This window comes from Eulemur rufifrons, chromosome 16 (genome assembly GCF_041146395.1).
Source record: "Eulemur rufifrons isolate Redbay chromosome 16, OSU_ERuf_1, whole genome shotgun sequence".
Classification (NCBI taxonomy): Eukaryota; Metazoa; Chordata; class Mammalia; order Primates; family Lemuridae; genus Eulemur; species Eulemur rufifrons.
Window position 1 is genome coordinate 24,887,087 of NC_090998.1, and position 72,089 is coordinate 24,959,175.

Genomic DNA, 72,089 nt, shown 5'->3' on the forward strand with positions numbered 1-72,089 from the left:
ATGGTCAGAAACAGTATTCAGTATCCACTGTAATGCATTAACACAGACCTGTAAAACAGTTACTGCTTGTCATTCTAGAAAGCTTTCCAGGCTGCCAGATCCCATGCCGCACAGTGCCTGCTTCCTAAAGCAAATAATCAAGTGTCTTTTTTCTTCTGTGGAGGAAAAATGGTAAAAATGAAGCAATAGTAGGAAGTAGGCCTACTTGTTTGTGAAGTAGGGACCATGGGGACTTCCATATCCCGTATCGTGGGAATGATGAAATGCGGAGTGGCCCCAGCGCTCAGGAAGGTAAATCCAGAAGTTCTGATTTCACATCTTTCAGATTCTATTCGCTTGGATGTCTGGGGTAATGAAGTGAATGTATTAATAATTTATTCTTTCAACAAACCCTAAACACATACTATGTGTCAGGCACTGTGCTAAGATTTGAGGATAAAGAGATGACACGGTCCTCAAAGGCTTCCCAGGATTGGAACTTACAGCCTTATCGAGGATCTCGTCAGTCTTTCCTCTGCCATGTCCACTGATTCTGTGAGCTGAACCCCATTTGGAATCCAGAGGGGCACGATCTCAATGAAACGATAGAAAGCACTAGAAGCAGTAAAATTTAAACGTGCAGGCACTTCGCACTGAGAAGCGTACAGCGTCATTTCTGTGGTGTTCTTGAGAAAAGTGCACAATCTAAACTTAGTCATGGGGGAATATCAGATAAACTTTAAACAGAAGACATTCTACAAAATAACTTCCCAGTATCCTTCGAAAACCTCAAGAAAGACGGGAAGACTGAAGAACTATGACAGATGAAAGAAAACAGAGGACATATGACAGGTGCTAAATGCGTCATGTGGTCCCAGGTTAGATCCTAGAGAGTCGGAGGACAATTGGCAAAATTTGAATAAGGTCTGTGAATTAGGTAATAACATTGTGTCATTGTTAATTTCCTGGCCTTGCTAATTATACCGGGGTTAAGTAAGGCATTCCATTCAAGGAATCTGAAAGGCATATGGGAATTCTTTGTCCTTTTTGCCGGCCTGAAATTATTTCAAAATGAAAAAGTTCACTTTTTTAGGATTTTTTTTTTTTTTATAATTTTATTTTTTTTTTTATTTTTTTTTTTTTTGAGACAGAGTCTCACTCTGTTGCCCGGGCTAGAGTGAGTGCCGTGGCTTCAGCCTAGCTCACAGCAACCTCAAACTCCTGGGCTCAAGCAATCCTCCTGCCTCAGCCTCCCGAGTAGCTGGGACTACAGGCATGCGCCACCATGCCCAGCTAATTTTTTGTATATATATATTTTAGTTGTCCATATAATTTCTTTCTATTTTTAGTAGAGACGGGGTCTCACTCTTGCTCAGGCTGGTCTCGAACTCCTGACCTCGAGCGATCCACCCGCCTCGGCCTCCCAGAGTGCTAGGATTACAGGCGTGAGCCACCGCGCCCGGCCAAAAGTTCACTTTTTTAAATTAAAAAAATAGATAAAGCAAAGGCATTTGCCTCAGTGCCTTTTCCTGACTGACACTTTAGGCATCTGCGATGGCTCACCAGCAGTGTCGACTTCCTTTTGCTGGACTAGTTACTTAAGTTAGCATCAGTAAGTTTTCGACTTTGAAACATACTTCAAATACATTTTCTTATTTGATTCCAAAACAAACAAATGTAGTTTGAGGAAGGTACCTCCTCTTACAGAAACAGGCTCTGATATGTTAAATGATTTGTCCAAAAAAGAATTAGTACTAAGAAGATAGTGGGTAGGATTGACTAAGAAGAGTTTCTGTGTGTGACTCTCAGAAATTAAGAAATCAAAAGCCACTTTCATTTTTTAAGGAAGCAATTTAAATGTTTACACTGAGCAAATAATTTTTAACAAAAAGTTAGTCACAAGATAAAATTTTACATAAGTTTTAATTTGTAGCCATATTATTGGCCATGGAAGTAGGTCATGAAACAAGTTTTAAAGTTGTATGAAAAGTGAATGTCCATTCTGCCATGGCTTTTGCAAGTATGTATTTGCATGTGAGTGTGTAGTGTGTGTGTATATTCTCTTTCAAGCATAAGGTCAAATTCTAAATTCAAATCCCTTTGTAACTATGAGCCTAAACCAAGTGGCCTAAACCTGGCCTCCCCTGCTTATGACTTTCAAACAGCTCCTCATGTTCCATGATTTATTTCTGTCCGTGAGAAGTTGATACTAAATGGTAGACCTTTAAAATATTGTGAGATTGATTACCATCACCAGGGAGATGCACCCAAGTGGAATGAGATTTTAATGCTAATCTCATGTTAAATAAAATCACAAACTTCCTTTGTAAAAGACCATCACAATATCCTTGTTCAACCTAAATTCTGAATTATTTTATTGAATGTTAAATAACACATATTACATGTTCCATTGAGAAGTGACTCAATTTGGCACGAGGGAAGACAGTATCAAAATATTAAATTATACACCTCCAGAGTGAGCTATATAAAAGCAGAACTGAATTTCAATTTCTAACACATGGTTTCATCTTCTAAAGAAGTATATGTGGAGGCTGAAAGTCAAGCCAACTGGAAGGTTAAGAATGAAATCTTTGCTCTTTAAATTATGAGTCACCTCCTAACAAATAAGAATCCACTACATGAAGGTTAAATTGTTTCCAAAGAACAAATCCTTTCTTCTAGAACTAAGTAGTCCCACTAACCCAGATTGTCCTTTTGTTTACAGAAAGCCCTCTGTTTTGAATATACTTCTACTGACAGCCAGGCTTGATGGAGCATAGCTAATTATAGGGGGTCCTCACCACCCATGAAGGAACATAAAGACGCTTAAAACTTCAAATTTCGATTCTATGAAAAGATTATTCTGCCTGTCTAAAGATAATCTATTTCTTAGTTTAAAGGTTAACAAGGAAATAGGATAAAACATGTAAAGATCATGCCTCCTAGATTTTATTTTATTTCTTTCTCTGAACTTATGTGAGGGAAAGAATGTACTTGCTTGAGTGTGTGTTGAAGTGGTGGGTGGAATGGTCAGGGGTCTGATACATATTTCAGAGTGTGCTGTGGTTGGTTCAATGTTAGTGAATTTTTCATTTTGATTTGCTATTTGATATAAGAAATTTCCTATATTTTTCCTCTAGAGAAAGATGGTGTCCTGCCATTCAAAAGCCCTTAGAATGAAATCTAGGAGCTGAAACCATATTTAATCTCATGTGCTATGTGGTAATCCTGAATCAGTTCCATTTAGAGAGTCCAACCCTGGAAATCTTGGGATACCATACATTGGAAACTTAATTCCCAAGTGGCCCACGATCGCTGGTAAAATTAGTCTCTCTACTTCTTTATTGTGAGACCTATTATGCCTACAGAGGATGGTAAAAATTATATGTGTTGTTTAAAGAATAAAACCAAAACAAAAATTTCCAAAAGAAATAGAACATGAATTCCTTAGAAAACCCTGTGTGTCCCTCACTGATTATACCTGCCTTTCTTCTCCCAAAGACAACCACTATTCTGACTTTTGTATTAACTGCTCCCTTGCTGTTCTGTATAGAGTGGCAACCCATGTAGATACCTCTTAAAAACATATTGATTAGTTTTATTTTATTTTTTTTAGTTTTACTTGTTTTTGAACTTTGTATAAATTTTTTTTAAATGCTATATGTTTTTGACTATGACTTTTTCCCCCTCAGCATAATGTTTTTTGAGATTCATCCATGTTGATGAGTATAGCTGGACTTCATTCATTTTTGCTGCTGTTAGTATTCCATTCAGTGACTAAACAGTTTATCCATTCTGCTCATGGAAATTTTAAAAGTTTCTGTTTTTTTCAGGTTTTTGTTTTTGTTGTTGTTCATTTACAAGCAGTGTTGCTAATGTAGTTCTCATATACCCCCTAATACAGAGTTTTTTCATATACTTAGGAGTGGAATGCTGAGTCATATGTTATGTGTGTTTTCAACTGTATTAGGTAATGCAAAATGGTTTCCAAAGCAGTTGTAGCGATTTTCATTTCTACCAGCAGAGGCCCAGCGTTCCCATTGCTCCACATCCTCATCAACACTTGCAATCATCAGACTTTGCAGTTGTACCCGTCAGGTATTAGTGTATTACTATAGTTTCTTTTGTATTTTCCTGATTACTAATGAGATTGAGTATCTTTTGATTTGCATATTGATAGTTGAAATGTCTTTTATGAAGTACCCATTCAAGTATTTTATACAGTTTCCTATTGGGTTATCGGTCTTACTGATTCCAGTAATTGAGTCTATATAAGCTAGTATTAACCATTTGTTGTTTATATGTGTAACAAATATCTTTTCCCAGTTTGTGGCTTGTGGTTTCACTGTCTTTATAGTGTATTTTGATCAACATTAACTTAAAGATGGTCGTATTTATCAGTTTTTTCCTTTATTGTTTTTACTTTTTATCTCCAGGGAAATTTCTGCAGTAAGATCAAGATATTCTTTCTCTTCTAGAGTTGTCTTAGCCTGTGCTGCCATAACAAAATACCTTAGCTTGGGTAATTTATAAACAATAGATAGTTATTTCTGCCAGTTCTAGAGGCTGGGAAGTCCAAGGTCAAGGCACTGGCAGGTTCAGGGTCTGGTGAGGGCTGGCTTTCTCTGCTTCTAATATGGTGCTTTTTCATGGTATCTTCTCATGGCAGAAGGGGCAGAACAGATGGAGGGGATGAACTTGCTCTCTCAGCTCTTTTACAAAGGCAGTAATCCCATCCATGAGGGTGGAGCCCTCATGGCCTAATCACCTCCTAAAGGCCCTACCTCTTACTAGTATTGAATTGAGGTTTAAGTTTCAACATGAATTTTGGAGGGATACAAATGTCCAAACCATAGCAAAGTATTCTCTATTATATTTTTGTCTTTGACGTTTAGGTCTTGAATCCAGTTGAATTGGTGTTTATATTTGGTATAACACAGAGTGTCCAGTTTCATCCTTTTCCATGCAGAAAGCCAGTTGGCCCAGGAGCACCATTTATTAAAAAGCTGTTTTTCCCACATTAATCTGAAATACCACTTTTGATATTTAGTGTATGTGTGTATATACATGTATGGGCTCTCTGCTTTTCCAATGGTCTATCCTCACACTAGCACCACACTGTTATAATTACTATAGCTTTATAGTTAGTCTTGGTATCTGATAAGGCCAATCCTCCCACCTTTTCCTTGCCTATTCATTATCCATTGCACTTTTATATATATTTTATATTCAGCTTGTGAAATTCCACCAAAAAATTAAGTATTTGAGAGGAATTGCACATCTATCTATTTTAGGAAAATTTTTATCTTTATTATACTGAGGCTTCCAATCCAAAAGCCTGGCATATCTTTCCATTTATTTGAATCTTTTAAAATATATAAAACTTTATAATATTTTTCATAAAGATCTTATACATATTTTAGATTTATTCTTTAGATACTTTATTGAGGTTATTTTATCTTTTTATTATCATTTTCTTACTGTGTATTACTTTGCATAGAAAGGCAATTGATTCTTACATGTTGATTTGACATACAGCCAACTCACTACATCCTCTAATTTTAATGATTTTTATAGGGTTTCCTATATAGTCAATTATGTCATATCATTTCCCAGTAATAGCAAAAACAATTAATTTTCTTCCTTTCCTATTTTTACGGTTCATATTTCTTTTTCTTGCCTTATTCCACTGGCATGTCTTCTAATATAGTATTGAAAAAGAATGTTTTTGTTTCTGATCTTAAAGAGAATATTTCTTCATTAATATTTCTACATCTATTGGGATAGTCATTAGTTTTCCATTTATTATTGTGGCAAATTATATTCATTAATTTACTGATAGTAAACTACTCTTGCATTCCTGGGATAAAACTGTCTTGGTCATGATGGATTATTCTTTTTATACATTTCTGAATTTTGTTTGCTGATATTTTGTTAAGATTTTGTGTTTTTATTCATGAATGAGATTGGCCTATAATTTTCCTTTTGTACTGTCATTGTCATGTTTTAATATCAAAATTATGTAAGCCTCATTAAAAAAAGTTGGGGGCCAAGGTAGTCCCTCTTTTTCCATAAATTGGACTAGACTGTGTAAGGAAGTATATAGGACTATTCAGATTATTTCTTTTTTTTTCAAATTTTGCAAGTTGAAATTCTGTAGAAATTTTCCATCTACATTTTCAATTATTTAGCATAATGTTTATGAGATTTTATCTTTTAAATCTCTACAGTATCTAAAGTGATGACCCCATTTCATTCCTATCTTTATTTATGTGTGCCCTTTTTGCCATAAAGTTATTAGAGTTTCCAGTCTTTTAGAAGAACATATATTTAACTGTTTGGGGTTTTCTTGAGACAGGGTCTTGCTCTGTCACCCTGGCTGGAGTGCAGTGGCCTGATCATAGCTCACTGCAACCTCGAACTTCTGGGCTCACGTGATCCTCTTGCCTCAGCCTCCCAAGTAGCTGGGACTACAGGTGTGTGCCACCATGCCCGGCTAATTTTTCTATTTTTTTGTAGAGATGGGGTCTATCTATTGCTCAGGCTGGTCTTGAACTACTGGCCTCAAGAGATCTCCCATCTCGGCCTCCCAATGGGCTAGGATTATAAGCGTGAGCCACCATGCCCAACCTATTTAACTTTTTTGATCTGTACTCCTATATTTTTATATTCTATTTTATTATTTCTGGTCTTATGGTTTCCTTTCTTCTAATTCTTTGGATTTATTTTACTGATCTTCTTCTAATTTATTAAATTTTAATCTTTCTTTTTTTAATGTCAAAATTTACTTCTAAGTAATGTTTTCACATCTCCACATATTTTGATATATATTTTTCTTATTATTTAGTTCGAAATATTTTGTAATTTTATATTTGAATTCTTCTTTGTCCCATGAGTTATTTGTGGATTTCTTAATTTCCATAGATAGGAATTTTCTGGTTATCTTGGTGTTACTGGGTTCTAGCATAATTACATTGTAGTCAGAAATGTTTTATGTGTGATACCAATTTATCAAAATTGTTGAGACTTGCATTTTGGCCCAGTGTATTGTCAATTTTTATAAATAGGTGTCTAAAAACAAACAACTAGATTTTGAAGCTGCTAAGCTTAGTGGTCCATATGTGTCTATTTTATCAAACTTGTCCATTGTGTGGATCAAATCTTTTGTACCATTATTTTTTAATAGTTGATTTATCAGTTACTGCTAGAGATGTGTTAAAAAAATCTTCTGCTATTTTTATAGATTAATTACATTCTCCTTATAAATATTGCTTCTATATTTTCAATCTGGGTTATTAGGTACAAATGAAATTAAACTTTTTATATCCATTTTAATATGAGAAATATGGTTATTTAGGAAGCCCAGATTTACACTACAGGGTATTTTGATTCTGTGATTCTGATTTTTATATTTTGTAAAACATTTAGTAAACCACACTTCATTAATTTACTGATATTAAACCACTCTTGCATTCCTGGGACAAAACTGTCTTGGTCATGATGGATTATTCTTTTTATACATTTCTGAATTTTGTTTGCCAATATTTTGTTAAGATTTTTGTATTTTTGATCATGAATGAGATTGGCCTATAATGAGACAAAAAGGATTTTTAAAAATCATATTCAGCAATTCAGGGCTAAAAATACTCATGTCCCTTGACCCTGTTAACCCATTTCTGGGGCACTGTCCAAAATAACCAAAAGTAGATAAAAAGCTTTATGTATTAAAATACACATTTATGGTGGCAAAAAAAAAAAAGAGCAAACAGATTCTAACAATAGGAGAGTGGTTAAGTAACTATAATACATGTACATGATGATATATTATGCAGCTATTAGAATCCCTACAAAGAATTTGTAGTAACATTGGAAAGTTATTATTTTAATATGTCACAATGATATGTAAATATAGCAGACTACAATTCCCCCTAATCCAGGGGGGATACGTTCCAAGACCCCCAGTGGATGCCTGAAACTGCAGATAGTACCAAACCCCATATGTACTCTGTTTTTTCCTATACATACATATCTATGATAAAGTTTAATTTATAAATGAGGGATAGTAAGAGATTAACAACAATAATAAAATAGAGTAATTATAACCATGTGCCAGCCTCACTACTCTTACACTTTGGGGCCATTATTCAGTAAAATAAGGGTTCCTTGAACACAAGCCCTGTGATACTGTGACAGGGGATCTGATAACCAGGATGGCTGAGTGACCAATGGGAAGGTTGTGTATACACTGCACAAAGGAAGGATTCACATCCTGGGTGGGGATGGAGTGGGATGGTGTGAGATCTCATCATGCTACTCAGAATGGTGGTACACAATTTAAAAGTCACGAATTGTGCATTTCTGGAATTTACCATTAATATTTTGAGACTAAGTTTGACCATTGTAATTGATACCGTGGACAGCAAAATCTTGGCTAAGAGGGGCCTGCTGTATACTCTATCATTTCAATTACTTTAATGATAACTATAGAAAAAAATTCTAAAAAGAAACATCTCAAAATTGTAACTTTGGTTGGTGAAATTTGGTTTTTCCCCTTCCTTTCTACTTTTTTGTGTTTTCAATATTTTCTACAATATTCAAATTTCTTTTACAGTTAGATGGGAAAAATAAAAATACAGACTAACATTTCTAACTAACATTTGAGTCTAATTAGTCTTTCATTCTGTTATGTTGTCTTTGGCTCATATCTTTAAAATATCAAAATAGAAAAGTCACAGAAATGTGTGATATGGATACGTATAAAGTAAAAGTTAACGTTGAAAATGAACGTCTGATTGTGCTTTATCTCCCACAGGCAAAGTGTTGATGGAGGAGAACCAGTGTGTTGCTCCTGGGGTTCCCAGTCACGTGAGACCAGGGACAAAACCAACAGCTGTTGGATGCTTCAGCTCACCTGTGACAGAGTTTCCAAGAAAACGCAAAGGAAGTGATTCAGACCCATCCCAGTAAGTGAGTTTTTTCCTCCAACCCCATGAAATCTTTGACTCTAGAGAGAAGAGGAAAATATTCCCTTTTAAATCATTACTTATTTCTAAGTACATGCATTTCAAAAGTACATGGGCAATTATTTATCCACCCAACTGCTACTTCTGTCACTGATTGACATGGAACATTTCCATCCTACTCTGAAGATTATTAGGTATCCGGGAGGGTCAACTGGAGTCCAAAAGAGATGTAGAAACATAAGGCTAATTTGCTTAATGTTTGTGGTCTTGGTAACATACTTGCCTTCCTTATCAAAATACTTAACCATGAGGAAAACATCTTGCGTGTTTGGATTAAAATAATAATCACTTCTTACCTTACTCATCGTGTATATAACAACCAACCCTTGGTTGTCTGTGGTCAGTTTAATTGCATAAAACTCTTGTTTTCTATATTTATTAAGCCAAGTAGATAATAAAGTCAATGTTGAGAATACTTACTATTTCCTTATTTATTTTTATTGTTTTCTGTAGCTTGCAACCCCAAATATTCTTTAATGACTTCCCAAAAGCTAGAGCTTATATGTTGTAAGGATTAGGGCAAGCTGGGCATGGTGGCACACACCTGTAGTCGTAGCTACTCAGGAGGCTGAGGCAGGAGGGTCGCTCGAGCCCAGGAGTTTGAGACTAGCCTGAGATCCTGTCAATCAATCAGTCAGTCACATCAAGGGAAAATAATGATAGCAGTTTAGAGCAACTCATCTTTGGTTTGTGCTTTACATGTATGTGAAAGTTGATGATAATTCTTCTTCATGAATGAAGGGAAAAGTTCTGAGCTGGGGGTCGAGATGAGGACATAATGAAACATCCTAGTTCTTTTTAACTTAGTTCTTCCCAATACACTTTATAATTTAGCTTCAATTTCCAAGACAGCAGAATCAGTGTTATTCAAATGTAAATACCAAAGCACTTCCCAAGCCCATGTATAAGAGACTGGGAGATTATCTACTGTTTTTGGTTGTCTGTTTTCTCTTAGTCTCCTCCATTATCTTGGATGCTCGTGAAAACCGCAGTGGATCAAGTGACTGTCCAGAGCTCTTTGCTGTTTTCCATCCTAAATTATCAGTTAAGAGTCCCCGCTTACCTTGAGCTGGAAGTGACTGTTAGTCCTTTTTATTTTCTTCCTTATTCTTCAGAATCATAAGCAGCACTGTTCTTTCTTAGTGTCTAAGTAAGATTGTGGCAGTTGAAATGGGAACAGTGGACGCTAGAGGTAGCACAGCTTTATGTCTCATGGGGCCATGGCTGAGACCTCACACTGGTTTTGGGGGTCAATGCGATGATGTGGTCAGTGCTCAGGGAAATGTTAGAAGCATGCAAGGTACTGACAGATGGTTATTTTTTGGCAGCAAGCAACACGCTAAAGATTATGTAGGTAACCTCCCACATTATAGAAAATGAAGAAGCAGCTTGTCCAACATCACACAACTAATTAAAATACTTGATTCCTGGTGTGGTATTTTCTTCACTGCCCAGCTTCCTGTCTGTCTGTAGCTGGACAGGGAAGATACTTCTTGTACATGAGGACAATCACGCTGTCTGTTTCCTAGAATGTCTGGGTAGGGGGTGACCCAAAGCCTCCTTCCTTCCAGGTCAGGAATCATGACAGAAAAAGTGGTGGAAAAGCTTTCTCAGAATCCCTTTACCTATCTTCTTTCAACAAGGATAGAAATATCAGCATCCAGTGGCAGCAGGTAAGTCCTGGACCATCTTTGACATGTTCCGTCCCCTATTTGAAGAGGGCATAGAATGGTAGTGGAGAGAAAGTGTACATCCCACTGGTTTGCTCATTATCTATTCCAGAGCCTCTCCGTTCTGCCCCAGTCCTCCTTTTATCTCACCATTTTCTATTCCTGTTAATGAAATTTCGGATGTCAAAGTACTTTAAGTATTTTACAAAGTGCATCATTTAGTGTCCTTCCCAGAGAGAGGCTCAGGGTACGAAAGCCAGTCCATAAATAAGAGGCCGACTGCACTCATGTAGCCTCAGAGTGTTGGATATTTTTAAACAAAGAGGATGTATGAAAATGTTCACCTTTTCTCTGGCACACTGACAGTTTTGAGTGGAGAGCTGGTTCTTTAAAAGGGTCTTTGATGAAGTTCTGTGGAATGGAGTCATTAAACATTTACTAAGTACCTACTGTGTGACACTCAGTAGAATTGGAGGAAGAGAGATAGATAAGATATAAGAAACATATACAAGTGGGAGATAGTTATTATACATCATGATAACTGCTATGATAGAGATCCTGTGTACTATGGCAACAAAGAAAGTTGGGCATTTAAATAAGATTGGGATCAGGAGTGAAGCTTCCTGGAGAAGTTGACTTAAGCTCTAAGTGTTAAATGAAGACTAGAAATGAGTCCACAGAGCAGGAGTGGAGGAGGTATTTTAGGTAGAAGGAACAGTTGTGCACAAGGACAGGTAGGCAGTTTGGTACTGCTGATGAGGAGACAAATGGCTGTCACAGTAGAGCAGAGGGTGCATTTAGAGGTGGGTGAGCTATGAGATTTCAGAGATAAACATGAACTAGGCCATGAAAGTCTGCTGAAGTAAAGAATCCAAAAATGATCTTGAATGCATTAGGAAAACTGAAGGATTCTAAGCATGAGAGGAACTTGATCAGATTTATATTTTTTAAAAAATTGCTTGCCTCTTCACTTTTTTTTTCACCTTTTTTTGTTATGGTAAATTATATATATCATGAAATTTGCCATTCAAAGCACTTTTAAGTGTACAGTTCATTGACTTCAATTATGTTCAGTGCTGTGGACCCATCACTACCACCCATTTCTAAAATTTTTTCATTACCCCAAACAGAAACTATGAATTTGCATACTCTAGATATTTTATATAAGTGGAATCATATATTTGTCCTTTTGTGTCTGGCTTATTTCACTTATTTCAGGGTTCATCCATATTGTAGCATGTATCAGAATTTCATTCCTATTTATGGCTGAATAATATTCCATTGTGTATATACACCATATTTTGTTTGTCTGTTCCTCTGTTGGTGGACGCTTGAGTTATTTCCACTTTTTGACTATTGTGAGTAATGGTGCCATGAACATTGCTGTACAAATACGTGTTGGAGTCTTTGTTTTCAATTCTTTTGGATATATAACTAGGAGTAGAGTTGCTGGGTCATATGATAATTCTGTTTAGTTTTGTAATTCTGTTTAGTTTTTAATTCTGTTTAGTTTTTGAGGAACTGCTAAACTGTTTTCCACAGTGGCTGCATCACTTTATGTTCCCATCAGCAGTGTAGAAGGGTTCTAGTTTTCCCACATCCTTGCTGATACTTACTATTTTCAGTTTTTAAATTATAGCCATCCTAGTAGGTGTGAGTGGCACAGATTCACATTTGCAAAGAATCAACCTGGACACAGCATGGAGGATGGGCTAAAGGAGGAAAACTCAGCAAGCAGAGGGAGCAGCTGCACAGCTTTTGCTCGGGATTAGGTTTTCTGGACATTGGTCAAAGAGAGTGGCCCTGAACGGGACAGGCAGGGAAAGGAAGGGACATGGACACATTTAGAAGACAGGATCCCTAAGGCTTCATGACTGTTGGTTGGGGGGAGAAAGGATATAAAAAGCATCCAATTTTTCCAACTTGGGCTCCTCCAGGGAGAGTGGTATTTTCATTCACTGAGATTGAGGGAAAGATGATGAGTTCACTTGTGGACACAGTAAGAATGGGATATTTATGGAATCTTCAAGCAGGACACACGAGTTTAGAACTCATGGTTGAAGCCTGGCCTGGAGATAGAGTTTCAGATGTTGTTAATGTACAAGAAGCACCTGAAGTGATGGATGTGGTCAATGTCCCTGGAAGAGGCGTATGGATTGGGAAGACTGGGGGCTGAGGGTGTGCTCTGGAAGTGCAGTGACTTAAAGACAGTACAAGGTGGAGGGAAAGCCTGCCCCAAGTGAGAGAAGGTGTGACCCTGAGGTGGGTGTGGTATCTCAGACACCCGAGGAAGCAAGTTCAGAGACAGGGACTCATGAAAAGTGGTGAATCTGGAGACTATTTTGAGATTGTATCTGCTTCTGACTTCATTTGCCTTTGTTTGGTTTAGGAAGAGTGCCTACCTTTCATTCAAAATGCAGTGAAAGTAGTTTTCAAGGAGACCTTGCACTGAGTTTTAGAATAATTATTATGTTACTGTAGTGTAAGATGCTATACTAAGAAAATGTGTCTAAATAATGTGGATATTACTAATATCAGAAAGCTTATTCAAATCCATTTATAAAAATATGACTATAGACCAAATGCCGGCATGGAGAAAATATACAAATAGTATATTTGCTAATTATCTAGGTTTGTGCTACAAAGAAATGAATTGTTTGACTAACAAGATCATGCCTTTATTCTATTCTACCAGGGGCCATAATATAAAAGGGTCTTTGGATTTCATAAGTACAATATATTTGAATTTCATTAAGGAGGCAAGTTCACTCAGTGAGTTCATTTGCTAAAACACTGACAATCAAAGCAAAGGCATGATTTTAAAAAGCCAAACTTTACTTTTCAAAAGTGAAGTAATGTATATGCGTACAGTCAGCTCTCTGTATCGGTCAGTGGGTCCCACATCCATGGATTCAACCAACCAAAGATTGAAAATAAAAATTGGGTCTGTACTAAACATGTCCAAACTTTTTTCTTGTCATTATTCCCTATACGATATAGTATAACAGCTATTTACATTGTACTAGGTATTATAAGTGATCTAGAGATGATTTAAAGTATACGGGAGGATGTGTGTGGGTTATACTGTGCTGTTTTATATGAGGAATCCTTGGAGTTTGGTATCCGTGGCAAGTCCTAGAACCAATCTTCCCCCTGCCCCCTAGATACTGAGGGATGACTGTATATAATTCCAGACCATTAGGAAGAAAATCATTCACCTGTATAATTATTTTCTGTTTTATTCCCTTAATATGAAGTCAGGCTAAAAAGAAGCTGACTTAATCTGATATTCGCTTTTGCTTCAGAGAAGCCCTTTAATTTTATATGTGCCAATCACACAGCAGACTGACAATGGTGAGAGAAATTACAAGGTGTAGTGGAAGGTACACCAACCTGCATAGAGTAAGTGTCCCTTGGCCTCCTATTAGTTACATAACCTTGAGCAGTCATTCACTTTACTGGGCCTCAGTTCTTTCATCTGTAAAATGGGCATAGTAATACCTACATCACTATGTCTTGAGACTCAAATGACATATGTGAAAATATTTTTGATAAAGTGTCATAAATGTGAAAACTCTTCTTTATTGAGACAGTAAGAAGGAAAAGCACCACCTGATTAAGCTTATATCTTTGTGGTCCTTTTTATTTGGAATATTTATGAGCATCTCTCCATAAATTTAATAAAATTTTCTATAAACAACAATATCTTTTTTAAGTAAAAAAAAATCATTAAAAACTCAGAGTTCAAATGAATAAAATAGTTCAAAACTAGGCCAGACTTTATTCAAATTTCCAGACTTTATTCAAAGCCTGGAAAAATGTTCATTTTAAGTCTTTCAAGAGGGAAATTTGGTAAGATAAGTAGGAATCCTTAAAATAGTTATCCATAAGTTGTATTTCTAGAAAGTTACCCTAGAGTACAAAGATGCATGCACTACAGTTTATTAGCCATATCATTTCTAATACTGAAAATCTTATGATATTAAAGTATCTAACAATAGCAAGTAAATAAATAAATTATGGCCTAACTAATTAGTGTCCCACTATTTAGTCATTTTTAAATCATATTCTCCAAGAATATTTGAAACTATGGGAAAATTAAATTATAGATTCATGTTACAGTTTTTAGTGAATAAGACAAGACATGAAAAGTTATACACTATGATCTGAATTTTGTTTATTATCTATGTAGAACACAGAAATATCTACACAACTACACTACATACGCGTGTGCACATACACGCACCCCATGGCTAAGTTAAATACTTGTTGTATCTGTATGTTTAGGAAAGAGACTGGAAGGAGGCACATGAAAATGTTAACTGTTACTATTTCCAGGTGGGATTATGGGTGTTTTGCCCTGAATTTTTCAAGTCCCTTCCAAAATGATACATTTGAAATTATATTTTTTAAAAAATTAATTTTTTAAGAAAACTGAGCCTGTATAAATTTTTAATGTTGAAGGTCTTCTATCACCATCAGTGTATTTCATTTCAGTACTGGTCTGGTGAGTACGTTTCTGATGCTAGGATCTATACTAATATGAAAATTAATATTATTGGAAAGTGATCAGAGTTCTTAGTTTTCAATATTTCTTACCATCCAGATGGATTTTTTTGCAAAATAAATTCTTCTTGATTAAAGGTCTGAAATTCTTACTCCATTTTCAGGCTGTTTTAATATGGCTGTCATGAAGTTTTTGGTTAAGCCATCAATGGTTTTAAAAATAATTATTTTAGTTAATGTTAATTGTATGAAAATTTTATTCCTAAGATTAGCATGAGATCATTTCTAAATAGAGCACCAATTATTGTTCATTGTCAGTTAACGCAGGTTTTGTTACCCTTATGGGAATGATGTTACCTGTCAGCATTAATAGAACAGCTCATGTAGACAGTAATAATCATTTCCGGTCATTAAGTGTTCCAGGTAGCATTTACAGTGCAAGATTTAATAGGAATTAGCATGATTGGACTTAATCTCACATTTATTTCTCTCTCAAGAATTACAGAAAAGCTATTTCCAGTAGTTTGATATTTTATCCTGCTTTTTTGTAGAATGGAAGATGGTGAACAACACGTAAAAATGAAGTCCTTCAGGTACATTGACTTGTTGAGATGGCACATGGCGGGTGGACAGAGTTGCACATGCAGGCCCTTAGCCAAAGGTAAAGGTGACATCAAGATAGGCTGGGTTGGTGAATATCAGGCTTTTCTCTCTTGTGATGCTCTGAGAAGCAGTGTTATCAGGCACTGTTAAGCTACTTTTCTAGCTGCTTGAATAACATTTTGGCTTTTATGCCTTTAAATTTCTCTTCGAATAGATATTTATTAAAAATAACTATTATTTTCTTTAGGTGCTAAAGAAAAACTGATTCATGATATAAACAGATCAGAATTACTTATGAAGGGTATCCGATTATTAGAACTCCATCATCATGCATTCTTTGTCAGTTGGTTTAACACATTCTTTCAACAACAACAATAAAAATTTTTTCTGTGTCTGACAACTTGGCCAGATCTAAGTTTTGCTTTTTCTCCATTTATTCTGTTTTCTGATACGATTCTACAAAACACGGCCATGGTTCAAAGTGGTAGTAACTGAACAAAGAATTAGGAGCCAGAGCCCTGAGGAATTATTAAGCAGAGAACAAGCTTCTGGATAAATATGCCCTTCCTTAATAAAATCCTCTGGAGATCTTTTCAGTTGCGGCTCCTTCAAGTAAAGCAGCTTATGCGAACGCTGGATGTTTCACTTTCCTCTGGGTGTCCTGGCTCCCTCATCATCATTCACTGTTCTTGAGAGAAGTCTTAGTCCCACCTTGCTCTCCTCTCCCTCCAAATCCTGGCCGTGGGAGAGAACACCCCTTCCCCCATTCTTCTGCTGTGCATTCCTGGAGTCGGGCGTCTCTGTCCATGGCAGCTGTCCCTGCCGGTGGGTGATACTGGTAAAAAAAAGGTGACCATTCTAGCAAGAGCGTAACTCCAGCGTTCTTTTAATCATACAATTTTAATCTAATCGCTCATGAATAGACCAAAGTATGAGTAGAGAGCTAAATTTTGAGTAAATACATATGTGATTTGAATTCCATCCTGTTTGCCCAGAAGTACATATTTCGTTCCAGGAGTGGCATTGCTGGGGTGACTGGTTGGGGAGGGGAGTGTTGTTACAGCTCCCTCGATCTCGGCTGGTGCTCCTCCCTACCCCCCCACACACTCTTTTATCTGGGAAGATTACCTTTTCTTTCACCTAATTTAAAGTCTCTGTAAAAACAGATCGGGGCAAGACTCCCACTGATCACACTTTCCTATCAGATTACCTCGCTAAGCTCTTCTTGTGTAGAAATTCTGGAGTTGCCATGATCTGAGTGTTGGGGGAGAGGGAGACACGTTTACACCAAAGCACGAGAAGTGCAACTGTGTAGTTCTTGAAATCTCAGATATACTTTTTTCCTCTACATTTTATTGTCCGTGGAAATGTCTTATTTTCAGTGGCATCTTCCTATTAATTGGCAGTATTTCTTTCCCTAGGGATGCATTAAATAATAGTGCGTCTTAACAATTGATGGCATCTTAGATTTGTTGAAATATGGTAGAGCTATAAAAGGTACCAGTGTAGCTTACAGAGGGGAGTGATTAATCATGTGGTCATCAGAGAAAACTTCCCAGGAGAATAACTGAGCTGGGTTTTGAAGAAAGAATAAGATTTTTCCAAGAACATAGAAAGGAAGGACTTTCTAAGCCTAGTGAAGGTCAAGGCATGGAGACGTGAGAGAATGTGGCATGTGTGAGGACTCGCAAGTCATTGGGCTTTTGCTGCTGTGTGGAGCTGTTGGGAAAAGACATGGAGAGATGATGAAACTGGAGATTTGGGCATGTAATTAGGGACTCTGGCGGTTCCTCATAGGCAGCAGAAATGCAGTGAGCAGTTTTGTGCAATGGGATTAGATGGTTTGATTTGTTTTAGAACAATTCTAGAAGTTGCAGGATAGACTGGGAAAGGAAGACACCAGAAGGAGCATCCGTTTGAAAGACTTTCGGGGTAATGCAATGGGCCTAAATTAAGGCAATGACAGAGCAGATGGGGAGGAGGAGAAGATGTATTTCAGAAATATTTTAAGAACTAGAATCTACAGTTCTAGATTTCTAGAATTAGAGCTAGGATTCAGCAGAATGTCGGCAGGGTCAAATTCAAGGCCGGGATCAGTGAGAGATGGCGAGAGAGCAGATGATCCTTGCAGCATAGTGTCGGCGGGACGGGGCTCGTGGGAGGCTGATTTTGTAGGTGGAGACGTGCCTGGGAGTGGAGACTGCCCTCCTTCAGGGATCTTGCTGAGAAGGAAGGCAACTAGAATTAAGGAAGGGGTATCTCTTCAGAGAGAGATGTGAGCATGTCTGCAGACCCAGCATAAGGAGCTGTGAAGAGAACGAGGTTAAGATGCTGATACCTGTTTACGCAGACACTGGAGAGGAGCTAGCTGGGAACAGAGGGCACCCTTCTCTTCCTCTAAGACTGGAGGGAGGCAGGAAAACCACCCTGGTTCTCAGACACATGGCTTTGTTCTGGAAAGCTCCAGGAGATAAGGTAGGGTGGGACTGAAGGGCAGTGAGTTTTATGAGTGCTGTTCCTGCTCCCAGCAGCTCTTTCCTCTTCCTTCGTTGGCACCTGCAGGGCCCGAGCTGAGAGGAAGAGCCGTGTGTGCTTGCGGGGCCCAGCCCTGCTCCAGCGAGCCAGAGCCTCGGGGGCGTCTGGGGGGCTGCTAAGTGTTACGTATAAAGGAGGCGCTTTTTCCCTTGTAGAGAAGCTCATAGCCAAACCGAAAAGCGGCGGAGAGATAAAATGAATAACCTGATTGAAGAGCTGTCCGCAATGATTCCTCAGTGCAAACCCGTGGCACGTAAACCGGACAAACTCTCAGTTTTAAGAATGGCTGTTCAGCACTTGAAATCTTTAAAAGGTGAGTTTGAAGATGGCTTCACGCTTGGGCTTGTGAAGTCTTCTCTGTCATCGAGGTCTCTGATTGGTTTATTTTGTTGTTATAGGCTGTGGAGATTCTGTACAAATGTATCTTTCAGCTTTAAAGGCATGTCCATAGTCTGTGGAGAGAATCCTAAATTAGATGTCAGAAAACTTGGTTTTAATAAAAGCAAAGCTTTATCTGAAGCTTCCTATGTGACCGACCTTAGAAAGGATTTACGTTTCTTCTTGTTTTCCTATGTGTCATATGAAGAGAATATTACCTGCCCTTCATACCTCTCAATACTCTAGAAGTTCTGAAGTGTAGTATTAATTATTGTGATTTTAAGTTATTGGGAGATTTCTATTCTTTGGGGAAAAAGTCTTCTTAACTTTAGCAATTTCTCTTAAAACTTCAGATTCACGTATAGTGCCTTAAAATGCATCATGCCTTACTATTCTAAGGAATCTCCCAAGTGTGAGACGTTGGGTGAGGGAGGTCCCAGCCACTGCCTCTGGGTGTGTGTGTGTGATCGTTTCTGACTTCAGCAGTTCCCCAACCTGAGTTCGAATTTTAAACGGATGTGTAATAAACCATATGTGTGTATATGTAGTAGAAATCACATCTGGTTTGAGGGGGCCGGGCCTGGTGGCTCACGCCTATAATCTTACCACTCTGGGAGGCTGAGATGAGAGTATAGCTTGAGGCCAGGAATTCTAGACCAGCCTGAGCAAGAGTGAGACCCGTCTCTCCAAAAAATAGAAGAATCAGGCAGGCATGGTATTGACACCTGTAGTCCCAGCTGCTAGGGAGGCTGAGGCAGGGAAGATCGCTTGAGCCCAGGAATTTGAAGTTGTAGTGAGTTATGATGACGCCACTGCACTCTAGCCCAGGTAACAGAGAGAGACCCTGTTTGAAAAAAAAGAAATCATGTCTTGTTTGGGAATAGTCGCAGTTCATCTTGGGGGAGGGTACGGGAAGTAGAATTGAGTTTTCAGTTTACTGATGTTTATGATGTAAATTTGTATGGAGAAGACGAGACCTGGCAGAGTAGCAGGCTGAGGACCCCAGAGGGGATTCTGAAAGTTAAGAATTATAAAGACCTAAAAGATTATAGTGGAATTTGGCTCAAAAAGTATAAAAAGGGAATGAGCAAAGGATGACCAGGGGTCTTAGTTTAGATCTCTAGCACTGCATGCTGGGAAAAGGAGAATCTGTTTCAGGGAAACAGACATTATATGGGCACAGTACAGGGACCCTGCCAAGTCGGGTCGAGGTGTCTTACAGGAGAGCAGCAGTAACCCGGATGCCTGGTGCTTCCTCTTGGGAATGTGACAGGAGATCTTATTTTCATAACAGTCTATTGTGAAATGAGCGTCTCTGTTACCCACAACTGAGGCTTGCATAAACTGTATGCAATATTTTCCTTAAATCCTTTAGCAGTGAAATTCTGCAGGTTCAACGGAGGTCATTTGATTGCAACCCTAAAATTCCTCAAGTGTTTTCACATTAGTAATGTCTTAGGGAAGGAGGACCTAAGGGAAAAGCCATAAATCAACTAGTTCAACAAGTATGAACTGAACCTCAAGTACACTCCTGTGCTGAGGATGTCAAGATGAATGAGGCGAGGTCTCTGCCCCCTAGGGCTTCATGGTCTGACGAGGGAGATGGACCTAGGAAGAGTTCATTAGAACCTCGTGTGACAGCTGTCATGGCAGAGGTGTGAGGGCGAGGCGAGGCTCTGGAAGCTCAGCAGGGAGAGGCACTGTCTAATCCAGCGAGGACTCCCCGGAACAGCATGTAGATTTCCCCATTGCCCTTCTGGGCAGAGGTGCAGGGGTCACGTGCCCGTCCACACCACCATCCTGTCTGGTGTGCACCGACAGGGTTTCCTCAGCTCGCTTTGACTGTGTGTGCTGTGCCAGCCTTGCTTCAGACCTGGAGATGTCACTGCCTTGCTCAGAAGTGATTTAGCGCTCAGAGTCCGTGCCTTTCATCCCTTCCTCAGCCTCCTCCTGCTGTAGTCCTACCGGGCTGCTGTGTAGTAGTTATAATACCAGGAAATGATTTGGGAGACTTCTTTGAGGCCTAGAATAGAGGAGATTTTCTTTTGCCTATGCCAGGCTCGTAGGGAGTGCTATGAGTCTGAGAAGCTTTGCCAAATCATAGCATGAGGTGTTTTTGACTTTTCTGATGCTCCCCTCCACCCCCCAACCCACTGCCCAACCTCCCCTCACCACCACCATCACTTAGTTATCTGGTGAGTTTGGGCTGCAGATCCATCCAGGGGCCAATTTGTGCTTAAAATGTGTCAGTGTCACCCCACCTTTCTCTTGCAAGAGTAACTTTTCTTGCAGTCCCTCAGAAGAGGGGACAGGGGTTAGAGAGGTTGGGGAATAGAAGGGAGGGAAAATTGATTTACTTCTGAATTATACCCTAGGGACTGTCCCCTACATCCCCTCTGTGGCCATGAAGGGCTCTGCATGTCTGGGTTGGTGGATGCCCTCATGACAGATGTGGTTTCTGTGCTTCCCTCACTCCTGGCAGGTCAAAGTTTTACCTTGGTTTTGGACTGATGATTCCTTATCATTTTGACATCTCTTCAGTTGCTTTGGAGACTTTCATTGTAATAAAATAACTTGGTGCTTAGGGCTTAAAATGAATTATTTCATTTATATTTTATGCATTTTTGCATATATCAGAACAGTGGTCTCCATATCATCGTTAAAGGGGTTTTCTTATGGGAAAATCCCCTGAATTCATAAAATTTGTTTAGAATTCCGGAATTTCCCCATTCAGGGTAATTCATACAGTCAGCTTTAATAAACAAAGAAATTACCAAAATAACTATAGTAGTCCCCCCTTATCCATGAAGCATACGTTCCAAAACCCCCAGCAGATGCCTGAAACCTCAGATAGCACTGAACCCTGTATATACTATGTTTTTTCCTATGTATACATACCTATGATAAAGTTTAATTTATAAATTAGGCACAGTAAGAGATTAATAACATCAATAATAAAATAGAACAATTATAACAGTATATACTGTAATAAAAGTTATGTGAATGTGGTCTCTCTCAAAACATCTTCTTGTACTGTACTCACCTATTTTTGGACCGTGGTTGGCCATGGGTAACTGAAACCACAGATAAGGGGGGGCTGCTATACATGGATTCTTGAATATTGTTGCAAGTACATTTTATTATAATGCTTTCTTATATACAGCTCTTACTCCATGTATTTGAGTGTAAAGTAATAAGTAGTTCTAAGAATTCACAATCTGAAAGTAAGAAATTTTAACCTAGTAATAATGAAAAAAGAAAATTAGACTCTTAAAATGTGCTAAAAGAGCAAATATCCTCATCGTCAGCAATAGCAGCAGCAGTATTACTAATGTTCATTGAACACTTAGCACATCGCCCTCTCTACTATATTTTCAGTAACTTTTGACTTGTTTCTTTTTAGGCATGACAAATTCTTATGTAGGAGATAATTATAGACCTTCATTTATTCAGGATAATGAGCTCAGACACTTAATCCTTAAAGTAAGTAAAGATATATTTGTCTAAGTTATGTTATGTGCTTTCATTTTTATTTGAATGGGAGATAGATTTTCTTCCTGTTATAAACATACAGGACTTTCTCTGTATTACACTGTATTTCCTTTAATATAGAAATTTAAAATATAGATGTAGCCATGTCTCATTAGTTAGGGCTAATGAACGTAGAGAAAGAGAATAGGCACTTTCCAAAATACGGGGCAAAACTTGTCTTTAGTGCTTAGCTCTTTCTACACCCTAACGCACTCATCTCTCACCACTGATTCCCCACTGTTACCACCTCCTTCAAAGCCTGGTATCCTGTTCCTTCTGGATCCTGGTCTCTGCAGGAGCCAGTCACTGCTTGCTTGATGAGTTGTTAGTGGATGCTTTGACATTTCTGTCCCCATCACTTCATGGCTTTTCAGACTCCCCAGTCTAGAGGTTTATTTGACATGGAAAATATGATCATGTAGTTGGTCATGTTTTGATTGATATGGCTTATCCTGCCCCCACAAGTTGATATGTGTCTTGGTCATGTGCTGTGTGACGTACTGGGCTTTAAGCCATAGTCTGATTAAATAGAAAGATTCTTCATCTACATCTTTGTCCGTTTTTCTTTTATTTTTTAAAAAAGCTACTCTTTTATTTGAATAGCTTAATTAAAGTATAGTATTCTTGGCAGGAATATAAAGGATATTTTGCAGATTAAAAAAAGATTTTTAAATATGTTAATCCTTAAATGCATGGTATGCTTTTGAAGTTTTCTCACCAATCTTTAAGTGTTTTTTTTCAGTCATTACTTCATATAACCCTGGTTCTGCTCTCACAGAACACATCTGCCTAATTCACCTCATGTTTGTTTCCAGTTGGTAAAAATTAGTCCAAGGGGCCGGGCGTGGTAGCTCACTCCTGTAAACCTAGCACTTTGGGAGGCCAAGGCAGGAGGATCGTTTGAGCTCAGGAGTTCGAGACCAGCCTGAGCAAGAGCAAGACCCTGTCTCCACTAAAAAAAAAAAAATAGAAAGAAATTATCTGGACAACTAAAAATATATAGAAAAAATTAGCCGGGCATGGTGGCGCATGCCTGTAGTCCCAGCTACTTGGGAGGCTGAGGGGGCAGAAGGATTGCTTAAGCCCAGGAGTTTGAGGTTGCTGTGAGCTAGGCTGATGCCACGGCACTCTAGCCCGGGCAACAGAGTGAGACTCTGTTTAAAATAAATAAATAAATAAAAATAAATGAGTCCAAGGAAGTGTCAGGTGGGAGTGCCAGACTTACCCTGTGCGTCCATACACATCTACCTCCACGTAGGTTGCTTCTCCAGGAATTTGCTGGGTAGACATTATGGGAGTAGGTGTTATATGAGCATTTTAAAAATTTAGTTTAGAATAAGTTATACCTTATCATTATTCCAAAAGTATAAGAAGGTATACAGTAAGTGGTCTTCAGCGCTTCCTGTTCCCAATTTGCACATTACTTCCACCTCAGCACCTCCATGGGCAGTAGTTGTCATTGATATATTTTGGTATCTTTACAAAGTTTCTGTATGCACTGTGGTAGAATTTGGTAAAGGTAATTTTGATTTTAATATTAGAAAATAACTAAATATTCCATGGCTAAACTTTCCATGTCAAAAACATTAGTTTATATTGTGATTCAATTTGACGTTCTTTATAAATCTTTTTATGTCTTAAGAAAATTTCCTAAAATTAATTTTACTAGCTCTATGACCAACCACTCTGTTACTTGTATTGCCACAATAATTTCCTCAAAATCTGAATATGTATGTGTGTGAAAGAGACAGAAGATATTTTAAAATATTCGCTTTTCTTTTTTTAAATCCTAGACTGCAGAAGGCTTCCTATTTGTGGTTGGATGTGAAAGAGGGAGAATTCTCTTCGTTTCTAAGTCGGTCTCCAAAACACTAAATTATGATCAGGTATCTAACACTGAAGATATTTTCCATATAATCTTTAATATTTTTGAGCAAACACGTATCTTGAAGCTGTTTTTCTGAACTCTTCCCATGGGGATGTCAGATTAGGTTCTGCTAAATTAGAACTCCAAGAGAGATGGGAAGGTGTGTGGGAAGAGTGTGGATTTTTATTACTGACATTAGTGTTCACTTTCTGATCTTCAGCAAGTTATTTAATTTTACTGGGCCTCACCTTACTCTTATGTAAAAAGTAGAAATGATGATTATACTTCTTTCTCAAGATGTAAAGACTAAATAAGGTGTCATGTTTGGGATTGCCTGGAAAGCAAGTCTCGGTTCCCTCCAAGAGACAGCATTATTGTTTATTAAGTTATATGAATTGCACAACAGCTCTGAATCTAATCTCTGACAACAACCACTGAAATGCACCATTTATTTAACTAGTTTAGTAATTATCATAATACTTTACCTCCTAATTACTGAACACCATTTAATTTAAACCAGCTACTCAAAAACTGTAGCATTGAAACTAATCCATCAGAGTGAATAAACCAGCAATAGAAATCAGATAGATCACAGCTTTGATTTTGAATAACTCTTGTTAGTTTCAGCCTGTTTTCAAGGTTGGTGGGATATAAGGCATTCGTAGATAACGAGTTAAATAACAGAGAAAGAGGTATTAATGAGCTTACATACAGAAGGATTGAAAACCAATGAATCACAATGAGTCATGCAGCTGGTTATAGCTGGAGAAACAAGACTTAAGTCTTGTTAAAAGACTTAACAAGTCTTTTAACTTACTAAGTTAAAAACTTTAAAGACTTAAGTTTTAAGTCTTTAAAACTTAAGACTTGATAATTCCATCTTCTGACTGGAGATGGAAAACACCATACACATACACACACACAGATAACTGACAATTCAAGGTAGCACTTAAGTTCCAAATGAGTGATGTAGAATTAGTGACTGACTTTGTGTATCAAAGGCTATTTAAGAGAATCACTGGTTGTGCAGGAGGATATTGAGATTCCCATGATGCAGGGCTTGTCCTCAGCTTTTCGGATTCAGAAACCTGATTTGCGGCTTTTTGATAAAGGCCATTCTCACTGGAGTTAAGTGATATCTCATTGTGGTTTTGATTTGCATTTCTCTGATGATTAGAGTTATTGAGCATTTTTTCATATGTTTGTTAGCCATTCTTATATATTCTTTTGAAAAATTTCTATTCATGTCATTTGCCCACTTTTTGATAGGGTTGTTCGATTTTTTCTTGCTCATTTTCCTGAGTTCTAAATAGATTGTTGTTAGTCCTTTATCTGATGTATAGTATGCGAAAATTTTTTCCCATTCTGTAGGTGGTCTGTTTATTCTCATGACTGTTTCTTTGGCTGTGCAGAAGCCTTTTAATTTAATCAGGTCCCATTCATTTATTTTTGTTGTTGCTGTGGTTGCCTTAGGGGTCTTCTTCATAAATTCTTTGCCTAGGCCAATGTCTGTAAGAGTCTTTCCTACATTTTCTTCTAGAATTCTAATCGTTTCACACCTAAGGTTTAAGTCTGTTGTCCACCGTGATTTGATTTTTGTGAGAGGTGAAAGCTGTGGGTCCTGTTTCAGTCTTCTACATGTGGCTATCCAATTTTCCCAGCACCATTTATTGAATAGGGATTCTTGTCCCCAGAGTATGTTTTTGTCTGCTTTGTCAAAGATTAGATGTCCATATAAGGATGGTTTTATATTTGGATTTTCTGTTGTGTTCCACTGGTCTGTGTCCCTGCACTTGTGCCAATACCATTGGCGTGGATGCGGAGAGACAGGAACACTCATACACTGCTGGTGGGACTGCAAACTAGTGCAACCCCCGTGGAAAGCATTATGGAGATACCTTAAACAGATTCAAATAGACCTACCATTCGATCCAGCAATCCCATTATTGGGTATCTACCCAAAGGAACAAAAGTCATTCTATGACAAAGACACCTGTACCCGAATGTTTATAGCAGCACAATTCACAATCGCAAAGATGTGGAAACAACCCAAATGCCCATCAATTCATGAATGGATTAGTAAATTATGGTATATGTATACCATGGAGTATTACTCAGCTATAAGAAATAACAGTGATATGACATCTCTTTGGTTCTCCTGGAGAGAGTTGGAACCCATTATATTAAGTGAAGTATCCCAAGAATGGAAAAACAAGCATCACATGTACTCACCAGAAAATTGGTTTCCCTGATCATCACCTAAATGCACATTTGGGAATGATACCAACTGGATATCAGACTGAGGTGGGAGGTGGGGGGAGGGGATGGGTGTATACCTGCATGATGAGTGCGATGCGCACTGTCTGGGGAATGGGCACGCTTGGAGCTCTGACTCAGGGGGATAGGCAGTACATGGGCAACGTATGTAACCTGAACTTTGTACCCCCATGATAAGCTAAAATAAAAAAAAAAAAGAAAGAAACCTGATTTGCTTTAGAGAATTCAGGATATAGACTTATATTAACCAAACAGAATAGACTGATGCATAAATCTTTCTTTTTTAGGTGCTAGGTTTTTTTTTTAGTAGGGGATACCTAACTGCCAAATAGTCCAGGGTGTTAAATACTTGTATCAGCTTGTCCAGTTGTTCTGTCTTCTATAGGAATGTCTACTTGGGTAATATAGGAGTTCAGAAAGAGGGGTGATCATTGTGGGTCAGGAAGGGCTTCACATGTGAAGCAGAATGTCTGCGAGGCTCGTCAGAAGGGAGTCTTTAAAATGAGCAGAGAAGGGGAGGAAGACATTTCCAGCTGGGAGAGGGAATCTAGGGGGTCCAGGGAGTGTAGGGAGTAAAAGGCAATTGGCTGGCGCGGCCAGGGAATTGAGTTTATGGACACAGGGTAACGAATTCTGGGTGATGAGACTGCGTAAGCCAAGGCATAGACCTAGACCTAGACCCTGCATATTGGGAGAGTTTAATGGGAAGTCAGAGGTATTCTGAGTTGGATTTTGTTTTTTGATAGTGTGGTAATTTTTTTCTAACAGCATGGTAATCTCTGAGTCATACGATAAAATCACAGATACTTTTGATTTCCATATTATAATTTAATATCTTTCCTTTTACCAAGGATAAAAATGTTTAAATCATAATGACTTAGAAGTAACATGTGAATTGGGGGATGTTAACACGAGTAACAAGATTTAACAGAATATTAGTGATTAGTTGTTTATAATAATATGTGTATATCCAGGCATGGTTCTGTACACATGTATTTTTTTCTATCTACAAGTAACACCCTGCTTCCAATGACGAAGCTGTTATGTAGTATAGTGGATGTATCTTTGAGCTTGAGAAAAATCAACCTTTAACAAAAAAAGACTATTGATCATATGTCTGTATCAGGAAATGTAGAAAAAATGTGGTACTGATTTTAAATAAATGTCTACCTTATGAATAGGCTAGTTTGACTGGACAAAGCTTATTTGACTTCTTACATCCAAAAGATGTTGCCAAAGTAAAGGAACAACTTTCGTCTTCCGATATTTCACCAAGAGAGAAGCTAATAGATGCCAAAAGTAAGTATTCATTTCAGCATGCTTATCATTTTATGTAAATATGATTATTACCTAAAAGTATAGTACAGTGTTTTTAAAACAGCTAATTCAAGTTTTATCAAGAGGAGGATTATTTAGTATACTTTACATTTGTCACCCTCAGAGTTTAAAAAAAGTATATAGCTATATAGAGAATTTCTATATTCATACAAACACATAAAAATGAATACATTCATATGAAGATGCTTTTTAGGGGGAATATGATTGCTTCATATTGCTATATTTCATATAGAAATAAAGTCTTTACAAGAAAGTATCGTTTTGGATAAAATATTGCCGAAGTTTCCATTAGCTATATGCTGAGAGACAATTATTCTCTTTCTTATATGGGTTAGGTTTTCTCAGCATGAAAGATCTTGTATAATTGTGCTTGGGAAGTGTAAGTAGTCTTCATCTTCTCTGAAAATACTTATTTTCTCTGAACATGCTTAGTGCCAAATGGTTACTATACAAATAATGATGTGCTATGCCACTGGTTACTGTCATAGTTGAGGGTTTTTTCATTTGATTTTTATTTCATTCATTTAAATTAACTTTATTATCCACCCTCTGGGGAAAAAATAAAGATAAATTGCAAATGTTTATAAGTTGCCAAAATGTGATTACTTGATCAATACATTTTTGGTAGGTTTCACTTCAGGGTTTACTGTACAATCATGTCATCATTTTAAATAACCATTTCTTTTTTCAATAATAGATCATCAGAAAATATTAGGAGATAAATTAGAAAATTTTTTGACCATATTCTTTTCCACCTCTTTTCTTGTCCTCTTCTGCTGTGAAAGCTGGTTTGCAAGTTCACAGTAATTTCCACACTGGAAGGATGCATATGTATTCTGGCTCAAGACGATCTTTTTTCTGTCGGATAAAGAGCTGTAAAATCTCTGTCAAAGAAGAGCACGAGGGCTTACCCAACTCAAAGAAGAAAGGTATCATCATTTTGAAATGTCAAGTGATTTAAAGCATGGATATAAAATTAATGTCCTAAATATTTTCTATGCAGAAAAAACAAAATGTATGGTCATGGCAAATATTTGAGACCAAAAGCACCTAAGAAAATAAGATTGTTTTTTAACCAAATAACTTAGATTGGTTCACCATATCTTTCAGATTTGATAAATAGTAGATAATTACATATTTTCTTTGTTGCTCAAGATTTTAATGGTGCTTTTGAAATTGCAGTTTGGAAAAAGTAGCAAGAGATAGAAATAAAATTTTTATATGAAATTCTATTATTTTTAAAATAGAAAAGTTAGATCTTTATAAAAACTTCAATAGCACAAGAGCCTGATTTAATTAATTTTGATAAAAGTTTCTTAAGATGTTTCAGATGTGGTTTTAATTTTCATGACATTGTAATTCTTTGGTAAATATTTCTATTTCTGTTTTCTTGTGATTCTTTGCCAGATTTGTCTCGCAGATATTTACTTTTTGAATTGATTAAACACTCATCTGTTTAACTTAATTGGGAAATTTCAGGGATTGCAAAATGTCTCATGACATTTTTGCCTAAGAGCATATTAAGCTATTAGAAATAGGATTTCTTATGTAAATTTCAACATGAGATTTGCTTTCCTATCCTATAAAAGGATATTTATGTGGAGCTGCAAGATTCAATTTATTTATAAATTTTGGTCAGAATCTTTTTTGACAACTACCTAAAATGACAATTGCTAATACCCTGTGCCAGATACTGTTCTAAGTGTTTTAATCGTCACAAAAACACTATGCTTATCTCTGTTTTATTTTAAAAATTGTTTTATTTTTTTTAGAGACAGGGTCTGTTGCCCAGGCTGGAGTGCAATGGCACGATCATTATCTCACTGCAACCTTGAACACCTGGGCTTAGGTGCTCTCCCGCCTCAGCCTTCCGCATACCTGGGACTACAGGCATGTGTCACCATGCCAGGTTATTTTTAAAATTTTTTGTAGAGACAGGGTCTCCCTATGTTGCCAGTTCAGACTGGTCTCAAACTCCTGGCCTCAAGAGATCCTCCCACCTCAGCCTTCCAAAGTACTGAGATTACAGACATGAGCCACTACACCCAGCCTTATCTCTGTTTTAGAATCGAGAAGGAGAGACTTGGAGGGGTTCAGTAACTTGCAGAAAGTCAAATAGGTAAAACTCACACTCCAACCTAAGCCCCCTACTCTATATTATACTCTAAAGAAACAAAAGTGGAAATGAATAACAGTCCTAAGGGTGGATCTGTTTGTAGACCATCAGGTGCTCCCGTGTTGCCCTTGGCTCTGAGAGGTGGAGAGCTGTCGAAAGTCACGTGGTTGGCCTGCTTGGGGTTGAAGTCACGGTTGAGCTTGAGGTGAACAGGCTGTGGATTCCAGCTGATGGGGATCAAATTCTAGCTCTACCACTTGTGATCTGTGTGATCGGAAATAGGTTTCCTAGTCCCTCTGAGCTTCACTTTCCATATCTGTAAAACAGGGCTCTGTGGCTTAGTGGAGTGAGTGAACACATAGGTTCTAGAGCCAGACTGTTTCGGTTTGAATCCTAACTCCACCAATCATTAACTGTGTGACTTAAGATAAATTACTAAATCTTCTGGATCTGACTCTCCTCAAATGTAAAATGAGAATAATAGAACCTCCCTCATAGGGTAGTTATCAAGATTAAATGAGTTAATACCTGTCATGTGTTTAGCATGGTTCCTAGCATAGTAACACTCAATCATGTTAGAAGCTGTTGTGAATGCTATTGGAAATAATGCACCTAAACTCTTAGGACAGTGCAGAGCAGATGGCATGTGCCTGCTCTCCCTGCCTTCCCTGCCATGTCAGTCATCTTAGTCTTATCATAGTGACCAGCCGGGGCACAGCTATAGAACGTGGAAATAGTCTCCAAGGGCAGGAATATCCTTTCTGCATGGATGATCCAAGGAGTCATAGTCCAAATAGACCCTGGACTATAGTACATTTTACCGTTAGGATTTAACAGGAGGTTAACCAACGCTGTGTTGAATAGATCCAACCACAAGCAAATCATTGAAGACACAACACTCCATGTGGGAGAGGAACATGGCAGCCACCGCAGCTACCTTAGAATAGCTGAAATCTCTGTCATGTTGGATGCAAGTTTTAAATTTAGTAGAGTCTGTAGCATGGTCAGGTTTTGTAAGTGTTGTGAAGATTACCACATTGATCTGTCTTTCTTCCTGGGAGGAGATTTTCCACATGGACTTATTTTAGTATTTTAGGCATGTTTGTTTTGACCAGCTAGTGCCCCGTATAGCTCTTTACTTCTGGGAAACCTGATTTCACCCTCTGCCCCTGCGCTACCATCTTACTCTTTACTGATTTTCAACCCCTCTGTTCCTTCCCTTCTACCCTAATCTAATTCTGTCTGCCAGTTCTCCCAGTTTAGTTCTCCCTTCTGACATGAATACATTTACCCAGCCTTCTCCACCTCAAATGCATATCCACATTTGAATGCATTTCTATTCTTGAACTTGAAAATGCTTATCTAGGCTGAGGCTTCTACTCAGAACCCCTGTGACAAACCCTCCTTGTTCTGTGGCCTTATTCTCCACCCAAACCCATCACCATTTGAACTGCTCTCAAATGTTCAGCAGAATTTAGGTGTGCTGAAGAAATAACATTTTTAAGTTTTACTTTTAGACCAGTGGTTATCAAACTTTTAGCCTGCGTTGGAATCACCTGGAAGGATTTTAAAAGCGCTGATCAAATAGGTGTGAGGGGGATTCTGAGAGCACAGTGCTGACAAGCTCCTAGGTGCTGCTAATGCTGCTAATCCAGAGCACCCACTTGGAGAACCGCTGCTTTAGACTCTTAAGTGTAAGGCTCTCTGGGATGCAGGAGGAGGGGAGGAAGGAGGGTGGAGAAAGAAAGGACGCCCTGAGCAGCAGTGCTCAAGACTGGAGCTGGAGTTGTGTTGGGGGTGACTCCTCCCGCCCCTTGCATTTTCTCATAGCTTCTGTCACAGTCTTGTTTCTGAAAGGGCCCCTGCACGTTGGGTGTGCCGAAATAAAGTGCAGAGATAAACCTGAGATTGTTGTCTGACGTGGTGGGCTCTAATTAAGCAATAGATGTTGGTCGATCAACAATTATCTATTGAGTGCCTGCTGTATACCTGCTACTATACCAAATGCAGAGGATACACTGGTGAACAGGCAGACAAGTCATTGCTCTAGGGGACCTTATCTAACAGGGACCTTACATGATAGAGGTAGCCAGTAAACGAGTAAGGTAATAAATACTTTAGGTAGTGGAAAGTATGATGTGATTGACTTCTTTGCTGAATTGATAAGTTTTTGAATACTGGAGTGTTATTTACCCAATTTTTTGTGCTGTTCACTTTGTAATAACTATAGACATAACACACTTTTAAGTTGAAACTGCATTATTAATATAAAATATTTTACTCATCACTTTCTTAAGTCTAGTTAATTTTTTAAAGGCAAACAATAAATAAAGCCCTGATTTGTAGCTTTGCCAATTTCTGTGGTATAAATAGTCCTTCTGTGGCTAGTTACAAGCTACCAACATGAGGTCATTGAATGTGGAGCAGGGAAGGGGTGCAGAATAGCACACCATGATATGGCATCACGTTCAAAAAGAAAATTTTCTTCAACAAATATTTAAGTACACACTGTGTGCCAGGCACTTTGTATATGCGGGGGCCAGAGCAGTGAACAAAGCAGAATTCTTGCTGATGGTGATAAGTACTGTGAAGAAAAAGAAAATAGAATAAGAGGTTAGATGTAGAGTTAGACCTTCAAATCACTATTTCACAAAGTGTTAAAACAAGGTTTTTAAAAAAATACAGCATAATTATATTGCTCTCACTAATAGGTATAATAATTTTTAGAGAACAAAGTTTTATCATTAATAAATTAAAATTCTTAAAACAGTTATTTTCATCTTTTTCTCTTACATTTTTAATTTTACTTTTATGTTTTATAATTATATTAATGTAATAATACATATATATGGGTATAATTTATACATAGGAAGGGTGCTTAAAATTTTTTGTGGCAAACAAAATAGATAATATTTGAAGAGCATTGCTTTAGAGACTAGAGAAATAACAGATGAGTCTCAAGGATGCCCCTGGGACATCACTGAACTTTTAGTAGACCCCCTGAGCTGACAGTATGGAAGAATGTTTTCATGTTGTATTAGGCCCCTGGGAGCTAAGTGACTATTGCCATGACTGCAGTCGATTACGAAGTACTAAATCAGACATGCTGGACTTTTTATTAATACTGCAGGAGGGCCAAGACACATAGACCAGCTGAGGGACCTCCAGAAACATTTCAAAGGCTCCGTTCCCCAATATGGCAGCCCCTACAGGGTGATCAGTGGAGACATGAAAGATTTGAGAGGGTAGCTTGGTGACACGCTTCTCCACCATAATGAAAGTTTAATCCTGAATTGATAAGTGCCCAATATGGAAGCCCAGGTTGAGCCTGAGAAGCCTGTGGCTCAAGCACCCACCCTGAGGCCTCTGGACACTTACCAGAGTCAAATGTCCATGACAGAATCCCAACAGCAGCCTCAGGCCATCCAGCCAGGAGGAATGGAGAGTACAAGTTGTCAGTGGACCCTGGACCATAGAGCACAGGCATCACCTCTTTGCAGGAAACCTTCCCATTTACCGTCCCCACTCTGGTTGGCTTGAGTCCCAGGTAGCCACCTCTGGTAATCCATCAGTAACCCTGACCTTCTCTCATATTTGCTGCCCTTTCCAAACTATTAATATATTGAAATTATTTATTTTTTTGTAATACTGGCCTCCCTCACTGGAATGAGAGCCTCATTTCTATCTGTGGTCTCTGGCACATAGTGGACACTCAGTAAACGTTGACTGAAGGCATAAATGACCGTCCTCTTGTCCTGTGTTCCTGGTTGACAGACCACATACCCACTCTCAGATCCACAAGAATAATTAAGACTTCAATGAATGAATATACATTATAGTGTTTTTATTGCACCCAAGGAAGAAATTTCGGCATATTTTAAAAAGTTTATCCCAAGAAGTGTTTAGCAAATGCTGTGGTCTAAATTGTGTCCCCAAAATTCATTTGTTGAAGGCTAATTCCCAATGTGATGGTATTTGGAGATGGGGCTTTTGGGAGGTAATCAGGTTTGGATGAGGTCATGCGTGTGGGGCCCTCGTGAAGGGATTAGTGCCCTTATAAGAAGAGATGCCAGACAGCTTGCTGTTTCTCTGTGTGCACACCCTGATCTCAGATTTCTAGCCTCCAAAACTGTAAGAAAAGAAGTTCTCATGTTTAAGCCACCCAGTATGTGCTATTTTGCTGACAGCCCAAGCTAAGACAGCAAACAAGCTGGATCATTTTCTATAACATAATTCTGATGAGACGTAACTCTGAAAAGGCTCTGTTGTGAGAACCAAAGGAATCAGGGCCTTGCTGAAAATAAATGTATGTTTATTAACTTGGCATTTTAAAATTTGGCTTGAAATATGGAACTGTAAGTCACAAACCAGGCAGGGTTCTGCTTTCTCTAGGCCCCTTTTTTTTTCTATTGCCTTAGATTTTTCATCTCACTTTTCATGAAATTCTAGGACAACACATGACTGAATACACACATCCTTGGAGGATTTTTCTTAGATATGGGAGTCCAGGTCAGTCACTGATAATAATCCTGGAGTATAATAACTTCTGTATCTGGTCTTTTAACCCTTTGCAAAGATACAAAAAGGAAAGTGGAATGTCCCCTGTGGAGCTGCCCAGTTCTGCTATAGTAAGTATTGAATTTTAAACAAAAACACATGTGTATGGTCAGAGGTTAAAAAAAATAAATAAATAAAAGCAGCATTCTTGAAGAATGTGCTAATCAAATTTTAGTACTTCCATGTGGTTTCTAGAAGGATTTCTAATAAGTTTTGGAGATTTATAGAGGTGGTAGGAATGATTTCTGTCCTTTGAAATAAATGATAATCTTACCGAGAAAATATAGATACTTCAAGAATAGCTGACAAATGGTAAATTAGAGATAATTCACAGTTGAATTCTGTGATGAACTAAAGGAACTAGTATAGTTTTTAGTCTGATGTTCCAGGTTCTCCTGTTAGGCTCTGCCTCACGACAGCCACGTGTTAGGACAGGCTTCCAGACAGAGAGGGCTTGGGTTCTAAATTCAATAGAGTTTTAGCGTCAGGTATTTTGTTAGTCTGGTGTTTTGTTATGGCAGCCCTAGCAGACTAGTAGAGTGGGTATAAATAATAACAGCATCTCATGAGTGTAGTTAGGATCACATGTGGCTCATACGGTGCTTGGCTCGTAAGCACTCAATAAATGGGTGCTCTTTGTGACTCAAAAGAGAAAGAAAAATGAAAGAGAGAAAGGAGTGAATTATTAAGAATCTGCTGTATGTCAAGAACTTTGCATAATTATCTCATTCAGTCCACCTAACAATCCTGTGCAAAAGCATCCCTGTCTTACAAATGAGGAAACTGAAGCTTTAAGAGATTATTTGTTTTTTTGAGGTCACATAGAAGGTGGAAGAATCAGAAATCTGCCTTTAAAATGTATATTCTTTCCACTACGCCATGCCACCTACCAGAGTAGCTTCCCATGCTGAGGGTTATAAATGAAAGAGATGCATTCTGGATGATTTTCACAGCTGACACACAGCAAGGGAGTTGGCTTCTGTTGCAGGAATGTGTTCCTGCCCACACGAGGATGCTCACTCCCACGCCAGGCTAGGCCACACAGATGCCTGCACTCAGAGTCAAATCTCTTTTCAAAAGGAGTTTTGAATCTGCTCAAGCACTTGAACCAAGTATTCACGTAACACACCAGAGCTCTGTACCAAAGGCATGAGACTGATTTGGCCTAAGAAGCGGTAAGGGCCCTTCTCACAGTGTGAGGACACCTACCAGGGGAAAGTGACTGCAGAACGTAAATGCCCATTGGCCACATGGATGACTTCCCTCATGAGATTGTTTTGTATTCTCCTTTAACCAAGGAGAGTGTCTGTCTGTCAAGGAGAAATGGTTATATTCTGCATATAGTTGTTCATTCCAATAGTAATTAGCCAATGCGAATCTCTGTGTTTTAAGACCACACCCTAATAATGATGAAAGCCTATGGTTAGTAAGGGTGTATTTCTTCCCTGTTACCATGATGGCAGGTACATTTTTTTTGGTCCTGTTTGCAGTATCATACATGATCATCAAACTGCCGCTAGAATGCTCACACCTGTTATTGCAAATTCAAATCCCAGGAAAGACTTCTGGGAACTTACTTTATGGTAGAGTTGGGCTACCTGGTACAAGGCTGCACCCACAACTGGGCAGGTTCAGCAGCACAGGAGTCTTTCCCCAGACCATTAGTTACATTTAAATTTAAAGGAAGAAAGACTAGGAAGAAGCCCTTTTCCTGCTAATTGGAAATTGAATTTAAGATGTATGGAAAGGTCATTTTTCAAGATTTCTCAAGATGAGTTACTGAACTGGGATTTCATTATATTGTTCTGATTTTATTTATATTTGAGATTTTTCATGATAAAAGATTTTTTAGAGATAAGTAACACTGACATTATAATATTATTACTATCCTGAATCAAACATTAGTGTCATGGCTTCAAACTTTGAAAAAGCTTCTAAGGTAGGGATAGAATTACTCGGGTATCTCAACTTGTGAAATTAGAGGTTGATGAAGATGGATGACTGCTACTCAATGTCTCAGGTGTTTCTTAAATTTTTCCTAGTAAGGTAATTGTACACTAGAAAGACATCCAACAGCGCACCCAAAATTCATTAGTTTCTTGTGCAGGGATAGCAGGTGCTGTCTGCCAATGCCCTCAGTACCTGCCACTCCAGGCAGGGCATGCCACTGGCTTACAGAGTCCAGTACCATGACTCTTTGACCTCTTTCTCTGGTCTTTGGAGCCAGTTCTGCCTATGACTCCAAGCACTTGCAGGTCTTGGGTGCTTTTTTAGCTTCCTCTTTTCCCTGTCTCAGTTCTCCACTGTCCTATCAGAATTCCCTGAAATAAGCTTCTTGTATTTGAATCTTTGTCTTGGATCTGCTTCAGCAAGAATTCAAACTAAAACAGTTCATCGGGTGCAGTGGCTCACGCCTGTAGTCCCAACTACTGGAGAGGTTGAGGCAAGAGGATTGCTTGAGCCTAGGAGTTTGAGATCAACCTGGGCAACATAGCAAAACCCCATCTTTATTTTTAAAAAGAAAAGAAAAAAAAGAAACATAATTTGGAAATACAGATAGTAACTCTGTTGTAAGAATCAAAGCAACAGGCTACATTCTGTGTGATGAGATTCCATACATAAATACAAAATACATTATTTTAGTCTGTATTTTCAGTTGAGTGGAATAGTTTTAGTATCATTTGTAAATTTGCAGAAATGCCAAGCGTGGTGTATAAGCCTTTTTGTCTTTGACTGCCATCTAGTTTTGTTAACATGAGTAAGAAGCTTGTATTCATGCTTATCCCAGTTTTAATTCCCGTGAGCTATCTTGAATGTTGGGGGGATGTAAAGGGAGGAATCTAGAATGACTCCCAGGTTTCTCTTTTAACTGCCTGGGTTGATCGTGGTGCCATTAAACAGGATACCGAATAAGTGATAAAGACTAGATTTGAGGTTGGAAGAGATAAGAAGTTTTGTAATTTAAGGCATCTGTGGACCACGGAGAGGGTGGTGTCTGGTAGGTGTCGCATCCGAGGTCCTGTGCATGGCTTACAAGACCTGAACTGTCTGTCCCCTGCTCTCTTCTCCAGCCACCTCTCTGCTGCAGCCTGTGCTTCATGTCTCCCTGCCCTGTCTACTCTCAGTTTGGACTGGCTGTTCCCTCTGGTTGGACCACCCTTTTGTCCCCCTCCCCCTCCCCCACCCCCACCCAGGTGACTCCTGTTTGAACACCTTCCGTGACAGCACTCACTGTCATGAAATGGCACAGTGTTAGGGGTTCAGGAATTGAGCTCCAGAGCCAGCCTGTCTGAGTGGTAACTCCATCTCCTCCTGTACCTGCTGTGGCCTCCGCACTAACTCTGTTTCCTAAGAACAATGGAGATAAGATTAGAACATCTCATAGGACTATTAAGATTAAATGAGTTATATGTTTAAAGCACTTAAAACAGAATATGGCACATAAAGTGTTCTGTAAATCTTTGCTATTATTATTAGCTGCTATCTTATAGTTCATATCTAATTTTTAGAAATGTTTTTAAAGATTTATTGTAGTAACAGTCGTAACAAATAGTGCTAATGTAAAACAATGATTGTTCTGGTCTGTTCTAAATCTAAATCACAGACAGCTGTTTGAAACCATTTTTATCAGGCTCTTTTTCCTACTTTTTAACCTTTAAATCACTGTTTTTGTGGCATGTTATAATCTGTATACTGCTCATCTTTTATGCCTGTGTTATATTTGTTTTTCTTAAGCATTTCCTGATGTTTGAACATGTAGATTATTTCTAGTTTTTTGTCATTCTGGTTGAGCATGCTTGACAAGCTTTTTCCTATGAGTTAATTGCTTGGGATTTCTCAGAAAAGTGAAATTTTTAAGTAAGATTTTATTTTTATACCTTTTATTATAAATTTCTCCAAATGTTCTCTAAAATGTTGCTGTAATCTATTATAACCATATCTTTTAACCATTATAAGTGCTAACATAAGAAATTTAACGATGTATGCATAATGATTTAAATGTCTTTTTTTTAACTTTTGAATATAAATTATAATGTACCAAAAAATTTAATAAGCCAAAAACAATATGAAGTTTAACTTTTTCTATCAGATATAAACTATTGTAATTTTAAAAACTGATTTGGAAGTATATTAAGCCATAGACCTAGTTAATCCCAAATTAAAGCAATCTGTTAACTTCTTGATGTAGTACCTATAATTTAGTTGCTGAGGAAAATAACCTGTTAAGAATAAAGTCATTGGCCAGGCTTGGTAGCTCACACCTGTAATCCTAACACTCTGGGAGGCCGAGGCAGGAGGATCACTGGTGGTCAGGAGTTCGAGATCAGCCTGAGCAAGAGCAAGACCCTGTCTCTACTAAAAATAGAAAGAAATTAGCTGTACAACTAAAAATATATAGAAAAAATTAACCGGGCATGGTGGCGCATGCCTGTAGTCCCAGCTATTCGGGAGGCTGAAGCAGGAGGATTGCTTGAGCCCAGGAGTCTGAGGTTGCTGTGAGCTAGGCTGATGCCATGGCACTCTAGCCCGGGCAACAGAGTGACACTCTGTCTCAAAAAAAAAAAAAAAAAGAATAAAGTTGTTAAATAAACAAGACGGATGATTTATTTTCAGTGTCACACTATTCCCCTTTCATATTTAAAAGTACATTTAAAGAACATTTTATAGCACAGTTATAACTATTATAAATATCAACGTGAGAAACTTAAGAATTTATTCATAATGATCCAAATGCCCTTTTTTTTTTTTTTGCATTTTTGAATTAGAGCATAGAAAATTTTATACTATCCACTGCACTGGATACTTGAGAAGTTGGCCTCCAAATATTGTTGGAATGGAAGAAGAAAGGGACAATAAGAAAGACAACAGTAATTTTACCTGCCTTGTTGCCATTGGAAGATTACACCCATACATCGTCCCACAGAACAGTGGAGAGATTAAAGTGAAACCAACTGAATTTATAACCCGATTTGCAATGAACGGAAAATTTGTCTATGTAGATCAAAGGTAAACATTTATGTGTCATAATGACTAGAGTTCAGTGGGATATTTGAGGTTATTAAAGACATGGCTTAGTAGCATTGCTGGATTTTTTTAAGGCTTCAGAACTGGAAATACAGTTTAAATGAAATCAGGATAGGGATGTCAGTAAATTTGTTCAAGCCAAAGTGTAAACTTGGACTATTTCTTAGCCAGTGGTGCAGAAACTGGGCAGGGTCTGTGGCCGCAGTTTTACTGGTGAATGCAAATAACAGCACTCCCTGGTTTGGGTGGGCGGCTTCATGCCTGGCTCTCCTGTGTTGCAGGTCTAGTCTGGGTCTAGGGCAGCCACGGGGAGCCCAGCCATGCACATGGGTTACTCATCCCCCAGTCCACTTCCTTGCTGTCCGGAGCATACACTGGCCTGCAGTATTCTGGGAGGGAGTACACCCGCCAAGTCTGAACTTTATTTTCAATTTCAAAACTAGGGCAACAGCAATTTTAGGATATCTGCCTCAGGAACTTTTGGGAACTTCTTGTTATGAATATTTTCATCAAGATGACCATAGTAATTTGACTGACAAGCACAAAGCAGGTAGGCATGCATTGAATGGTGTAATTTTGGGGTCATTTTTAATTATGCTTTCAACTCTTTAATTTCCCATTCTTCTGAAATCTGAAACCTGAATTAATCCTCATAGCATTGATTTTTATTGGTGGTAGACTGTTATACTGATAACTATCTTTTCTTTTTAAGTCCTACAGAGTAAGGAGAAAATATTTATAGATTCATACAAATTCAGAGCAAAAGATGGCTCTTTTGTAACTTTAAAAAGCCAGTGGTTTAGTTTCACAAATCCTTGGACCAAAGAACTGGAATATATTGTGTCCGTCAACACTTTAGTTTTGTAAGTAATTTTTTATGTTAAGACCTTCATATTAATTTCAAATGAGTACTTTGCTTTTCTCATCTTGTTAAACCATCAAAACTGTATGATCCTCTGGCCTTTTGTTACAACTTGAGATATATCTTTTGAGTGACTCATTTACTGTTCATTGGCATTAGGTTTCAGAATTAAGCTAAAAGTTTGCCCTTTTGTAATATATTCCTTCTTACTAGGTATAATATATGATAGTAAAGCCATTTATTCAAGCATTTCCTTCCTAGCCCCCTTGGCTACGCAATGAACCATGTGGATGTGGCTTTGGACTGTATGTCAGTGTAAGATAATTGTTTTGTCCCCCATCGCTTTTTTTTTTTTTTTTCCTAGAAGAGAGAGTCTGGCTCTGTTGCCAGGGCCAGAGTGCAGTCATCACTCACTGTAACCTCAAACTCCTGGGCTCAAGTGATCCTTCTGCCCCAGCCTCCATAGTAGCTGGGACTACAGGCACATGCCACCATGCCTAATTTGTTTTATTTTTGTAGAGACAAGGTCTCACCATTGCCCAGGCTGGTATCAAACTCCTGGCTTCAAGCAGTCCTTCCGCTTTAGCCTCCCAAAGTGCTAGGATTACAGGGGTGAACCACCTCTCCCACTGGACGCCTCGTTCCATCATTTTTATGTGTACTTCTAAGCCTGGGGTGCCACACGTGACTGTGTAAGGCGTTCCCAGCACAGGGGTGCTTGGCTGAAGGGGGAGCGGAAATCCAGACTGAGTGTGGCTTGGCAAGTCTCATCTACAGCTGTGTCAGCCTCTGAAGGAAGAGCCAGCTTTTCCTGATTAGCGCAAAAGGCTAGCATGGCCGTGTTCTGAGTTTTATTGTTTTTCTATAAGGTTCTCTTTAAAATTGCTATTTCATCAAAACGATTCTGTTTCCTTATCAATAATATTGAGTAAAAAAAAACAAAAACACAAAAAATTTAGTACCTCCAGTATTCTTTGTCACCCATCCCAATAATCCTTGCCTTCTCACCATTAATGAACTGATAATTTGTTATTGTGAGAACACATACTTTATAGAGGACTAGGGCATTAAATGCCCTGATACTTAGCACATCAATACCTTGATCCCTGGTGGTGATATTAAAGATATGTTTGTAATAAAACATATGAGCCAAGAATGGACAGATTAAACATACAGAGTATTTAATATAATTCAGTAACTTTTTTTTTAAATAACACAATAAAAAAAAGTTAGGCAGTGAACATGTAGTTGCTTTAACAATTTTTTTCACCTTAGAAAATAAATCACCTATGGTGTTTTTTTTAATTCTAGGAGGCACAGTGAGACTCAAGAAGCATCATTTTTTCCTTGTAGCTCTCATTCATCAGAAGGTAAGCTTAGTTTTAGATGATAAAAGACTGACTACTAAGACATATTACTAAGACTATTACTATCTTTTTTGTCTCAGGGTGGGAAAAATTTCAAGGTGAAATCGAAAAGAGTTCTGTGGGTGGAGTTATAAGAATCCCAATTTTGGTTTAGAAGTAAGAGACTAAGTTCAAAGGGAAACGTAGCCCATTTGAAACTCCCATATCCCTTGACAATCTCCATAACACTTTGCTCATGCTTTTGTTACAATCTTCCGTCATATGGCAATTGGTTGTTCACTCAACTGGCTTTCCACTGGATTGAGTTGTTCAAGAGCAGGAGAGTGGTGTTTCATCCATTATTTATCCCTAGCAGCCAGCACTGTTCCATGTCCATGTGGCATACACTAAATAGCTGTTGGACAAATTAATGAAAAGTATTAAGGGAGGCAGTTTTCTTGTCTATTAGTTTTTCACCATAGGAATATATTAATGTATTACATATTTTAAAAAATAAAAAGATTAGGAAATATTAAAAATAAAATAATACTGCTCTGGCTTTGGTGTGGAGATGAAAGTGGGAGCAGACTGTACTCAAAGGTTACTTAACAGATCACAATGGTGCCCTCAGTGACATCCTACACGTTTGATTCAGGTCACTTTTCATAAGTATCTTAGAGCATCATGAGTTATGTTTGTAATTCAAGGATGAATATTTTCTACGATTGTAAGATGCAGCTAGTCTATTTCTTGTAAGGAAAGAACTAGAAAATTATTTGAATTGAAAGAAAAATATTAACCAAAGTTATATGCTTTAATTGAATTTTTCCTTTTGTTATTACTTAGAATCCTCCAAACAGTCGTGTACTAGTGTGCCTGGAATGTCTACTGGAACTGTACTTGGTGCTGGTAGTATCGGAACAGATATTGCAAATGAAGTTCTGGATTTACAAAGGTAATGTTTTATTGCTGTAAATATTTTCACAAGTAAAATTATCTTATTTATAAAACTGATATACACAGAAATCGGTAGTTTTCCTACATGCAAGCAATAACCAGATTAATAATATAATGGAAAAGATAAAATATTTAAGATACAAATTTTACAAGAAGTATAAAAAGAAACCTTTAAAATTTGCAAAGGTACAAAGATAACTTGAATAACTTTCCCGACATAAGCTGTTTTTCATTGGGAAGACTCAGTATTATAAGAATGTCATTCCTTAAACTAACCTATTCAATGTGAATCTAGTCAAAATACCACCATGCATTTGTTTTTGGGATCCAACAAATTATACTAATCATATTAAAATAGTCCTAAAACTTCTGAAAAATAAAAGTGAAAAGTGAGACTAACCCTATGAAACATTAAAATATGTTATAAAGCTATAGTCAATAAAACATTTTGAAACAACCCACAAGTAGATAATGTAAAAGATTAGATTTCAGAAATAGACTCAAATGCACGTGGAGATTTATTATATGGTAAAAGTGGAATTTTAAATCAGTAATGGAAATGAATTAAACATTAAAGGGCACTATAGTAAACCTTTGGGGAAAAAAATAAAGCCAGACCCTAACTTTATTCTTTACACTAAAATAAATTCCAGATACATCAAAGAGGTCAAAGTAAAACTGTAAAAGTATTTCAAGAACACATGTATGGATTTTTATAATTTCAGTTTGAAAAGTTCTTCTAAATATCACATAGAATCCAGAATTCATTAAGAAAAAAATTTGATAAATTTAATTATATACAAATCCAAAACTTAAATGTAATTGTTAAAACAAAGTTAAAAGATAAGCTGGGCACAGTAGCGTACACCTGTAATCCCAGTGATGTGGGAGGATCACTTGAGTCCAGGAGTTTGAGACCAGCCTGGGCAACATAGTGAAAACTCATCTTTAAAAAAAAAAAAAAAAAAAATGAGCTAGGTGTGGAGGCACGCACCTGTAGTCTCAGCTAGTCCAAAGTCTGAGGCAGGAGGATCACTTGAGTCCAGGAGTTGCAGGCTGCAGTGAGCTATGATCATGCTACTGCACTCCAGACTGGGTGACAGGGTGAGACCCTATCTCTAAAAATAAAAAAAGAAAACAGAGTGAAAAGATAAATTATGAACTGTGGAAAATGGGTGCATTTCATATGATAAAACAGACTATCTTAATATATGAAGAGTTTTATAGTGTAAAGAATAAAGTTATTAAACTTTATATATAGTATAAGGAATAGTTATTTTTAAAGTAACTCAATAAAAATAAGTTAGACAGTGGACATGAACATAAAAAAATACAAATGGGCAAGAAATTTTAAAAATTGTTCAGCTGTATTCATAGTTAACATATTAATATATATACACACAAATTTAAAAAATAAGATACCTTTTTTACTTAGAAGATTATCAAAGATTTAAAAGTTTGATAATAGTATTGGTGAGAGTATGATAACACAGGCACTCAAAAACTCTTTGTGGGAGTTTAAATTAGTGCAGGGCAGTTAGACCATACCTATCAAAAATGTAAGTATATATAATCTTGGACTCAGCTATTCTACCCCAGCAGAAAATTCTTAACTGTTCAAAGATGCATGAACAGGACTGTTCATTGCTGCATAGCTTACAGTGTGATTTCAATGTTTAAACATTTGTCATAACCATAACTTTAATGGTATATCCATACAGCGGGGTACACTGCAACTATTCAAAATGAGGTAGCACTGGGCACAGTGGCTCACATCTGTAATCCTAGCACTTTGGGAGGCCAATGTGGGGGATTGCATGAGGCCAGGAGTTCAATACTAGCCTGAGCCGAGTGTGAGACCCTGTCTCTACAGAAAAAAGTAGAAAAATTAACCAGGCGTGTTGGCACACTTCTGTAGTCCCAGCTACTTGGGAGGCTCAGGCAGGCGGATCACCTGAGCCTGGAAATTTGAGGTTGCAGTGAGCTGTGATGGCACTACTGCACTTCAGCATGGGTGACAGAGTGGGACCCTGTCTCAAGAAAAAAAAAATGAGGTAGCTCTATTTATGTTAACATGAAAAGATCTTTAAAATAGAAAATAGAAAAAAACACAGGAATAGAAAAAAATAGTAATATATATAATAATCCACTTGTAAAGGGAAAAAGAAAGACATGTTTATGTGTGGATATGTGTGTATACAGGCCCATCTAAAACCCTTAGGACCACTATGTTTTGAACTCAGAATTTCTTTGAACTTTAGAAAAACAGTGTTTTGGAATTCAGTTTTATAAAGAGATATGTGTAGCATCCCCAGAAAACAGTTTACTTCATGGGCAGCGTGCCAAAAGCAATTGCACCGTATTTTTGCAATGAGAGGTATTTACCAATTAAATGATAAAATATCTAGGATATGCTTCCAGATGATCAGTGGAGGAAGGAAGGAGGTAAGATTTGGGAAGTATGTACATTAAACATGATTGGAAAAGAATAATTATTGATGCTGTTTGGTGGATGTATGAGATTTCATTTATACTATCTACTTTTATATCTGTTTGACATTTGGCATAATAAATGTTTAAATATATTTCTGAAGTGAAGTGTGTAAATATTTGTATTACACTAAACAGGATATAGAGGGATAAATAATAGCTTCCTATCAGTTAAGTTCAGGTTTTACTGAGTTCAGAGTAATTGAGATTTTGCTGACAAATGAATTAGGGAAAATCTTTCAGTTTTGGAATTGTGGAGAAGGGACCTATAACTCTACAATATGAGATATAACAGTACAGACCTTTGTTCAGTCTAGTTTTATATTTGAGACTGGATTTATTGAATACTTACGTACTTGAAGTATTGGAAGTATTAATATTATAAAATATATACACAAAGATATATATATGATCTGTTGTATGCTTTGTTTTTTTTTTTTTTTTTTTTTTTTGTTGAGACAGAGTCTCACTTTGTTGCCCAGGCTAGAGTGAGTGCCGTGGCGTCAGCTTAGCTCACAGCAACCTCAAACTCCTGGGCTTAAGCGATCCTACTGCCTCAGCCTCCCGAGTAGCTGGGACTACAGGCATGCGCCACTATGCCCGGCTAATTTTTTCTATATAGATTTTTAGGTGTCCATATAATGTCTTTCTATTTTTAGTAGAGACGGGGTCTCGCTCAGGCTGGTCTCGAACTCCTGACCTTGAGCAATCCACCCGCCTCGGCCTCCCAGAGTGCTAGGATTACAGGCGTGAGCCACCGCGCCCGGCCTGTTGTATGCTTTGAACATAAATCTCTTCATAAGACTTAATGTATAAAACAAACTAACATATAATACATTATTAGATGCTGAAATGCATGGTTTGTACATTCTGGGCATCTAATTCTAGAATGAGTTTCACTACAGGATCCAACTTACCTTCCAGTTTTGAGGTTTTACAACTCAACGACCTAGGTAATGAAAAAAATCAGTGGATCTAGAAGTGCATTTTTTAATTATGAGAAAATGTACGTAACAAAATTTACCATTTTTACCATTTTTAAATGTACAGTTCTGTAGCCTTAAGTACATGCACATTGTTGTACAGCCATCACCACTATCCATCTCCAGAACTTTTTTAATCTTACATAACTGAAACTACGTACCCATTAAACAATAAGGTCCCATTTTCCCTCCCCCAGTCCCTTGCAACCACCATTCTACTTTCTATCTATATGAATTTGACTACACTAAGTACCTCAGATAGGTGGAAATGTATAGTTATTTGTCCTTTTGTGACTGGATTATTTACCTTAAGGGTTTCAAGGTTTGTCCATGTTGTAGCATGTGTCAGAATTTCCTTCTGTTTAAGGCTTAATAATAATCTGTTGTATGTATATACTACCTTTTGTTTATTCATTTATTTGTTGATAGACATCTGGGTTGCTTCTACTTTTTGGCTATCCTGCTATGAACATGGTTGTACAAATTACCTGTTTGAATCTTTGCTTTTCAGGTTTTTTTGGTATATACTCAGAATTGTTGGGTAATCTGGTAATTCTGTTTTTAATTTTTTGAGGAACTGCCATACTGTATTCCATAGTAGCTTTACCATCTTACATTGCTACCAGTAGTGCATAAGAGTTCCAATTTCTCCACATCCTCATCAACACTTGTTATTTTGTTTCATTTTCTTTTTGATAATGGCCATCTAATGGGTATAAAGTGGTATCTCATTGTGATTTTGATTTGCATTTCCCTAATGATTAGTGATATTGAGTATCTTTTCATGTGCTTATTGGTCATCTGTGTTTCTTCTTTGGAGAAGTATAAGTACACATTCAAGTCCATTGCCTATTTTATAAAGCAGGTTGGTTGTTTTGTTGTTGTTGAGTTGGGAGTTCTTTAAATATTCTGGATATTAACCACTACCAGATATGTGATTGGCAAATATTCTTTCCCAGTCCATGGGCTGACTTTTCACTCTGTTGATAGTATCTCTTTGATGCACAAAAGTTTCTAATTTTGATGTAGCTACTTTATCTATTTTTTCTTTTTTTGCCTGTGCTTTTGGTGTCATACCAAGAAATCATTGGCAAATCTAATGTCATAAGGTAAGAGTCCAACTTCATTCTTTTGCATATGGATGTCCAGTTCTCCCACAGCATTTGTTGAAAGCACTATCTTTTCCCCATTGAGTGTTCTTGGCACCCTTGTTGAAAATCATTTGACCATATGTGCTGCAAGGACATTTTAAGGCAAGTGTGAGTGGAGCCAAACATTGACAGCTGGGTATCCTGGGAATGTTCAGGATATAGTAGAGAGGGCATTTATATATGAAGGCACCTCAGCTAATATATGGAGGTGGGTGGGAGAAATCATGGTGGTTTCAGAAAACAAGGAGACTCAATAGAAAGAGGAGTTGGATTGGTGAGTAGTGGGGAGTCTTAACTAAATTGAAGTCAAAATAGCAGATTTCTGCCCAAAGGACTAATATGAAGGAAGCCATGATTCAGAAGATTAATCTGGTAGTAAAGAGATGAGAGAAGGGGTAGTTTTCCTCATTAATTTAAGGATAGGTGAGTAGGTAGTGATTTTAAAAACAGGAACCAAGAGTGATGTTAGTAAGATGTCAGACTAGGACTTCCAGAGTAAAGAAAGACTACAGGACACCATCAAGCGACCAATATACACATTATGGGAGTCCCAGAAGAAATAGAGAAAGACTGAGAGGCAGAAAGCTTATTTTAAGAAATAATGACAGAAAATTCCCAAATTCAGAGACGGAAATGTTCATTGAACCCAGGAATTCCAGATCCAAGAGATCCAAAGGACCCCAAATAGATCAAATATAAAAAGATCTTCACCAAGACACATTATAATCAAGTTCTCAAAAGTCAAAGATAATTTTGAAAGCATCAAGAGAAAGGTAACTTGTCACATACAAGGGAACCCACATAAGCTTCCAGCATCTTTCTCAGCAGAAACCTTGCAGGTTGGGAGAGAATGGGATGATATATTCAAAGTGCTAAAAGAAAAAAAAAACTGCCAACCAAGAATACTATATGAAGGCTGGGCACAGTGGTTCTTGTAATTCTAGCACTTTGGGAGCCCAATGCAGGAGGATCTCTTGAGGCCAGGAGTTCAAGACCAGCCTGAGGAAGAGCAAGACCCCATCTCTACCAAAAATAGAAAAATTAGCCGGGCATGGTGGCACACATCAGCAGTCCCAGCTACTTGGGAGGCTGAGACAGGAGGATCACTTGAGCCTAGGAATCTGAGGTTGCAGTGAGCTATAATGATGCCACTGCACTCTAGCCCAGGCAACAAAGCAATGCCTTGTCTCAAAAAAAAAAAAAAAAAATACTGTATGAAGCAAGAAGAACTTTACCAGACAAGCAAAAGCTGTGGGAGTTTATTACCATGAGACCGGTCTTACAAGAAAAGCTAAAATGAGTTCTTCAAGTTGAAACAAAAGGAGGCTAACATGAAAACATGAATGTATATAAAAATCAATGTTAATGTAAGACTATAGTCAAATTCAGAATACTCTAATATTGTAAGGGTGGTGCATAAATCCTTTTTAATTCTAGTATAAAAGTTAAAAGACAAAAGTATTAAAAAATAACTGTACCTATAGTAATTTCTTAATGGATACATGATACATAAAGATACAAATTGTGACATCAGTAACCAAATGTGGAGAGAGGAAGTTAAAGTGTAATCAGCTTATAATGGCCCATTATAAGATGTTTTATGTAAGCCTCATGGTAAACACAAAGAAGTTCTTTTTTACAAAAGAGAAGAAAAGGAATCAAAGCATACCTCACCAAAAAAGACATCAAATCACAAAGGAAGACAGCAAGAGAGGAAGAATGGAACAAAGAAGCTATAGAAAACAATTAACAATAGGGCAATAGTAAATCCCTATCAATAATTACATGTAAATGGAGTAAATTCTTCAGTCAAAGACATGGAGTGGCTGAATGAATGTTAAAAACGAGATCCAACTATATGCTACCTACAAGAGACTCATTTTAGCTTTGGGGACACACATAGGCTGAAAGTGAAGGGATAGAAAAAGATACTTCATGCCAATGATAACCAAAAGAAAGCAGGGGTAACTGTATTTACATCAGACAAAATAAAATTTTATGTCAAAAACTAAGCCAGGTATGGTAGCACGTTCCTGTACTGTTAGCTATTTGGGAGGCTGAGACAGGAGGATCACTTGAGCCCAGGATGCACTATGATCACTCCTGCAAATAGCCACTGCACTCCAGTCTGGGCAACATAGTAAGACTCTGTCTTAAAAAAAACAAAAAACTGTCATGAGACAAAGAAGGTCATTATATAATGATAAAGGGGTCAATTCATCAAGAGAATGTAATAATTGTAAATGTATATGTACTCAACATTGGAGCACCTAAAGCAAATATCAACAGAATTGAAGGGACAGATAAACAGCAATACTATAATAATAGGGGACCTCAACACCCCAGTTTCAACAATGGATACAGCATCCAAGAAAAATCAATAAAGAAACCACTGTGGATCACGTGGACCTAAAAGACATGTATGACACATTCCATCCAATGGCAGCAGAATACACATTCTTTCCAAGTGCACATGGACCATTCTCCAGAATATAGGTTACATGTTAGGGCACAAAAGCAGTCTTTAAGAATTTAAGAAGATTGAAATCATATAAGTATCTTTTTTGACCACAATAGTATGAAACTAGAAATCACAAGAGGAAAATTGGAAAATTCACAATTATTTGGAAACTAAATAACTAACAAACACAGTCCTGAACAACCAGTGGGTCAAAGAAGAAATCAAAAGAGAATTTAAAAAATTGAGACAAATGAAAATGGAAACAACATACCAAAACTTACCGGATGCAGCAAAAAACAGTTCTAAGAAAGAGTTTATAGTGATAAATGCCTACATTAAGAAAAAAGAAAAATCTCAAACAACCTAGATTTACACATAACTGAAGGAACTAGAAAAAGAAGAACAAGCTAAGTCCAAAGTCAGCAGAAGGAAGGAAATTATGAGAACAGGAACATACTAAGTAGAGATTAGAAAAACAATAGAAATGATCATTGAAACTAAGAGTTGGGTTTTTGAAAAGATAAAATTGACAAACCTATATAGCTAGACTAAGGAAAAAAGAGAGAAGACTCAAATAAAATCAGTGACAGCATGGGTGAACCGGGAGAACATTATGCTAAGTGAAATGAGCCAGACAGAATATAGAATGAAAAACACTGTATCATCTCACTTGTGTACAGAATCTTCAAAAAAGAAAAAAAAAGTTGACTATAAAAAGAGTAGAATGGTATTTACTGGAGGAAGAAGAAATGGATAAAAGGGTACAAATTTTGCAGTTAGATAGGATGAATAAGTCTAGAGATCTAATGTACAGCATGAGGACTAACTAGTTAATAAAATCGTACACTGAACATTTGCTAAGAGAGTAGGTTTTTGATGCTGTTAACGCATACACACAGAGGTAACTGTGGAAGGTGATGCGTAAGTTTGTTTGACTGCAGTAATTATTTCATTATATATATATATATCTCAAAACATGTACACTCAAATACAGTTGTCCTTCAGTATTGGAGGACGATTGGTTCAAGGAACCCCTGCAGAACCCAAAATTCGTGGATGCTCAAGCCGCTTATGTAAAATGACATGGTACATGCATGTAACCTGTGCACATCCTTTCATGTCCTTTAAATCATCTCTAGGTTATTTATAATACCTAATACAATGTAAATGCTATGTAAATAGTTGTATCGTTTATTTGTATTTTTTTATTGTTAGTTTTTTTTTTAATATTTACCATCCATGGTTGGTTGAGTCTGGATGCAGAACTCACAGATACAGAGAGAGGGCTGACTGTATATATGAAAGAAAATAAATTTTAAAAAACTTATCAATGAAAGAGGAAGCATTATGACTGATACCACAGAAATACAAAAGACCATCAGAGACTCCTATGAACAATTGTACATCAACAAATTGGATAACCTGGAAGAAATGGATAAATTCCTAGAAACATAAAACCTGCTAAAACTGAATCATGAAGAAATAGAAAACATGAACCAACTAATACAAGGAAGATAATTGAATTACTAATCAAAACCTCCCAACAAAGTCCAGGATTAGATGGCTTCACTGGTGAATTCTACTGAACATTTAAAGAAGATTAATGCCAGTCCTTCTGAAACTCTCTCCAAAAATTGGAGAGGAGGGAACACTTCCAAACTCATTTTATGAGGCTGGCATTACCCTGATGCCAAAGCCAGACAAGGACACTGCAAAAAAAGAAAATTATAGGCCAATATATCCCCGATGAACATAGATGCAGAAATCCTCAACAAAATACTAACAAACTGAATTCAACAGCATATTAACAGGATCATATACAATGATCAAGTGGGATTTATCCCTGGGATGCAAGGATGGGTCAACATATGTAAATCAATAAACGTGATGTACCACATTATAACAGAGTGAAGGATAAAAATCATAAGATCATTTCAATAGATGTAGAAAAGGTTTTCACGAAATCTGACATTCTTTTATGATAAAAACTCTTAACACATTAGGTATAGAAGGAATGTACCTCAACACAATAAAGGCCAAAACATAATAAACTCGGAACTAACATCATACTGAACAATGAATATCTGAAAGTTTTTCCTCTAAGATCAGAAACAAGACAAAGATGCTCACTCACATTACTTTTATTTAATATAGTACTGGAAGTCCTAGCCAGAGCATTTAGGCAACAAAAAGAAATAAAGGGCATCCAAATCAGAAAAGTAGTAAAATTGTCTTTGTTTGCAAATGACATGATCTTATGTAGAGAAAACCCTAAAGACTCCACCAAAAAATTTATAGAACTAATAAATGAATTCAGTAAAGTTTCAGGATACAAAGTCAACATATAAAAATAGTAACATTTCTAGACATTAATAATGAACTATCTAAAAAAGAAATTAAGAAAACAATCCTATTCACAGTAGCTAAAAAAAAAAAAAAATACTTGGGAATAAATTTAACCAAGGATTTGAAAGATCTGTACACTGAAAATTATAAAACGCTGATGAAAGAAATTGAAGATGACACAAACAAATGGATAGCTACCCCATGTTAAAATTGTCCCTAATCTCCAAAGCAATCTACAGATTCCATGTAATCCCTATCAAAATTCCAGTGACATTTTTCACAGAAATATTAATAGAATAAACAATCTTAAAATTTGTTTAGAACCACTAAAGAGCTTGACTAGCCACAGCAATCTCAAGCAAAAAGAACAAAGCCAGGTGCATCACACTACCTGAATTGAACATCTACTACAAAGTTAACAGTAATTGAACAGCTACTACAAAGTTATAGTAATTAAAGCAGCGTGGTACTTGCATAAAAACAGACACACAGGCCAATGAAGCAGAATAGAGAGCCCAGAAAGAAATCTGTGCATTGATTTTTGACAAAGATGCCAAGAACACACAATGGGGAAAGGACAGTATCTTCAATATATGGATATCCACATGCAGAAGAATGAAGTTAGACCCTCATCTCACACAATATACAAAAACCAACTCAGAATGTATTAAACACTTAAAAGATCTGAAACTATAAAACTACTAAAAGAAAATACAGGGGAAAAGCTCCATGACATTGGTCTGAGCAATGGTTTTTAGATATGGTCCCAAAAGCACAGGCAACAACAAGTAAAAATAGACACATGTGATTACATCAAACAAAGCAAGCTTCTGCAGAGCAAAAGAAACAACCGACAGAGTGATGAGACAAACCAACAGAATAGGAGAATATATTTGTAATCCATATGTAGAAGTTAATATCCAAAATTCATTAGAGACTAGACAACTCAACAGTAAGATTAAAAAATGAGCACAGGACCTGAATATAGATAATTCTCAAAAGAAGGCATACAGATGGCCAACAGATATATGAAAAAATGCTCAACGTTCTTAATCATCAGGGAAATGCAAATTATAAATAAAACCATAATGAGATATTACCTGTTAGAACAGCTATTACCAACATGACAAAAGATAACAAGTGTTGGTGAGGATGTGGAGAAAAGGGAACTAATACACACTGTTGCTGGGCATGTAAATTAGTACAGCCATTATGGAAAACAGCATGGAGGTTCCTCAAAAATTTAGAAACGGAGCTATCATATGATATGATCCAGCAATCCCACTACTGGGTATAGATCCAAAAGAAGTGAAATCAGTATGTTAAAGAGATACCTGTACTCCCATGTTTATTGCAGCATTATTCACAGTAGCCAAAATATGGAAGCAACCTAAGTGTTCATTGATGGATGAAAGGTATTTTCTTTATCCTTTCATATATATGTACACATAGTATAGTTACAGTGGGATATTCTTCTACTTTAAAAAAAAAAAAGGAGTTCCTGGCATTTGTGACATGGATAAATCTGGAGGACATTATGCTAAGTGAAATAAGCTAGGCACAGAAAGACAAATACTATATGATCTCACTTATATGTGGAATCTAAAATAGTTGAACTCATAGAAGCAGAGAGTAGAATGGTGGTTACCAGGGGCTGGGGAGATGTTGGTCAAAGGCCACAGAGTTTTGATTAGATAGGGAGAATACGTTCTGGAGATCTATTATATAGCATGCTGACTACAATGAATAATAATGTACTGTACACTTGAAAATTACAAAGACAGTAGATCTTAAATGTTCTCACCACAAAAAAAATGGTTAAGTATGTGAATGAATATGTTAATTAGTTTGATTTAATCATTTTACAGTGTATACATATATCAAAACATCATGCTGTCCACAGTAAATATATACAATTTTTATTTGTCAATTCTACCTTAATAAAGCTGGGGGGCAAACATGAATCACAATAAAAATCTGACAATATAAAAAATATTTATATTGTCTGTCCTTTGGAAAATCCCCAAGACAGGTCACTAATCTTTTCATCTCCAGGTTTTCCTACTTAAGTCATTTAATGTCTCTGTTTCAGTTCTCCCCCTATGATTTCTTGTCAGCTGCCTTCTTTGGAATATATAAAGACAAAGTTACATTTATGCCATTCTGTTCTTTATGTATGTGTTTCATTGATTTTTTTTTTTAACCTGGGGATGACCTATTACAGTACAATATGACATATTCTTCACTTTAAAAGGGTTCCAGAATGTCAGTAAATCTTTCTTTATGCTAAGTTCTGCGGTTGAGTTTCTTGATGAGTAACATTCTCGATGTAAGTGCCTGTTTTAAACAGCATTGTGTTATTTTATTACTTTGCCTCGTGCTGTGTTGACAGATAATACAGTTTGCTTAACAGCTTTTACCTCAGAGCCCTATTTTTCTATTTACTATGGAGTCTTTTTCAATACTCTATAGTTAAAAATAAGTCTGGCACCTGGCAAGTCAGTCTAATTGTGAAAACTGTTATGATATTTAGTTTCAGGTTCCTTGCTGTACTTTTATCAGATTATTACATATTTAGAGGAGAAAATTTCCTTCTAAAATATATAAAGAGTATTTTTTTTATTTCATCTTATTGTTATGGGGGATACAGAATTGCAGGTTACATACGTTGTCCATGTACCGCCTTATAAATAGTATTTTATGTATCACTTTTTAAAGGTTACAGTCTTCTTCATCCCTTGATGATTCAAGTCCAAGAGATTTAATGAAAGATACTCCCACTTTAAACTGCAGAAATGTAAGTATATTCATAAATAATATTCATAAAATAAATGAACAATAAAATTTGTTCCTTGTTGATTAATTTCTTTTGAGAAAAGAAGCCATTCTGTAAAAAAAATAAATGAACTCTTTCAGGCCACTCTGGTTTCTAAGCGGCAATGTTGAATAGTGGTTAAGAGTGAGTTGTTTGAAGTGTAGTATCTGGGTCCAAGTTACGACTCAGATACTGCTGCATAACCTCAGGCTTGTTACTTAATCTCTCTGTACCTCAGTTTCCTTATCTGTAAACCATGGATGATGATGTCACCCATCTCTTGGAGGAGTGTGAGAATTAAGTGATTTAATACAAAAACAAACACAAACTTAAAACAGTACCTGGCACACAGTAAGTGTTCAATAATAAATGGTAGCTATTTTTATTGGTGTTATTTGAATAGGTTCCAATTCAGTGGATTAAAATGTATTCCTTGTGGTTTGAAAGAAAAGTTTAAATAATATAAGCCACAAGATAAATATCATATACTATTTAAGTCAGTTGAACAAATGCTAGCTGTTTGAAACGCATATACAGAAATGACTAAACCTGTCTACAGCTATACCACCCCAAACGTACCCGATCTCATCAGAAATGACTAAACCTAGTGCTATCTGGAAGACTAAAATAGAGTATAATTCTAATACGGCACAGACGACAAAAAGCTCTAAAGCAGGGATGGAAACTAGTATAAGAATACAGGAGAAAAGAGGAATTTTATCTGACCAGGGCCAAACAGAAACTTGAAAACACAAATATGATATATATTTTTACAAAAATATTATACGTCTTTTGATCTATTTATTCATACATTTAGCAAACGTTTACTGGGTACCCATTTTGTGCAAGGCAATATGCCAGAAACAGATTTAAGCTGTAATAAAGAAAGTCTCTAAGAAGTGCACATTATGTAGGCATTCTGTAGATAAAGTACATCAATTTAATGAGACAGTGTAGGTAAATGATTTCTTATTTTATGAGCTACATTGATTGTTTGACCTGTAACTGTGTGACAGTATAAGAACTTTTTGGTAGAAGCATCTGGTATAATCTCTTCCCTACTCTAAAGCAGTATTTCCCATAGTATTATTATATGAAGTATAGTTTTGTCATCATTTTTTTTAAAACTGAAATAACACTGACCTCAAGCATGAACTTTTTCTTCTTAATCCAAAACTTTTCCTTAGAGTATATACTTTCAGTTATTAAGAATGTGGACTTTAGAGTCAGGTAGACTTGGGTCAGAATGATGGCTTCAACACCTTGGGCAAGATATTAGCCTCTTTAGGCTTCAGTTTCATGACGTGTAACACAGCTGCCTCACATTTGAAAAGTGAAATGAGGCCAGGCGCGGTGGCTCATGCCTGTAATCCTAGCACTCTGGGAGGCCGAGGCGGGTGGATCGCTCGAGGTCAGGAGTTCGAGACCAGCCTGAGCAAGAGTGAGACCCCCGTCTCTACTAAAAATAGAAAGAAATTATATGGACAACTAAAATATATACATACAAAAAAATTAGCCGGGCATGGTGGTGCATGCCTGTAGTCCCAGCTACTCGGGAGGCTGAGACAGGAGGATCGCTTGAGCCCAGGAGTTTGAGGTTGCTGTGAGCTAGGCTGAAGCCACGGCACTCACTCTAGCCCGGGCAACAGAGTGAGACTCTGTCTCAAAAAAAAAAATAAATAAATAAATAAAAGTGAAATGAGATGATGCATGTGGCGAGCTTGGCACATAGTACACAGTACATACAAGCTGCCATGCCGATGATGGTAGCGGTGGTGCTGGTAGTGGGCTTATATCTAATAACTGCTGCAAGGTCTTTATTTCATTCAAGTAGAAACCTCACTATTTATTATCCTGTCTCTTCAGATGTCAAATAAGGAAATGTTTCCACTGAGTCCTTCTGAAATGGGGGAGCTAGACGGTACCAGGTCAAACCAGAGCACTGCTCCTGTCCCCAGTCATGAACCACTCCTTGGTAAGTTTTCTTTGGGAACTGCCTACCATTTCAGTTTACCAAAAACTCCCTCTTAATTGCTATGTTTGCAGACACAGGAGGAGATTTCTAGGGAAGAAAATAGTTTTAAAACTAATATTTTTTTCCATTCACATTTCTAAATATAGTAACCATACTCTTAATTTTAAAATGTATGTTCTTTAATGGACCTGTCATTAAGAGTGCAGTTATCAACTGAATCAGCTATGAATATTGCTTAATACATGCAATTTAAATAAAACTAAAGTATTCCTATTTAGGAAAAAAGGTCCATTCTCAAGAATTGCCAAGAATTTTTAAAGGGTACAAGTCATAAAAAGCTTAAGATGTAATCATTCATTTTAACACTGTTTATGCAAAGTCTAAATTAAGTAAATTGAAATGACATGGTGTCTTAGTCTGTTTATGCTGCTGTAACAGAATCACCACAGCCTGGGTAATTTATAATGAACAGACATTTATTTGGTTCACAGTTCTGGAGCTGGGAAGTCCAAGAACATGGTGCAGGCATCTAGCAAGGGCCTTTATGTTTCATTATCCCGTGGCGGAAGACGGAAGGGCAAGAGGGTGAGAGCGAGAAAGCAAGAGGTGGCTAAACTTGATTTTATAGCAAAGCCACTCTCGAGATAACTAACCAACTCCCACAATTATGACATGAACCCATTTGTAAGGGCAGAGCCTTTGTGACCTAATCATCTCTTATTAGGCCCCACCCCTCAATACTATTGCATTGGGGATTAAGTTTCCAGCACATGAACTTCAGTGAACACATTCAAACCATTGTACATGGTTTCATATCCCCCATAACTGATATTGCTCTGCTGAAAGCATATGTGGGAGAATCCAAGGACTTGAAGGAACTTGGATATCAGCTTCACACACACACATGGAGCCACATTCAATCATCTCAAATTCTATTATACTTTGAAAGATATATAGAAGCCTTCGGTTAATCTTTATCTACATTTTAACCCTTAATTTCTGGAACCTCTTCTTATCTCCAATTTAAATCTCATTTCCATGGTTCCTTGTTTCCTTTTTCAATCAAAAATCTGGTTACCTTTGTAGAGATCTTTCACCTCCTTGGTTAAATAACTACGAAAAACTGAGGAAGGAAATTGCAAATGATGTAAACAAATGGAAAAGCATCTCATGTTCATGGATTGATTGGCAGAATCAACATTGTTAAAATGTCCATACTACCCAAAGTCATTTACAGATTCAATGCAGTCCCCATCAACATACCATCATTTTTCACAGATCTAGAAAAAATAATTATATGCTTCCTTGGAAACCAGAAAAGAGCCCGAATAGCCAAAGCAACCTTAAGCAAAAGGAACAAATCTAGAGGCATCACTTTATCAGACTTTAAGATATACTACAAGGATATATAACCAAAACAGCATGGAACTGGCAAAAAGAAAAAATAGAGACATAGACCAATGGAACAGAACAGAGAACCCAGACATAAAACCATCCAAATATTGGCATCTGATCTTTGACAAAGTAGACAGCAATATACACTGGGGGAAAGAATCCCTGTTCAATAAATGGTGCTGGGAAAATTGGATAGCCACATGTAGAAGACTGAAACAGGATCCATCTCTCTCACCACTCACAAAAATTAATTCAAGATGGATAACAGACTTAAATGTAAGGCATGAAACCATAAGAATTCTAGAAGAAAATGTTGGAAAACTCTTCTAGATATTGGCCTAGGCAAAGAGTTTATGAAGAAGACCCCAAGGACAATGACAGCAACAACAGAAATAAATAACTGGGACTTTATTAAATTAAAAAGCTTCTGTAAGCCAAGGAAACAATCAGCAGAGCAAATAGACAGCCTACAGAATGGGAGAAAATAGTCAAGTTATATATCCATTAAAGGGCTAACACCAGAATCTACAAAGAACTGAAGCACATCAGCAAGGAAAAAAATCAGCCCCATTAAAAAGTGGGCAAAAGACATAAACAGAGCTTTTCAAAAGAAGATAGACTGATGGCCAATAAATATATGACAAAATGCTCAACATCACTAATCAGAGAAATGCAAATTAAAACCACAGTGAAATATCACCTAACCCCAGTGAGAATGGCTTTTATCCAAAACAATAAATGCTGGTGAGGATGGGGAGAGATAGAAACACTTACACACTGTTGGTGGGACGGCAAACTAGTGCAACCTCTATGGAAAATAGTATGGATATTCCTCAAGACCTACCGTTTGATCCAGTAATCCCACTACTAGGTATTTACCCAAAGGAAAAAAAAGTCATTTTATCAAAAATACACTTGCAATAAAATGTTTATTGCAACACAATTCACAATCACAAAGATGTGGAATCAGCCCAAGTGCCCATCAATTCATGAGTGAATTAATAAATATGTATACCATGGAGTACTACTCAGCCATAAAAAATGAATACCTTTTTCAACAATCTGGATGGAACTGGAGACCATTCTCCTAAGAGAAATATTGCAATAATGGAAAAAAAAAAAAAAACCACCATATGTGCTCACTATTAAACTGGAACTAACCAACCAGCACTCATGTGCCTAGATGGAAGTAAAACTCAATGGAAAGCATGCCCAGTCAGCCCAAGTGCTGATAAATTCATGAGTGAATTAATAAATGTGTATACCATGGAGTACTACGCAGCCATAAAAAATGAATTAATACCTTTTTCAGCAATCTGGATGGAACTGGAGACCATTCTCCTAAGAGAAGTATTGCAATAATGGAAAAAAAAAAAAAACCCACCATATGTGCTCACTATTAAACTGGAACTAACCAGCCAGCACTCATGTGCCTAGATGGAAGTAAAACTCAATGGAAAGCATGCCCAGTCAGCCCAAGTGCTGATAAATTCATGAGTGAATTAATAAATGTGTATACCATGGAGTACTACGCAGCCATAAAAAATGAATTAATACCTTTTTCAACAATCTGGATGGAACTGGAGACCATTCTCCTAAGAGAAGTATTGCAATAATGGAAAAAAAAAAAAAAAAACACCATATGTGCTCACTATTAAACTGGAACTAACCAATCAGCACTCATGTGCATAGATGGAAGTAAAACTCAATGGAAAGCATGCAGGTGGGAGGTGAAATAGGGAATGGGTGAAATCATACCTAACAGGTACAATGTACACTATCTGGGTGATGGGCACACTTATAACTTTGACTCAAGCAGTACAAAAGCAATCCCTATAACCAAAACATTTGTACCCCCATAACATTCTGAAATTTAAAAAAAAATTTTAATCTGATTATCCCCCTTTTATAAGAAAATTTCAGATTTTTAGAAGATGATGCTTTTGTCTCAGCCTTTTCATTTTAGGATTGAACAAATAGAGTTTTCTCAAAGGCAGATTAAAGCTAAATTTCTCCTTCCAGACTCTACACACACACATACACCCCATCCCCTAGCTTCTAACTCTCTGGGAGTCTATCCTTTAAGTGGTGTCATTTTCTATTAGAAAACTAATAGACTAGCTCACTTCTGTGCATCAGATGAAATAAATGCAATTTATCTGACAGCAGATTCTTATAAAAATAGGTGAACCACTTAAAAATATATCAGGCTTCTGCAATTTAAGACATATACTTTGCCTTCTAAAATATATTTTATGCTATTCTAGCCTTGCTTTGCCATTTTTGATGGCAAAGTAATCATTTTTAACTGCCAAATGTGTGAAATGTGTGGCTTTATTGATCACCTTTACTTATCTGGGCCTGTATTTTAATCCATAGGTGATGGTGCACAGCTGGATTTTGATGCCCTGTGTGACAATGACGACACAGCGATGGCTGCATTCATGAATTACTTAGAAGCGGAGGGGGGCCTCGGAGACCCTGGGGACTTCAGTGACATCCAGTGGACACTCTAGCATTTGTTTAACTCCAAAAATGAGGAACGTTTTAAAGCATTTCATTTACAAAAAAAAAAAAAAAAACCTGTCTATTCTTCCGTACTGTATTGATACTGTTTTTATCTTTTATTAATGGTCTACCAATTTTTATAGATTTGTACCTTACTCTTACAGGGGTGTGGGGAAATACTATGTTTTCCTCCCAAGGGAACCAGAATTTATTACAGATCCCTTTACTCAATGTAATGGCTTAAAAATCCACGAATTGCCATATTTTTGCTAAAATATTTCTAACCAAGAATATCACATATTGTTTTTTGTTTTTATTTTTGATGCAGTTTTTTTGAGTTTGAGTAAGGTAATATTTTGACATTTTCACTTGTGTCTAAGGTTCATTTGTAATAGATTTATAGATTTGTGTAATCTGCACATTTCTATTCGTTGTGCATTTCCTTAATTGAGGATAGGGCTTACACACTAAGAAAATGGTGAGTACTTGAACATTTAAAGGGACAGTGCAATTTATAGTCATAATCACAATGAATACTGTATTCAATCTTTGTAGACTTAGGCAAGCACAGAGCCAGGATATCTGTGCTTAATCGAGCACTTTAAGATAGATTTTAAGTGAGATGATTTCTTACTTAAAACTCAGAAAAATGTCAAAAAAGTTTCAACTTTGCTTATAGAAAAGGAAGGATCTTGGGCCCTAGATCTTGATGATTAACCTTTTCATGTAAAATTTAATATAACCACTGAAGATTTTCATTATAGATGGAGGTTTTTAATATTGAAAACATGCTTAGCAATAGATTAGTCCCAGAGGAAAATACAGGCCCAGGCAGATTAAATGTCTTTTGTAAAGTCACACATTCAATTCATATACTTTTTAATATTTAATGTATATAAACCAGACACATTTAGGAATGCAGTGGTTTCACTGGTTAAATGATTAATTAACTGACCCAAGAACTAGTTACAGCCTTCTAGATTATTAGGCAATTGGGTATTATCGCCTGTTACCAAAGGTCATGAAATAAATGGCAAGTACATTTTTTAAATCACGAGGCAATGAGAAATAATTTAAAAACCAGTTTTCTGGCCGGGCGCGGTGGCTCACGCCTGTAATCCTAGCACTCTGGGAGGCCGAGGCGGGTGGATCGCTCGAGGTCAGGAGTTCGAGACCAGCCTGAGCAAGAGTGAGACCCCGTCTCTACTAAAAATAGAAAGACACTATATGGACAACTAAAAATCTATATAGAAAAAAAAAAATTAGCCGGGCATAGTGGCGCATGCCTGTAGTCCCAGCTACTCGGGAGGCTGAGGCAGTAGGATCGCTTAAGCCGAGGAGTCTGAGGTTGCTGTGAGCTAAGCTGACGCCACGGCACTCACTCTAGCCTGGGCAACAAAGTGAGACTCTGTCTCAACAACAACAAAAAAAAAAAACTAGTTTTCTAATTATAATTTTAAAAATGGAGAACATTTTTTTAACAATAATTATTCCAGAGGTGGTTCACATTTAGTGTAAGGATTATTTAAAATACTGAGTATCTACCTTCCTGGGGATCATACTTTTATAATACTTTTAACAGCTCTTTATGGTTTACCAAGTATATTCCCATGTATTCTCTTTTGTGCCTCACAAATGAGAGAAGGGCAGGCTGAGAAACTAATGGGGAAGCCCTCGGTGATGTGGGGTTCAAATCCAGTTTCCTTTTTCTAGATGGTGCTACACCTTTCCAGCAAGTTTCCCTCAGAGCCCCTCTTTAAAACAAAGCATTATTTTGACCCCACATGCTATTTCTTTAGCTGTAGGTGACAGTTTGGAACTTTCCTAAGACATGTTAATGACAAGCATACCAACAGGCAATAACCAAAAGGAAATGTTTCCTTCCAGTGTGAAATTTGCAGTGGCTGTGTGGGCAAGGATGTCTTGGCACATCCTCTTGAGCTGATACAGTATTTCAGCAACAGAGTCAGCACCGTGTCTGGTCTGACACGTGAGGACTTGAGTGACATCCAGGTTCAGAATAAGCCAAAGAGATCCTACAAGATGGAGGGGATTGGTGTGCAGCAGCCTAAGCGTTACAGTTAAGGCTGAAGAAGCATGAAAGATCATATCTGTGCTCTAAGTCAGGCCTGCCTACCAATACAACTTTTTAGGGGACCGAACCATTGCAGGTTGAGCTTGGCTTACAAAGAGTCTACCTCAGCCAGTGGTAGCGTGATAGGTCATCACGACTGGATGGCCTCAAAAGCAGGTGGGGCAAACCCCTATGGCATAAGGATTCAAGAGGCAAAGTTCCTAGAGACAGACCAATTGCTGCCTTGCACAGTGGCAGGTTTTTTCCTTGCAGGAGAAAGGATTATTACATGGACCAGTGAGTAGATAGCCAACTGAATGCTCTGTGCATGGTTTGAACCTTTATTAGTCCACTCTAATATTTTTCTGCAGATCCTCTTGTCCTGGACTCAGAATCTAGTCCATGCATTGTGTGCTACCATAGCTCTCTGAATGTAGCATCGTCTTCAAAGTGCATTCCATTAACTAGATTTGATTGCTGTTAGGAGTGACACATTTTTATGGCTTACACTACATTACTTTTTCCTCTTACAAATCAATTTCTCAGATTTTTTTGTGAGAAATATATCTGCAAATTGCATGAAAGTATCACAAAAAACAATATTTTTTTTTTTTAAGAATGACCACTACAATCATGTAGTAGAGTGGGAAAAGTGCCTAGAATCCAAAGACCCTTTCCAGCCTGAATTTAGCTGTGTGACCCCAAGCAAGCTATTTAAACTCTCTGTGCCTCAATTTCCTCATTTTAAAAAAGAGGTTGGATCTCTAAGTTTACTTCCATCTCTGACTCTATGATTCTAATCCACAGGACTGGAGCATTAATTAAGGTGGCCCCTAGAACTGTGCTGTCCGGTGCTGTAGCCACTAGCCACATGGGACTACTGAGCACTTGAAATGTGGCCAGTGCAAATTAAGATGTCAATGTAAAATACATGTCAGATTTTGAAGATTCAGTGTTACAAAAAGAATGTAAAATATCACATTAACAATTTTACGCTAATTACATGTTCAAATGATATTTTTGGTATGCTGAATCAAATAAAACTTTAAAATTAATTTTACTTGTGTCTTTTCACTTTTTTAATGTGGTAAAAGAAAACTTAAAATTGCACCTATGGCTCACATCATATTTCTACTGGACAGCACTGCTCTAGAGCATTTTATTAAGTGGATATTATTGAAATAGACCAAAGGTTATACCATAAGGATATTTTTCTCTAAATACTATGTTTAAAGAACAAGAATTATTGATCTTTGACTCAGTGTAATCAAATAACTGAGTATCCATGTACCAAATTTAAAACTTTTGAAAATAGTAAACTTAAAATTGTTATCAGCTATTTTATTACAGGATGGTAGCCCAAAATCAAACAAAATGAGTTATGTGGTCTTCATTAAATTTGGAAATCTATTGAGAAAGACAAACAGGAAAATACAGAATAGAGATTTTTCAGTAAATAAATGAAGTTAAAGGGAAGTGTTTATTTACAGTGTCACAGCAGAAAAAGGCTGTATTGGTTGTCATAGTCTTGGAGAAATCTCTTTAGAATCTGGGGCACAGGTGTATGAAATGGCCAATATCTAGCTACCAGACCGTGTTTAGCAGCGTCCAGTTTCAGATCCTACTGTCTAGGGGTATCTGTGACTTAAGTGGGTCATTATTGGGTTCTGGAATTGGAGACTCAGATTTGCCCAGCAGAGAAGGGCTGACATCTAGAATTACCTAGAAGCCATAAAGAAAACTGCTAACTGGCCACTAGGTGCCACTTTTCTATTTCGACAGTGCTTTGTTTTCATTAGTGGATCATTTCTCCCAAGCTCTGTAGGGCCTGTGAGAAGCATTTAGGACTTTTGGGCCTAGAATAAGTCAGCCTGTCTGGTGTGCGTTGTTTTATGAGAAATGCTTTCCAAGGGCAGCCTAGGAAGATCTTTCTCACATAATTTAAGAACTTTGGCTTAGGGAGCTTTTCAGATGTGGTGCCAGTAAAAGCTGACCTAGAAGGAAAACCTATCCAATGTGGAATATGTTTCTGAATTCATTCTAGAGTGTGTGGTGTATGTCACTGTGCGTATATTCTTGAGTTTAGTCTTTTATACAGTTTTTTAGCTCTTTTCCAGTTTATTTGATCTTGTCTGTATATTGGTATTTTTAAAATTTTGTGGTAAAAGTTGAAAAGTAAAATTAAATTATGTTTTATAATAACTATTAGTTTGTAGTTTTTTTTTTTAATTTAATAAACTTCCTCCAAAAAAGTATGTCCTTAACTACTTTCTAATGTGGAAACATAGATTAGGGAAACCACTGGGCAGAGAGGTGCATTGAACTACATTACCATATACATGTTGGCGTGTGTTCATCAGGGTGTACTAGCTGCTCTTAACAACTGCAAAATCTCAGTGGTTTTTCCCAGTAACGGTTTCTTTCTGCTCACATCACCAGGCAAATGTCCTCATGCTCTCTGTCCCTGTGACTCTCCATCCCTCTCTGCCTCTTCCTCTCTCCACCTCTCAGCTTTGCTGTCCGCTAAGCTCCTTTTATTCTCTGGTGGACCGTTTCCCCATAATGACATTCAAAACCCACGCGTACTTATTATTCTTATATCTGGCAATCTCAGTGCAAAGGGAGCGTCTCTATCTCCTAGCAATTCACACACGTACGTCCATTGATTGGTCCGCATGGACTTTGCTGTGGTCAGCAGGCTGGAATACACAGACCGGTCAGGCTTTGCTCCCGTGCCCTAGCCTGGGTTGAAAGGTGATGAGTCAGGCCTGTTGGAATCCCATGAACACCACACGGGACTGTCCTCTCCCTGGGTTTACTGCTGCCGCCCTCTGATTTCAAGATTGTTCTTTTTTAAGCACGAAACGAGGCAAAAAAAGCTTTCTCTGCTGCACCCCTTTTAATCTTAATAAAAGGATTTGTTCTGTAAAATTTGGATTCTGTCAAAAGGTTGCATGTAAGGACCTAGAAGGCCACATTTCACTTGAGGCCGCAGGTTCCCACCCCTGGCAGATGGCAGCAGGCCACAGCAGTGTCCCCCACAGAGCTTACTGCAGTAAACCTGGTGGGAGACTGGGAGAGCCTGGACCAAGGTGAGGATGAAGAGAAGGACACAGACCCAAGAGATAGTATTACAGAGGTAGGGCTGCAAGAACTTGAGAACTAATTGGACTGGGGAAATGTTGAAGCCAAAGCAGTGAATAACAACTCAAGGTTCTGGCTCGGGTGTCTGGACTGCAGTGCTGTTCAAGAAGGTAAGAATTGTACCAAGAGGAACAGCACTGGGATAGAAGATTCAATAGTTCTGGACAAATTGTGTTTGTCCAAGAGATGTCTAGTAGATAGTTGGGTATGTGAGTTTGAGGATGGAACAGAAACCTGAGCTGGACAGCAGACTTAAGCTTTCTGAGCCTCAGTTTTTTCATTTGTAAAGTAGACTTAGGAATACTTAACCTTGCAGAGCTTGAGTGAAGATTAAACTGGGTTACATAAAGTGCTTATCATGTCATCTGGCACTTAGCAATTGTAACAATGATCTTTGTATATTAATTTATAAGATCTACAGTGTGACAAATGTTGGGAATTAATGTCATATAGAAGCTTCATCAAGTTAATAAGAATTCCTGAAACTATATATCAAACAAATATATAAAGTAGTGTAAGTCATTTAAGTTTTCCAAAAGTTTAACCCAGATAACAGTAGAAATTCATAACCTGTGGGAAAGTGTGAATACGAAGAGGTCAGGTATTAGGGAAGGTGTAGCGAACAGCACAAAGAAGTGAGCAATCGAGTTTGCTAAGGAAGAGATCTATAAAGCATTTTTAAAGAAAGTTCAAATGGTTCCTAGTAAACGACACCATTTGTTTCAATTTAAGCACTCATCCATCCTGTGCTATGCACTCAGAGATAAATGAAAAAGTGACAGAAACAGTTCAATGGAAAGACAAGGAAAGCAGTAACTGTAGAACTTGACCCTTGCCACTTTACAGGTATGTGCAAAGTACTTAGAGAGTGTAGGGGAGGTCAGGCTTTAACTTTGCTTGTGAAGAATCCCCCAAATATGTTAGACTCTTCTATTCTTCCAGACTGGTGGTTCTCCAATTTAATTGCCTCAATCTCCTGGAGGACTTGTTAAAACACAGATTTCAGGGCCCCACCCCCAGAGTTTCTGATTCAGTTCTGACTTGAAGCTCGAGAATTTGCATTTCCAGTAAGTGGCCAGGTGCTACTGAGGCTTCTGGTCTGGGGACCACACTTTGAGAACCACCGACCGATCTTGCCATTCACAAACAACAAATGGGCATGTCCACAGACCTCTCATTCTAGGGCTCTTCTTAGTGAGACGGGGAACTGGCAGGCACTGCTTTGGGCATTGCTTAATTTTGTGGGCATTAGTTTAACTGAGTCGGGAAGTCTCAAAACAAAGTTTCAAACTACCCTGATCAAAACAAGACGGAGGCAGGACACATTCCAACCCGTTAGAACCCAGATGGCAGAGAAATCCACCACTTCTTGACCTTACAGCATCATCATACACTTCATTACCACAAATGCTACTGAGGAAACATCCCATTCCCATCATACACCTGACACCATGACACTTCCTGTTTGATCATACATAGTCAAAAGGAGGGCATCACCTTAACTCCAGGAAAACACCACTGCTTCCCAAGAAATATCATGAATATTTCTCCCTTTATTTAGCGTATAATTAAGGTATTACTTAAACAAAGGGACCCAAGATACTGTGGGGGCCAGTTCTCCTCCGTGGGGAGGATTAGCTTCTATTCTGTCTCTGCAGTAGATTTTCCATACTTTCAGAATAAGTCTTGCTTTCACTTTATATTGTCGGCTTGCTCCTGAATTCTTTCTCGCTTGAAGCCAAGGACCCGCTTGGATTTCAAGTGGCTCCCAGCATTGAGAGTCGCTTTCCTGTGTCACTAAGAAGGTGGAGTAGGGAGCAGAGGGTCTCAGGATGGAGGCAGAACCTACTACTTGTTTTCCCCTCTTTATAACATTTTAGTTCTGATCAAATAAATTAAAATGAACTTTAAAGTCATCATTGAAGGGGAAAAGATGTTGGAAATAACCAAGAACCAGACAGCGAGTGTGGAGCCAGAGGAAGGAATGGGAATATGTGCAGAAGGGACAATGGAAAACTTATAATTCATTATGGTTGATTTCCTAGGTTTGTGGGTATGTGAGCCTCACCTCTTTTATGTTTGGTGATTGGTTGTTTTTGGTGGGGTGTAGGCAAAAAGTAGCAAGTCATGTCACAGCATTTTAACCATGACCACCTTTTTCGTTTAATACTCAGCCACCAGTTACTATGGAGAACTCTGCCCACTGCTTATGGTAATTGTGTTGAGAGAGAGTCAATAAAGAGTTTTCTTAAATTCTTGTCCAGATGTGTTTCTGGCCTTGGATTTACAGTTTCTTAGACACTCCTAGCTCTTGGCTGAGTTTTAGGCCATATTTCCCACATTTGCTCATGCCCAGGAGGAACTCTGTTGCATCCTACCTTGAGAGTAAATATATCAAAATCATTTTTCATTTCTTTAAGAAACCACACTCAGAAGCCTAAATTATATAAATTTATAACTTAATAGAACTCTTGAAAATCTATGTAATGGTTGACTGAGCAGCTACCCAAAAGGCTTCCCTTCTACCAGAATAGACATTTAGACCAACAGCATGTAATTAGCTGATTGTTAAATTATTTGGGAGCTCATAGATTTCCTATTTCATTTAGCAAAGTTCAAGAGAAACACAATTATGGTACCCGAAATATCCATTCTTAGGGGGAAAAATATGGACATTTAGTTGGTTTTGGGTTGCTATAAAGGAACATTTGAGGCTGGGTAATTTATAAGGCAAAGAGGTTTGTTTGGCGCACTACTCTGCTGGCTGGGAGACTGGGCATCTGGTGAGGGCCTCAGGCTGCTCCACTCGTGGTGGGAGGCACAGGGGAGCCAGTGTGTGCAGAGGTCATATGGCGAGAGAGGAGGAAAGAGAGCTGGCCGGGGAGGTGCCAGGGTCTTTTTTAATAACCAGCTCTTGTAGGAACTGAGAGTGAGAAGTCACTCCTACACACACACTGCAAGGGAAGGCATTAATCTATTCACGAGGGTTCCACCCCCATGATGCAAACACCTCCCATTAAGCCCCACCTCCAACACTAGGATCAAATTTCAACATGAGGTTTGGGGGGACCACAGCAGACACACGGGTTATATAATAATCAAAAATTTCTAATACATCAGTAGCTGCAACCCTAGAAAGATGGTGGAGCAAGAGGAAAGGAAAAAAATCCTTTTGGTTCCAGAAAATCTCCTGAAAAAGAGGAAGGCTTACCAAGCCCTCAAAGCCACCCAGGCAAAGCAAGTACTTTTGGCAAAGAAAGAGCAAAGGAAAGGAAAAGGACCCAGGTTTAAGCGACTGGAATCATTTCTACGTGATTCCTGGCGGCAGCAACACGACAGGGTGCGTCTCAGACGACTAAAAGTGAAACCTCATGCCTTCGAATTGCCAGATAAACGTTCCTTGGCCTTTGTTGTACGCATCCAAAGGATTAATGGGGTGAGTTCACTGGTGCAAAAGACCATCGCAAGACTTCGCCTAAAGAAAATTTTCAGTGGCGTCTTTGTTAGAGTCACCCCGCAGAGCCTAAAATTGCTGCGTATGGTGGAACCTTATGTGACCTGGGGATTTCCAAATCTGAAGTCCGTCCGTGAACTCATCTTGAAACGTGGACAAGCCAAGGTCAAGAATAAGACCATCCCTCTGACAGATAACACAGTGATCGAAGAGCACCTGGGGAAGTTTGGTGTCATTTGCTTGGAAGACCTCATTCATGAAATTGCCTTCCCGGGGAAGCGTTTCCAGGAGATCTCATGGTTCTTGCGTCCTTTCCAACTCTCAGTGACCCGTCATGCTACCAAGAATAAAGTGGGCTTCTTCAAGGAGATGGGCTCACCTGACTATCGAGGTGAACGCATCAATCAGCTCATCGCCAGCTGAACTAGACCCAGAATATCTGAAAGCACAGTGCACTGGGAGCATGTGTTTTTGGGTTTTGGAATTATCAAGTATCTTCAGAGAAGATTATTTTCTGCTCTATCTTCACAAACGAAGGGAAGGGTCAGGGAAAAAACAGTCGGTTATGCTCATGGCAGGAACATCTCATCACAGTCCAGTTCCAAGGAAAAATTCCAGTGTTTTCTACTTTGGCTGCTGCCACCTCTGAAATCACATGCCATGGAGAAAGGAGTCCTGCTTTGTCAGAACTTGCTTTGTCAGATCTTCTATCCTGCGGTTAAACATTGGTGAATGAATGCCTCAAGCATGTGTATGAGGATCCCTAAGACTCCTGCAACAGTGGACCAAGCCCAGGGGCATACTTGAATCTGGGTATTCCCAGGGCTTTGTTTTGAAGATTTGAAATACAATTAGAAAGGAAAATGCAAAAAAAAAAAAAAAAAAAAAAAAATTCTAATACAGGAGTAAAAAGGACAATTCTATTTTCTTGTAATAACATTAGTAGCATATTTTATTTTTAATTGTTTTTTTTCCTGCTTATAAAAGATCTCTGTTTTAATTGCTGAAAATTCAGGAATACATATAAGTGCTAAGAAGAAAGTAAAAATCACCTACAATTTCAACATCTAGTGAAAAACCACAGTCCGTGCTTGGATATCCTCTTTATCTTTTTACTAGGCATACAGGCATACATATATATATGTATATATATATATTTGAGACAGAGTCTCACTCTCTGGCCCCAGCTAGAGTGCCGTGTCATCACCATAGCTCACTGCAACCTCAAATTCCTGGGTTTGAGGGAATCCTCCTGACTTATCCTCCTGAGTAGCGCTGGGACTACAGGCATGAACCATTATGCCTGGCTAATTTTTCTATTTTCTGTAGAGATAGGGTCTTGCTCTTGCTCAGGCTGGTCTCGAACTCCTGACCTCAATCAATCTTCCCAAAGTGCTAGGATTACAGGTATGAGCCCCCACACCCAGCCTAGGCCTTAATATTCTAATGATTTTTTTTTTTTGAGACAGAGTCTCACTCTCTTGCCTGGGCTAGAGTGCTGTGGCGTCAGCCTAGCTCACAGCAACCTCAAGCTCCTGGGATCAAGCAATCCTCCTGCCTCAGCCTCCTGAGTAGCTGGGACTACAGGCATGTGCCACCATGCCGGGCTAATTTTTTCTATTTTTAGTTGTTTGGCTAATTTCTTTCTCTTTTTAGTAGAGATGGGGTCTCGCTCTTTCTTGCTCAGGCTGGTCTTGAACTCCTGAGCTCAAGCAATCCACCCACCTCGGCCTTCCAGAGTGCTAGGATTACAGGTGTGAGCCACGCCCGGCTCTAATGATTTTCTTAAGTTAGAATCCTGTTTATACAAAAAAATACAAATAATAAAACTGTACAAAGTAACATATATATTCGTTAAAAGTCATATAGTATTTGAAGGCATAAAATTACAAAAAAAAGTCCCCACCTTAGCCGTAATTCTTGTTCTCCAGAGCAACCACTTAGAACTTTTAGCCAATTATGGTATTTATAGTTATGTTTCTAAATATCATTTTATTGCCACTTCATGATTTGCCTGGAATGGGTATAGAATAGGAAGCCAACAATTTATTTAAATATTTCTTTAGTATGGAACATTTGGGATGTTTGGAAAGTTTTACTATTATGGATAATATGCCAGTTAAGATCCTTCCATACACATTTGCTATGCACCTCTGATTTTGTTTAGGATGAATTTCTTGAAATGTAATTGTCAGATAAAAATTGCTCAATTGCCATGAAGAAAGTTTGCATTTTTTAAAAAATTAGCCAGTTGTGGTAGCACACACCCATAGTCCCAGCTGCTCAGGAGACTGAGACAAGAAAGTCATCTGAGCCCAGGTGTTTAAGGTTGCAGTGAGCTATGATTATGCCACCGCAGTCTAGCCTGGGCGACAGAGCAAGATCCCATCCCAATCAATCAATTAATAAATGAAAGAAAATTTGCATTCAGTGTTCTCTGCAGAGTTAATTTGATGCTGTTAAATATGTCAATATTTTCTTACTTAGTTTGCTTTTATGGTAAGAAAAACTTCTCCACTCCAAGATCAAATAAATACACACCTAAGTTTTCTTCTAGGTGTCATGTGGTTTTATGGTTTCCTACTAAAGTCTTTGATCTAGCTCAAATTTATTTTGGTCTATAATGATACAGAAGTCTATTTTTCTTTCCAAAATATTATCCCTTTGTTCCATAACTCTTCAGTGACTAGTCCTTCCTTTTCTCACTGATTGGAAATGTTACA

At 37.7% G+C, this 72,089-nt stretch overlaps 1 protein-coding gene, 1 non-coding gene and 1 pseudogene across 2 annotated transcripts; 2 read left to right on the forward strand and 1 right to left on the reverse strand.

The window, feature by feature from the left end:
• The first annotated feature begins 225 nt into the window (after window positions 1-225).
• On the forward strand, window positions 226-60,702 carry BMAL2 (basic helix-loop-helix ARNT like 2). The gene is made up of 17 exons (XM_069491207.1): window positions 226-349; window positions 8,792-8,942; window positions 10,574-10,675; window positions 15,730-15,771; window positions 18,472-18,629; window positions 22,098-22,177; window positions 24,019-24,111; window positions 27,551-27,668; window positions 28,493-28,636; window positions 39,147-39,387; window positions 39,849-39,955; window positions 40,118-40,268; window positions 41,579-41,637; window positions 42,460-42,568; window positions 54,720-54,798; window positions 56,683-56,791; window positions 60,566-60,702. The coding sequence occupies exons 1-17, from the start codon at window positions 226-228 to the stop codon at window positions 60,700-60,702; spliced, it is 2,004 nt and encodes a 667-aa protein (XP_069347308.1).
• LOC138397781 (small Cajal body-specific RNA 16) lies at window positions 35,859-36,042 on the reverse strand. Its single transcript, XR_011235889.1, has one exon. It is a non-coding gene; the product is annotated as a small Cajal body-specific RNA 16 (non-coding RNA).
• Window positions 60,703-69,033: 8,331 nt separating the features above from the next.
• LOC138397249 (large ribosomal subunit protein uL30-like 1 pseudogene) lies at window positions 69,034-69,789 on the forward strand (annotated as a pseudogene).
• The last annotated feature ends 2,300 nt before the right edge of the window (window positions 69,790-72,089 follow it).

Bases quoted from the DNA above. Each gene is read 5' to 3' on its own strand.
- BMAL2 (XM_069491207.1), top strand. From the start codon at position 226: ATGGGGACTTCCATATCCCGTATCGTGGGAATGATGAAATGCGGAGTG. The intron at 39,388-39,848 runs GTAAACATTTAT...TTTCAAAACTAG, and splicing joins TTTGTCTATGTAGATCAAAG to GGCAACAGCAATTTTAGGAT. The intron at 42,569-54,719 runs GTAATGTTTTAT...CACTTTTTAAAG, and splicing joins GAAGTTCTGGATTTACAAAG to GTTACAGTCTTCTTCATCCC.